The sequence below is a fragment of the Zingiber officinale genome, chromosome 6A (genome assembly GCF_018446385.1).
Source record: "Zingiber officinale cultivar Zhangliang chromosome 6A, Zo_v1.1, whole genome shotgun sequence".
Classification (NCBI taxonomy): domain Eukaryota; kingdom Viridiplantae; phylum Streptophyta; class Magnoliopsida; order Zingiberales; family Zingiberaceae; genus Zingiber; species Zingiber officinale.
Genome location: NC_055997.1, coordinates 134,240,839 through 134,312,927, shown reverse-complemented (window position 1 = coordinate 134,312,927; position 72,089 = coordinate 134,240,839). Strand labels below are relative to the sequence as shown.

At 38.3% G+C, this 72,089-nt stretch overlaps 2 protein-coding genes and 1 pseudogene across 5 annotated transcripts; all 3 read right to left on the bottom strand.

Moving 5' to 3' along the window:
* Positions 1-6,329: 6,329 nt before the first annotated feature.
* On the bottom strand, positions 6,330-7,790 carry LOC121998230 (acetylglutamate kinase-like). Its single transcript, XM_042553036.1, has one exon. It carries the CDS (start codon positions 7,688-7,690, stop codon positions 6,650-6,652), a length of 1,041 nt encoding a protein of 346 aa, XP_042408970.1. The 5' UTR covers positions 7,691-7,790; the 3' UTR covers positions 6,330-6,649.
* A 12,466-nt stretch (positions 7,791-20,256) lies between these two features.
* On the bottom strand, positions 20,257-68,906 carry LOC121998229 (transcription factor GTE1-like). 4 transcript variants are annotated; one of them, XM_042553035.1, is made up of 8 exons: positions 68,701-68,906; positions 67,689-67,768; positions 35,158-35,222; positions 34,998-35,079; positions 34,734-34,832; positions 34,471-34,529; positions 21,085-21,235; positions 20,257-20,687 (listed from the first exon to the last, which is right to left on the bottom strand). In XM_042553035.1, the coding sequence occupies exons 3-8, from the start codon at positions 35,214-35,216 to the stop codon at positions 20,514-20,516; spliced, it is 624 nt and encodes a 207-aa protein (XP_042408969.1). In that variant the 5' UTR covers positions 35,217-35,222; positions 67,689-67,768; positions 68,701-68,906; the 3' UTR covers positions 20,257-20,513. The 4 variants fall into 4 exon arrangements, with proteins under 4 accessions (XP_042408969.1, XP_042408967.1, XP_042408968.1 ...); XM_042553033.1 differs by having other exon boundaries at positions 34,998-35,222; XM_042553034.1 differs by having other exon boundaries at positions 34,998-35,222; positions 67,689-67,765.
* LOC121995371 lies at positions 62,419-65,192 on the bottom strand (annotated as a pseudogene).
* Positions 68,907-72,089: the final 3,183 nt, after the last annotated feature.

Genomic DNA, 72,089 nt, shown 5'->3' with positions numbered 1-72,089 from the left:
GGTTGTATGTAGTATCGGTCGATGACTGCATACAGAGGAATTTAATCAGTTGATTGTCCGAAATAATTTATTTGAGATAGAGGAGACAGATGGCGTTGTTTTGTTGTCAAATAGTGGGGGTTATGTAGTTACTATTCATAAATTTTTTGAGCTCAACAATTTCATGGAGAGTGAGGCCGCAAAGAATTAACAGGAGAATGCTTCCAACTTTACAACAGATTTAGGCAGGAAGGAGTATGGTAGCCTTGTTGAAGATGCAACTGAATTCCCGGATGAAATAATTGAAGATGATGATTTTACCAAATTAACTGACGAGCTTAAGCGGTAGAGTATATCAATTGTTGCTCATGAAATGAAGCAACCTCTTGTATTCATAACAAAGACAATCCAAATATCAAGGAAGAATATGTGGAGTTGAGTGATCTTGCGGATACCATAAATGCCTAAAATCATTCCTATCAGAAATATGATAATTATCTTTTGAAGACTTGCCATGCATAGGGACATGGATGCGATTCATGAGAACATCAATTTATGGAAAATGCTTGAAGTTGAGGAATACTTTTGACTTTATCAGTGAAGATGCTGAGCAACCAGATCAACAAATCTTTCGACCAGAGGATAATATCTATGTTCAAGCCAAAAATACTAACGAGTGAGAAAGATCTTTCTAGAACAAAAGATGCTAATGGTGACATATATACTGGGAGTGCAATATATGACTATCAACACTTTGAAGACAAACATCTTCGGATATCGATTTTATTTTCAAAAAGCATGCAAGATCAAGTCCTTTTGATCAATAATGAGAAGCATACTGTGGAATCAGTCAAAAGTGAAACTGAACCCATTCTAGCCACTTTAAGGAATGCAGGCCATATATATGTATCTTTAAAAAACAATGAAATTGAAGAGAGACTGACCATAGAGTTTTGGCCGAAAACTGAGATCCTTTCCTAGCTCCATCATCCCAACATGGTGGTTTTTTATGGAGTTGTTAAAGGACCAGCAGAAGTGCAACAGTTGTTAGGAGATTTTGCTGAGTTGATAACAAAAGATCTTCTCCTTGGCTACCTCCTGATGACTATTGTAAACTCGAGGATGAATTTTTTTCAACCCAAAGCAACTGATGCACGAGGCTCCGAATATTTTTTGTTATTATTTAGGGTTATTTTTGTTCTTTTGCATGAGAGTTTTGAGTCTATTATAGGGTTGTTTTCATCTTTTGCATCTTAGGATTTGAAATCTATTTAAACACTTGTTTAGATTGATATTAGGGATGCTCTTTTGATTTGAAAAATAAAACTCTTTATTGGGAATTAAATCAAAGTCTCATATTGAAAATACATAAAAAAATATCATGAATTTAAAAAATAAAAGATATATCCATTAGTATGAGACCATTTAGGAAGAATTCAAAAATAAATTCATGAAGACTTAGGACAAAAGTAGACATATTATAACATTATGGAGATATGTTAATTCTTTTGAACATAACAAGTAGCATCAGAATCATGGTTCATACCAGATGTCATGTAAGGTGGCCTTGAACGAAAATAAGAGGAAGATTGAGTAGGTCAAAAGTGACAAGATGCTTGTGGAGAGGCTCGAAGTAGGTCAAGAGTGACCAAATACTTGTAGGGAAGCTCGAAGCAGGTCAAGAATGACAGATGCTTATGGGGAGGCTCAGAGCAGATCAAAAGTGACCAAATGCTTACGAGGAGGATACTTGAGTGGAGGCTCGCCCATGAGAGTAATGGTGTTCCTTTGTTTGAGGAGAGGATTGTTGGGAATACAATCAAAGTCTCACATTGAAAATATATGGAAAAGATCATAAATTTAAAAGGCGAAAAATATCTCCATTGGTATGAGACCTTCTAGGAAGAACCTAAAAATAAATCCATGAAAGCGTAGGCCCAAAATAGATAATATCATACCATTGTGAAGATATGTGAATTTTTTTAGCCCTAACACTAATTTAATTTAAATCTAGAGACGACTCCTCTTCGTTTACTAAATTTTCTACGTCTTTCTCAGTTTCTCTACAATTCCTATGAGGAAACGAGCTCACAGAATAATCTCTCTATTCTGTCCGACATCAGTTTGTAAAACTAACACTAATGGCATTTCCTCCCTCTATGTCATCCCTCCTCTCCTCTACCCCTTCTAACTCATGGCTCTCTATATCTTCCACCAGTCTTTTATTTTCCATTGGATAAGATCTCTTATCTTTCTCTTTCTCACTTTAGTATTCTATAAATATTTTTTTTCCTTTTTTTATATCCAATTTTAGATATAAGCATTCAAAAGTTTCATTTTTAGTTTCATTAATTGATTTGTTTAGTCTTTTTCTTAGCTATCGTGTATTTTTTATTAAAAAAATATCATTTTTATAAGTATATAATATCTTATAAGTTATTCATTTTTCCTTTACTTTTTCCTGTTCTTTCTCATTCCATCACTAAAATTCTTTACTTAGTAGTGCACATCCCTTTAACTCTACCGAATACACTCTTGGCTACTATTTCAACTTTGATATCATCTTATCTTATGTCGTATCTGAATCGCCTTATATTTCTCCTAATACTTATACTCCTACCTTCTCCTTAAATATGTTTTGTTTCTATGATTTAACATCCACAACTTAATTTTAGAAGTTGTGCATATTTTCATTCTATTGATACTATGTTTAAGGCGTATATCCTATACTACTAACCTATGTTGGGTAGTTATATTTTCTCCAGAGATAACTTTGCAATCTTTATAAATCTTTCTATCATTCTTGCTAGCCATAAGAAAGTCAATTTGTGATTTATTATTTTTATTTTTGAACGTGACCAACTGTTATACTCTTTTCTTAAAAAAAACATATTAACTAGCATAAGATCATATACTATTGTAAAATCTAATATAATTTTCCTTTTTTCATTTCTTATTCCAAACTCATAACCTCTATACATCCTATCACATTCCTCATTTTCCAATATCACATGCTTATTTAGATCTCATCATTAAAATCATTTCATTTAGTGGAATATTTTATAATACCTCATCTAAATCATCCCAAAATCTAAATTTGATTTCTTCATCTAATTCTATGTGAGGTGTATATATGTTAATTACGTTAATAGTTTCAATCGTCACTGCTATCTTAAGAGTTATAATTCTATCTTCTTTTCTAATTACTCCTAGAACTTTATCCTTTAACGTACTATCTAAAAGAATACCTACTCCATTTCTTGTTTTATTAATTCTTGTATACCATAACTTAAAATCCAAGTTCTCTATTATCTTTGTCTTCTCTCCTACCCATTTTGTCTCTCTTATTTTTCTCCTAATCATCGTATCTATTACCTTCATTGTTTTATCAATAAGTGTTCTTATATTCCATGAATCTTAGACCATTAATTTCATATATCCAACTTATGATAAGAGAACTCTTATATATTTAAGACTACACCTAAGTTCTTGTGGAAAAGCGACAATCTTTCCTGATATGTTACAGTCGAATCTGCAACGCGAACTCTTACATATTTAGCATTATACTCAAGTTCTTATGAAGATACAGCGGGTCTTACCGAGACACTACAGTCGAACCTTTCAATGCGCTCCTTCCAGAGATGGACCTAATATTAGCATAATTGCTAATAATTTAATGGATCCATTCATTAAACATTTCTCTGAATTCAACACTAGCAAGCAACCTAGCATAACCCTCACTCTTTCTTATTCGAGCTTGGGACTACCATGGTTCGGCTTAAATTTTTTAAAATTTTATTAATTTTTAAATATTTGAAATGGCTTGATTTCGAAAATCAATCTTAGCTTTAAAATTAACAAGGAGATTATGGACCCATTTTTTATTTTGAAAATCTTAATCCCATATAACTCCGTTGGACTCCTTTTTGATGTTGTGAAAGTGGGAGGAGGCTAAGTTAGATTGGTATTCAACCATGACCAAATTGAATGTAGGGGAAGAATAGATGTAGGGGGCCCAGGATTAAAATCTTTTAATCATTTATTTTATTTATTCTGCATTATTCTATATTCTTGTTGATTTACCCAAACCTAAATATTTTTTGTCAAACATAAACAAAAAAAAAAGATTGTTGGTACCCTAAACACTTGAGTGAGCGATCGTTGGTGCCTCGAGTGGTTTGACAATGATTTTAACATTTGGGCAAATGAGTTTAAGTTATTCCATGCCTTATCTTTGATAAGATCAAAGAAAGGTGGTTTGGAACACCTAAGAGACTGAAAAGACGAGGAGTGTCAAAGATTATTGTACTTAGAGCAGAAGGCGCAAGCATAAGAGAAGGATGACACGAAGAGTAAATCAATTAGCTTAGTGCATTCAAAAGATGAAAGACATGGTAGAAGAGTATACTGGTGGAGCAAGAAAGAAACACAGGAAGTAAGATGGAAGGGCTCGTTGCATTTAAGGGACAAAAAGCCGGGTAGAAGACTACATAGGTAAACCTTATGAGATGAATCAAGTGAAAATGTACTTCGGGTGAAGGGTAAAACTCAACGAAGACAAACTCGATCTTAGTAGACTTGAGTCAGAGTTCTGAATGACCAAAATAGGGTTCAAAGTGATCAAAATTGAGTTTCGTGCAAGAAAAATTTCATCAATCAAACAAGAAAATCTATCAACCAATTCACTAGTTTATGCCCTTTATTTTATAGGTTCGGTGTCGTTTGATTTAGGAGGTTCGAGTGACTAGAAAATAGTGCCAGTCACTAGAAATACATGTGGAACATTATCTAGGTCAGATTCAGGCGAGGCAGGTAGATATCTAATTGATCGGTGGATCCGTCGATCATAACAGATCCAATCAATCGAAAGACTACTACATCGATAAAGGCGATAATTGATGAAGTATTCGTGGATGAAGCCGATAACTAATTGAGCATTATGCAATCGATCAAATGAGATTTTTTGATCGATCGGATGTGCTAAATCAACAATCTCGACTATTGGAGGCAGAGACAATAAAATGGGAATAGAGGTTCGAGGGAAATAATACCACACTCGAATACATCTAATTAAATTGGTGTATCTTTATTAAGCCTCCCATTTTATTATTCTATTGCTACCTATTGCTGTGCTAAATGGTTTCTCCACATTTAATTTTTTTACCAAAGAGTTGAAAGATAGTGAACATCATATGCATAGGCCTTGGACATAGCAACCAAGGGGTTGTGAACTAAGTAAATCCTCGTGTTTATCTTGGTATGCTTGTGATTATGCGTTGACTATTTATATGCTAACGTGTGTGTCCTTGACCATATCATGAGAAATTAGTTGTTTAATTTGCAGGTATATTATTCACTCCTTCACTTCTAGCAATCTTAAATGCATCATTGCACTAGTAGTCGACTTAGCCTGCGTCCAATCTACTCAACTATGTCTAGTCAATTGACTTGGATAAGATTACAAACTTATCTGCCAACAATTTTCAACTTCAGTCAACTCTACAATGATTTGACAGCACAAACCTTATTTTGCTAACTGAGATCCATTCTAGTATACTCAATTATCCTTAAATCTCATGAGTTGACTCAATTGACATTCCATTGGCTCAAATGAAATAGAGAGCAAGGCTTAGCTCGACCACGAGATTCTAATAAAGGGTTGAATACCAATAGATTCCCAATTATTGGGTCTCCATTTTCATCCCTGGTGTAAATGGTATTTAATTATGAAAAAATGACGCCAATGTAGTCTATGGAATTGTACCTCACTACTGTCTTTGGTGTTCCTTTTTTTTTTTTTTGCCTTTTTCCAAGCAATTGGCAATTGTCCTGTAGACTTGTTATGCCTACATTTTGTTAGTAACAACTTGGGAAAAAAATATTATGGAGTATTTTCATGTCAAGAAAATCATAGTGTGCCATTTAGAGGTTGTGAAGTCTAATTCTCATGCACATTAATGCCAAGTTTCAATGTGCATGTCCCACTCACTCAATGTATACGTCAATATGATTTCTCTATAGATACTCAAATACAAAAACTTTATCCAGACAATAGAAGAGAACTAGTATTATCTTCTATAATATAGTAAAGAAGAACCGACTTTGGAAGATTCTTTTAAAAAAAAATAAATTAAACTTCAATTTGCTCAAACCACAGAGGTATTTAAAACAATAAACCATACAAGAAAAGCTAAAATATTGAAATGACTTTAAAATGGCAACAATAGCTCACATATAATTCATAGCATTCATGAATGCAAGAACCTCATGATTCCAGAGAACTACTTCACTTACAATCTACGAAAGATTCAATCTTAAAGATCCAAATAACAATACTCTGACATGAAGGCTAATAACTTTCTAACAATTATTCTAAAGGGAAAATTGATACATCAAATAGCCACATGGTATTCATGCATACTAAATGTATGTCTTGCAAGAACACAAGATACAACCTAAATTGCAGGTGACTTGAGATAACTAACAGAAAAAATTGACAAAGAAATTAAAAAAAAAAAGCCAGTTAAATAACTTCTTGAACCCAATTGTCTATAGATCAAAAAGAAAATGGCATAACTTATTTTGAACACTAAGAAGGTGCAGAGACTGTTACCTTTGCTAGCAGCAGACCAGTACAATGCCAATACTCATATCACATTGCCCGCCAGACTCATCCAGTGATCATTGTCCCAGCCCCCTCGTCGGTCATAATCTCAAGAAGAAGGGAGTGTGGCACCCGGCCATCGATGATGCTAGCAGTGTGCACTCCCTGAGCCAGCGATCTCACACAGCAATTCACCTTGGGGATCATTCCACCAGCTACCTTCCCCTCCGCCACCATTTTTCTGATACCACTAATGTTTATCTCCTTCACAAGGCTGCCTGGATCATTTCGGTCCTCCAAAATTCCAGCCACATCCGTCAGCAATATCAACTTCTCAGCCCCCACGGCTGCGGCAATCTCCCCTGCAGCAGTATCAGCGTTCACATTGTAGCTCTGCCCACGATCGTCGGCAGCCACTGACGCGATGACGGGAATATGACCGTCTGCGAGAATGGGAAGGAGGATTGAAGGATCTACGCGCGAAACATCCCCTACAAACCCTAGGGCGGCAGCGTCCGCAGAAGGTCGCGCGGTGAGGAGGCGTGCGTCCTTACCGCAAAGGCCTACGGCCGTGGCGCCTGCGCTGTTAATGAGGGAAACTAGGGACTTGTTTACCTTTCCGACCAGAACCATCTCGACAACCTCCATGGTGAGCGCGTCGGTGACGCGGAGACCATTGTGGAACTGCGGCTGGTGGCCGAGGCGGAGGAGCCAGGAGTTAATCTCCGGGCCGCCTCCATGGACCAGGACTGGACGGAGACCGACGCAAGAGAGAAGGACGAGATCGTTGATAACGGACGATTGAAGATCAGCGGATTTCATAGCGGCGCCACCGTACTTGACCACGATCGTCTTGCCACGGAACTTCTGAATGAAGGGAAGAGACTCCGAAAGGATGTCGACACGGGTCTGAGACGGTGTCTTGACGGGCGGCGAAGGTACAACAGGCACGACGGCGGCGGCGGCGGCGGCGGCGGCAGTGGCGGCGATGGAGCTCATGTGGGTTGGCCTCGCTGGGAGCAAGCCGGGTTTAGGGCTATGTCCCTGAAGGGATTTAAACGGAAGCGAGAACCGGAGAGGAGTAGTATAACTTTTCGCAGAGAGCATCGTGACCGTGACTGATGCCGGCGGGGACGAAGTGTTCGCCGAATTAATCGCTCGAGAAAGAGGCAGCACAAAGATTTGGGGACGAAACAATATCGGCCAGTTCGGGAAGGAATTTTAGTGTAAATTATTAAAAATATCACACAATTTTATAAATTTTAATAAAAACAACAGCCATTTTTTTTAAAAAAAAAAGTTTAATATATAAAAAAACTAGCATAATTTTTTAAAAAAAATATTAGATTTTATATTAAAATTTTAACATTCATTGTAATCCATCCAATTTCCGTTCAAATATTATATTAATATTGAATAATATGTCCATTAACTTTTGTTAATTTGTAAGATTTATTAAATTTAATCTTAAAATTTATTACAATATTTTTAAATATAAACTCATATAATTACAAAACTAATTAAGAGAGCACAACACACGTAATAAATTTAACACAATTAAAATAATTATTGATGTGATAAGCTCCAAGCACAACCAACGTTACTAAGAATATGTTATCTCTTTAGCTATTTTTAAATATTTTTAATTTTATTTTGGCCTTCTTGAGTTTTTAACAATTTCATATGTTCTCATCAATCTAGTCGAAGAATCCACGTCCCTTAACTTACTTAACTTACAATTGACAAAAGAAAAAAAAACAAGAATAGACAAAAAAAAAAAAAAAAAAAGATGAATAAAATATAAAAAATCACTTTCCATAAGTTATATTGAGTCCTCATAGAATTCCAATTGATTAAAGGGCAGGGACATCTCAAGATTTCTCGAGCCCTAGGTAATAATAATAATAATAATAATACCTTTTAATATAATTTTAAATTTTTTTCTCAAGTTTTTTTCATTTAAATTTGGAATTAAAAATGATCGATTTAAAAAAAATATTTTATTTTTTAAAAAATAAAATATTATTTTTATATAAAATTTAGTTTTCTCGCTAATATTTAGGTATTTTTTTAACATTGTTAAATTATTTAATCTTTTCGAGACATTATTGAACGTAAATAAAATTTTATTAATTTTAATTTTGAATTTTTTTTTTTTGATGAAGTATTTTACTTTACGTTGTCTGGATAAAAAAATCTCTGATTCATGTTATTATGGAGGAAGAAAAAGAAAGAGTGAGAAAGAAAATTTATCGACGAGGGAGGAGAAGCGTTCTCTGAGAGTATCATCAGCGAGAGAACATAAACTTACAGAATTACTGATGAGAAAAAAAAATACTGACAAGAGCATAAATGTACAAAATTAATGATCAGAAAAGAAATAGGCACGAAACACTGGTAAAAGAATAATTAGGATTTTTTTAGAAATATTGAGAAGGAAAGAGTTTATTAATTTTATAAGATATATAATTAAATAGAATAAAATATTGGCTAAGTGTAATTATGAGGAAATAAGATTAAATAAAATAAAATCTTAGCTAATTGTAATGATGAGGAAATAAGGATATGTGTAAGGTATAAATAGGAATAATGAATTAATTGATAAGATGCAATTAATGAGTTAGTATGATATTTATTAACGTATATGCTATCATTAATTAATATTAATGGCCCAATTTACTTTTTTAAATATTTACTTAATTATTTAATCAATGGCCCCAGTAATATTAGGGCCCTAGGCATAGGCCTTAATGGTCTATGTCTTGAGTCGAGCTTGTTAGAGGATGACTGATTTATTATAATACAGAAAGGAATCAATTTTCAACGGACGAAACATACAATCTAGGTTTTTTACAATCTAGGTTTTTTTACTTCTCGCTGCCCTTTGGACTGTAGCATACTGGAGCTTGTCTTCCTTCTCGCTACATTTTCTCTCTCATCATTATCTTTCATCATATGTTTCTCTCACATTCAACTTTCTCTTCCATCTAATTTTTTCTCTTATTTTCCTCTAAAGGTAAAAAAGAAAATTTAGATTCACTCCGATTGAAAATATTCAACTAACCAAACATTATTTTTAATAATGATACCTAAGCTCATACTCATTCTCATTCTACAATACTATGATATTCATTCCCATTCTGATTCCTAGGAGAGAACCAAACGCCACTTAAAAATACCAAGAGTATCCTTCTCCAAGACTTCCATGAAATAAAAATGGCAAGAGTATCCTATGCTAGACTTCTTATGTCAAAAAGTCTTAGTTATAGTCATTCCTCTTTTGTCAAGCGTTGTATCATCTTTAATTCATTAAAACTTTTACTAAGATTTTAATCATCCTTGACCTACTCAGATTTCCTCTTGCACCTGCACACTTAGCCACCTCATTAATAAACACAATATATTTTAACTTAAATTTTTATTCAAACACCGAAAACTACCTAAGAACATGATTACACCAACAAAATAGCCGTAGAGTTTCCATTAACATTGTGGAAAACCTTAGAGTATATTGGTGCAATAAGTCCTAAGCACATAGTTTTGATGTTCTGAAAAAGTTTAAGTTATATAATACTTGTTATCTATTGTAGCAAAAGATGGAATCTGTCACCCCAGCGGTCTCACACAGTCGGCCCCACGACCATCAGTGAAGAGGTAAATCGGAAAGTTGTAGTTGACTAGTGCGGAGAGAGCTTTTTTCCTTGGTTTTACCAAGATTCAAATCCTTGCCCTATTGTAGTAACTTTACCCCGCACTAGCCAACTCAACCTTGCCTCAGTTATCTAACATATATGTGAAGTGTACATGTGTAAAAAATTTGACATAAGTTTTAAGAGCAATATTGGAAGTCTAGGTAGGCATCATCCATAAAGTTGATGTCCTTTCCTTTATGCATCATCCGTAAGACACTCCTACAATAATTGTTATTCTTAAATTTTTATTTTATGATTATGTCTACATGAGTTATATCATGCATGTGTATAGTGTGTGTGATGTAATAAAATAGTTTTATTATCATATATTTGCTTCCGCTATATGTTTTGCAAAACCTTTTAAGCACACACTACATCGGGCATATCCCAACAGTAGGAAGATGAAATCGAAGAGGAGGCGACGACAAACGCACTCGAAGAGCCTAAGATGACTTGCGTCGGAGAGCGGATGATGTTGTCGCACTGGAAGAAGTCGGACTTAGGGCAAAAATAAAGAAAGGCAAAAAAAAAGTCTTTTATTAGAGATAAAAAGAAGTCAATATTTTTCTCCGCTTAAAGCATCTTAATGAATTCTAAACCCACTTGTTTAATTGGATTTTGCTATTCCAAATTATTTTGGATGGACTCCAAAATTTTTATTCCCAACCCTATTAACTAAATATCTTATATTTCTATTATTTCATTCCCTCATTCCCAAACACCTAAACTAAACACCACCGACTTTTTCAAATTTATAATTTGTTAAAACTGTTTTATATGATTCTTATAATTTAAATCAAGATTTTCCTTATTTTTAAAGTTTGATTTTTTTAAAAATTTTGATTTCTGATTTTTATATGATTTTTAAAATTTAAATCAAGATTTTCCTTGTTTTTAAAATTTGAAAACATATTTTTTTTTATTTTTAAATTTTGATTTCTGGTTTTTAAATTTTCACTATAAAAATTATTTTTCTGATTTTGTAAAATTTTGATTAATGAAATTCAAATTATTATTAATTAATTTTGAATTTAAATTATTAAATGGATTTATATTAATTAATTTAAATTATCTTAATTAACTAAATTATTAATTATATTTAAATTAATTGAATTATTCTTTTGATTAATATCTTGATTGATTAGATTTTGATTTTGATTAAATTGATCAATGTCTGTATTAAAGTTTTGATTAACTCAATCAAAATCTTAATTAAACAGATTATTACTTTGATTATTTTGGTTAATTAAAATTTTCTTATTAAACCTTTTATTATCCTTAATTAAATTAGAATTAATTAAATTTACATTAAAAGTATTATCATGGTTATTTAAACTAGGAAAAATTAAATTATTACTAGCATGACTTAAAAATTGGAATTTCGTAATTATTGAATTTATTGACCTTTAATGCTCTCCTGATCCTTGGATCTCCACTATGCACATTAGTTCTTATAATGTCCGGACAACTTGCACTTCAAGTACAGAATGTATTCCTTATTTTTTTATATTCTAGGCATTGATTCCTCTTTTACTGATAGTTGTGTAGATCAACTCTTTAAAGTAGGGTACTTATTTTTTTTTAGTGTTCTCTTTCGTTGCACTTAAAAACAAATTATATGGAATTTGAAAATTGTATTAAAATTATTACCTTTTGAATCTTTGTAAGGACTCTGCTTCAGCTTGATCTTCTAACGGATCCTCCTGAGCATGCCTTCTAGCTTTGAGGGTTTCTCATGGAACTCCATCAGTCGAGTCCATAAATCATGTGCACATTTGAATTTTCCCAATTTGCACACAAAACTTTTAAGCAAAACTTCTAAAATTAAATCTGGTATCTTTTTGTTTGCCTCTTGTGTGGCCAAAAATAAAAAAGTGATTCATTTGCTTCAGTGTCCTTGTCAATTTGTCACTAGATCAACACAGAGGAAGTAAATCATGGGTGACTACTAGTCATTAGTGCAAGTGGTCAAGGCATGAGGAAAGGTATACTCGTACATGCCGAGTTTCAACCCCAATATATCATATGGTAATACCTCATGTCTTAACCATCGTACCATTCCGAGAAGACTGTTTTGTTTTCCTCTGATTTTACAGCTGATGGTTTCATCAATGTCATTTAGCAGTCGAAGCCATCCATCAACACAAACGTTTCCATTGTTAATCTCCAGAAGTTGAATTCGTCCTGCTCGTACACTTTTAGATCCTAGATATTTCTCCTTAATTTTTCTTTGAACTCCATTGCAAAATAAGGAAAACTAAATTTAAAAAATGAGTACAAATTTAAATTCAAATCGATTCCTCTGACTTTGTTACTCCCTTGGCAAGAGTCCACCTAGCTCTCAATACCAATTGATTGAAGGATTAACCAGTGTTAGAAATTATAAATGAGAAATTAAAAAATTTAAGTATCTTTTAGATAGTTAAAGGGTGACATCTTATAAAGATATAGTGTGCCTCTTAGGAAAGGATGTGATCCACATCATCCAATTTAAAATCGATGGATGAGATCTAATTGAACCAAAAGATTCCTATTCCCCTTCATTTAGTATAAATAAAGTCTCTCACATCCTCATTTCACTCACTCAATTCCTTCCAAGCAAAGCAAACATTCCATTCCATACTTGCATTGAAGAGCTCGATAAGCCTTCTTCGGTTCGGAGGTCTTGCGATTTGCAGTGCTGCTATCACAAGATAAAGTCGTTGTATTTTGGGAGACGATTACCGTGTTCCGTGAGCACCGTGTGCGAGTAAATTGGTCTTAAAGATATAGAGTCTAACTTTAGCCTCGATTTCACCAAAACGATGGTATACTGTCATTTTACTCGTGCTCAGATTACACCAATATAAAGATCCCAACAAAAAGTATGCTAAAGGGAGGGATGAATAAGACTCATGTTTTTTCTTGCTTCACATTCTTGACTATTCAAATTAATAAATACAGCAGAAATAAAATAATAAAATAAAGGCATAATGAGTATTTACTTGGTTCACACCCTTAGGGTGCTACTCCAATGTACTTGGAGTGATTCCACTATTTTCTTTCTCTTTTTTGGATATTTTCGAAAACGAAGAAATCTCTTACATGTTATAATTAAGTACAATCACAAAGATGAAAAGTAGTAATAAGAACTTTTAAATGAAAAACAAACTAAAACCGTGTTGATCTAATCAGAAGCCCTGAGTGTCGCAACATTTTTGTTGGCGCTTTCCGAATCTCATGATCTGAACTTAGAGCACTTTTGAGCACTTGGACAAGAGAGCTTTGAATGCAAATTGATAGAATTGATGTTCTAAGCCTTAGATTAGAACTTCTTTTGTAAGATTTTTCTGATCGACCGAAAATCTTTGTTCAGCCAACTGAACCAAATCTAATCCTGCTCAATCCGTTGTTTGAATCATTTTAAGGTCGACTGATCAATAAGTTCAGTCAATAGATAAAGATCTGTGTCATATTTTCATTTGCATAAGAAAGGTCAACTAGATATGAAGTAAAGATGAAATTTTAGTAAGTTGAGATTGACTTGATTAGGCAGATGAAAAAGTCCTAGAGACATAATCTCTTGGAATAATTAAGATTCATCCTTAGTAAGTCTGGAACTAACATTGTAGTCGATTGGTGAAGAGTTTGTAGGACCGGGATGGACACTAGAGCGGAGAGTGAATAATGCTTATAAAAAAATTAAAGTATTATTTTAAAAACTTATGTTTCTAAATCACATACGCAGAATAAATTTTTGATTTTTCAAGATTAAATTTAATTTTAAAATCAAATAAAATGTTATGAACAATGAGCTAAGACTAAGAGCAATAACAATTAACAAAAGAAATAACATAGTGATTTAACATAGTTAAAAAAATTTTAGGTTTCTACTCCATCGCATATATGATTCATTAGGCCAATCACTCCATGATAATATTTCAGTATACTTTCTCCTTAAAATCCTTCTTTTAAGAAACCTTTTTATAAATGTTGGCTTTTAAGATAAATTTTAAAGTTGAATGCAAGAAAGCTAAAACACAATGCAATAGGGAAATAATATAACAACTGCTAAATAAATAACTAAAATAAATATACAGGTTGTTGGATCTGAACTCTAGTAGAGAACTTCTAGATGGAAGAATTGTAAGATTTTTTGAGAGTATGTTGAATATTTCTAAATTTCTATTATTCCGTCATTATTGATCTAGATGTGCAACATAGGCCTTTATTTATAGTTGCAGTTAAACATGCTCTAGTTGATCAACTTGTTCATCATGGTCGACTAAGAATTGAGAGATTCAATCATTATTTATAGGAGTGATTATTTTAATTTTGGTCGATTAACTTTGTCATTCTAGTTGATCGACCAACTCATCTGGTTGACCACATTTTGCATTATGGATTTATGGTAGACTAGATCAACTACCAGGTATGACGCTTCATATGTTCAATTGTCGATTGTGTCATCTGGCCAACCGCTTGTAAACTTTGATCAATCAACATGGGTACACATTGTTGATCATGATGATAAAAAATGAATATGTTCGTTCTCAGCGCCCCCGTCAACACATTGTTGATCATACTTTAGCACATGATTGACTATTACAATTCATATGGTTGAACAACTCAATTTTGAGTTGTGATCTTTATCACTGAACTTTGTCTCTGACCATACTAGTTGTCGACTGAGCGTGTGATTGATTAGTATTGTTCATGTGGTCGACCACTTTGTGTGAATTCTATCCTTTCTCCGGTTTTGTTGGATTTGATATATATATGGTCCACCACCTATCACCATTTTGTCAACCAACTTTGATCAATTCAGATTTTTTTTATTTCTTTCGAAGAATTGAACAAGTTGTCAATTTGATTAACGTAACTAAGTCTTGCAATATGGTCAATTAATATTCTATTTTTGAAATATTAATAAACAACATTGAATAAAATAATAAAATAGAAGTAAATAAAGATTAAATACTGATAATTATGATAGTAAAAGATGATTAATTCATCCAGGTGCCTCTTACAGTATGTCCCAAGGTTATGTGACATAAGATAATTCACAGGGCAACTTATAGTCGATCGGCAAATGATTAGAAGGTGAGAGAAATTTTGTTTCCTAAGAATATATGTCCATCGCGATTTGATTCCTGTTCCATAAATCTGTCATTTTTTAATTCACTGAACATCCTGTGAGAATAAATAATGATAATTATGATTATGGCTTAAGAAGACAAATTTGATGGATCAATTATTTACAGATCAGTTTACCATAGTCAATTGCTTGTTTGACTTTGACATTGAAACTCTTATTAGTTTTATGATCAAGTTAATCTCCTAGGTTTCAAGGGACTACCCTTGTCCCAAGATTAAGAAACGCTCTCTCTCTCAACCTTGCTTCCTAATAGGTCATTTCTTGGACTTTTTACATGTGTATATCTATCCATCTTTATCAGGACTTCTTACCTACCTAATACCTTGTCTTCCTCAACCTATTGAGTCCTCCAAGGTAAAAGAGAAGCTAGAGGAGGCCAAAATTATGACAAGGAAGGCCAAGAAGTAATTGTGTGTTTCATTTACAACCAAAGAAGACATTACCAAAACCAATGTCTTGGGGAAGCAATCCAAGAAATGCATAAAAGGAAATATAAATTAAGGGGAGGCTTCTAAGGTAAACCCTAAGGTATCTTCTTGTCATATTGCATTTCATAAAAATATTTCTTTATTTCATGATTAAAAAGTATGCTAGAAATAACTATTATAATTTTAATACTTATTATCATGGAAAGGAACATTTGATACTCCTACGGCAAATTCACTAAACTCTGTTAAGAAAGAAAAAATCTAAAATTTGAGAGTTAGAGAGGAAGAATCAAGACAATCAACTAAAAAAGAGTAAACATATACCTAAGAAAAAGAATATCCAAGGTAGATATGAAAAATTTAGGATTAATGGTCTAGAGTAGGAAAATTAAGTCTTTTGGTCAAGGCTTGATCATTGGAAATGACCTTTGAGAAGATGATAAATTTCAACAAAAGAAACTTAAGTTAAAGAAGGCAAGACCCATCCATGGATAAGAAAGGGTTGAACTACAAACCTAAGTCGAAGGAAAGCATGTCAATCTATCATAGAGTTCTTTGTGATTATGGAATCAAAATTACATCTAGAAGTGGAGTCAAGACAATAAGGGAGGACATCTCTACAGTCAACCTTGTTGACACTTCTATGATCAACGCTTCTAAGAAACTTAAGAGGACTATTATATTACAGTGGTATTTATGAAAGTTATCCCTATCGAATACTTAGTTAACCTAAAGAGCTCCCATACATGTTGGATTCCTAAGGGTGCAATTCGATTACACTAAGGTTGTATTTGGTTCAAGTTATCATGTATAATCTTGGTTATGTGATTACCAGATAATCACATAACCAATGTTATGGAGAATAAAACATAACCAAATGTTGTTTGGTTCAATCTAGGTAATGCAACAAAAACTTATTTGTTTGAAGGTTTTAATGAATAACCTAGCTAGTTTAATATTTTACTATATTACCCTCAGTTACAAAACCAACTATACATAATAATTGATCCTGTCCGAAAGCTGAATCAACGGACGCTGGGCACGTGACGCTCTCCGAGTCGCTGACGTAGATCTTCGACTGGTCGTACGAACCTCCGGCGAACCTGCACAGAAGTCGGGCCGGGAAGGGGTTCCCGGCGGCAACCATCCGACGCTCAAGTCAGGTAAGCGAACGACGAAGAAGTGGCTCCAAAATTTTATATCACGCGTACCTTCGGCGAAGTATAAGGCTCCTTATATAGAGCGGTGAAAGAGCTCACGCACGCCTACCGAGGTAAATACGTGTCCTTAGCCCATACCTCGGTATGCGTTTGTCAGAAAGCTTACCTGACACCATACTGCTACAGTCCATGCACGTCTTCGATGGGACAGCAGAACACCTTGTCGCCAGATTTGGAGTATGGCCTAGTCATAGAGCATGACAACTGTCAGAAGATGTTCCCTGTCCTTCTTTCCCCGCTCCATGCCTGGGCATCCGGCCGGCCGACACTCACCTCACGTCTGGCCCTCCATATGCACTGGTGTGCTTGAGAGATCCTCGGTAATGTTCTATGTGGGGACTGTTCGCAGTATGCCACCTTATGTCTTCGACCGAGCGTGCCATCCGCTCGGCCCTATAATCCTGTTCAGCGAGCGTCGGAACCCCGACTCCCGCCGGGGCAACTTTTGCCATCAGTCAGACACCGGTCGGTCGGCCGGTCGGTCGGCCGGTCGGTCGGCCCCCCTTTCCGGTCGGCCTACCGCTCCCACCTTTTCTCAATCGTCCGGTCGGTCCCTCCTTATCCGATCGGCCACCTGGCCTTCTGACTTCCACGTGGCGTTGACTCCTCGAAAAGGGGGTCCCCCGTTCTCACCGCCGGATCAATAATAATAATAATAATAATATTATTATTATTATTATTATTATTCAAACTCTACTATATTTTCACGTTTTTCTATATTTTTATATTTTTTTTACTTTTTTTTATTTTGTTTGTTTGTTTTATTTTTTTCATTTTTTTATTTTTTAAAGTTTTTTTTAACTTTTTATTATTATTATTTTTTTATTTTTTTAGGTTTTTTTAAATTTTTAATGTTTTTTAACATTTTTTCTCATTTTTTTAATTTTTTTTCTTTTTTTTTAATGTATTTTTTATTTTTAAAGTTTTTTTACATTTTTTTATTTTTTATGGGTTTTTTATTTTTCCCTTTTTTAATTTTTAAATTTTTTTTTTTATATTTTTCATTTTTTTCTTTACGTTTTTCTTTTTTGTCACATTTTTCTCTTATCCGAGGGTATTTTTGGTAAAAAAAAAATTCATTAACCCCGGAATCAAGAAAACCCTCAATTTTTCAAGATTTTCTGATTTCTGGTTGCATGCCCCTTTTGCTAACGTATCGGGCATGACATTACTTAAGAATCATCGATTACCTAAATCAAATAGGGTTTTTGTTGATAACCCTGGATGAATAACCAAGGTTATCAAGAATAACCCCCAACCAAACACATCCTAAAAGGTTTAAGATGTGTCAACCATAATTAAGGGTAGTTAACCCTATGGTAACACTTTAAGTGTGCCAAAATGAACTCAAATTGGCACACTTAGGACTTAAATCTTATGGAATGCCTAATAAAATGATGCTTTGGGAGCACTCCATCTTGGATTTGGCAAGGGCATTGAAAAGAAATCAAAATTAGGACTCTATGATCAAGATTCATTGAACCGTTAAGATATTTTTAGGAAATTGGTCAAATTTGAAAATTACCCACATTTTCTATTTTTCTAGACATGTATGAGCCAAACAAACCATTTCAAAAAATTTGAAAATAGCACAGCTAAAGATTTCAGGAAATTCATGATTTCTCAGCCGACTGTTTCATGCTAATAGAGTGTGATTACTATACATCGATAGAGAATGGATTGGCCTATTCTGGGTCGATTGCAACACTCGACCTAAGGCCAGCAATCAACTACTAAATCTTGAGCAGTCGATTATATTTCTTCCGTGTTGGTCCTGAGACGGATTAGTAGGAATGTTAGAACGAGCGTATTCATCTTTTACCATCATTGAACAGTCGATTATGTCGCAACTCTATAAATAGCTCGTGTGGAGAGCAAGTGATTATAACCCCTAGAGTTCGTCGTCGTCCTTGATTTTCACCACTAAAATCCTACCTCTGACCACTCTGAAACCTTCTACAATCTCACACAACCTCCCTAGACTCTCCACTATCATTCTTCCACATCAAATCCAACCCTCAACCTTGATTTGAAGCTCATCCCTTTAAGATAGCAAGAGGTTAGTGTGCACTACGACTTTTGTCTGTAAAGCTCCATTTTCTGATCATGGAGGGCACGTCCTTGATTGTCCTCATTAACCCCAGCTAATCTGAGATTGTTGTTGGTAATCTTGATCTGTTCATTTGCCCGCGATCTCATTCGTGGTATGGGTCTTACATTGACATGACCCCTTCAGAGAAGCTACAGCCCCAAACCTATGTCTTGACACTAAGTTCCCCAACGAAGGGCTAAAAAAACAATGCCACAACAGTATTCCATATGATGAGTTGTCACTGTCTAAATGCCAAGTTTTCACATGAGGTATATCCTCAGACCATATAGATGATTGAGTAGGAAAAGATTCATATGCCCTTCTATCATGTCCTCACAATATTTTTTGTATCCCTAGGTGGTAGGTGTCTTAAAGATGTATTTCTCTTGCTGTGCTTTTAGCAAAGACACGTAAAATAGATTAACTGCAGAAGCATAAGAAAATGACACATACATACCAAAGAATGACAGCCATGTAACATACTTCGGCAATTCACAGGCTCCTAGTCGACTTATGATCTTAAGTAGAATCACTACTTTTCTCTCCTTTGATAATGCGGCGGAGGTAGAGAAATTCTTATAGAATGAGTTTAGGAACATTACCAAAGATTAATATATAAAGAATAGCAACAATATTTCTCTTTTTAGGAGAATTAAATATTGGAGACAATCTTTTTATTCGAGGTTTCAACTCTTTTAAATAACCTCCATGAAATGCTTGCTAACATCGAAGCTATTGATGTGACACCGTTATCCTAGTAGAACCACCTCTAATGCTTCTCATCCTACGTGTATATCGAAATCTCTACAGACACACAAATCAAAATATAATACAAGATATAATTTAAACCTTTTGTTCTAATATCAAAACTCATGATCAAATCACTTAGGGGCAACAATGTCCACATCACACTGCTTCCTTGGCCAAGGAAGTTTTTTTTTTCTCAATCTATAAACATCAAGATATTGGATGGACTGAGTTTTAATTGGACGGCAAGGTAAGAGAGAAAGGAAAGAAAAAAGATTATCAACTTATCTATAGAAAATAAATCACATATTTTTAGTATTCTCTTTCCCTTCTCTCAGGTACTAGTCCGGCATAACGTAAAGCAAATATACCACATCGATAGGCACTGCCATTAATTAGAGCAAACATTAGAAATTATACATCCATGACCATATTGCTTAACTTTTGCAGTTTGCCATAGGTATTACCTCTGGCAAAAAGCTGTTTAAAGATTAAAAAAAAACTTCTTTCAAACACCTTGGACAACAACATAGGCAACCTACTTCAAAAGTTCCAGCTAAATTATTTTAGCAACAAAAACATGGTTACATTTACATGTATAACATCAAGCATCGTCACGACACCAGAAGCTTTTTGTTTCTCTTCTTTGCTGCGCTCTTCACCAAAGCTTCACAAATAATCTCTCTCTTTCGCTTCAAGTTGTCATCCGCCTTTCTTGCCGAGTTCTTTCCTTGATTCTCTAATGCCCTCTTCACAAAGAATTTGAGCTTCCACAATGTGCTCTCACTCTGCACCAATACAAAGAGAAGCAACTTGAATTCTCTGATCAGTGAGAAGAATGCCCCGAAGAAGGCTACTATCAGAATGACAAAATAAGAGCATGTTATCAATACAAACTTCAGATTGGTATCTGAAACTTGGAGAGTAAAGTGAACCACTTTTAGCACATCTGTGAAAAAAGCATATGCACTATGCCATTGGAAAACTATGAAAATATGCACTCACTGGAAAAGTAGTGACAAATGGAAAGACTTTTAAGAACGTAGTGACCCACTAGCAAAAGTTACAAATTCAATCCAAAAGGTCTATAAGACAACATTAAGCTTAGGTGAGGTTATTTCCCTTAACTGCATTGGCCAGTTTTTCTAGTACAATAATAAAATATGTAAAGGAAAAAAGAAATACCTGTGCATCCAAATCGAGGTCCACTACTTCATCAGTAGCTTGGAAGCTAGGATTGTCTTCAGCTATAATCTCTAGAGCCTTGTTAAGATCTTCAGAGGATAAAGTGCTAAGGCCAACTCCAAGTTTCCTTTTCTCCTCTGTAGTCATTTTTCTGAAACAAAGAAATTTAAACATTAGTCACACCATAATCGTGGTTCACTTTCACACTGCCGGAAATCATGATGGCAAGCCTAAATGAAAGGAGATTATACCATCTGCACACAAATTGAGGGTGCCCTGTATTTAAGTTGGAAGTATTTATTGTATTGATAGCCAGTTTCCTAGAAGTAATGTTATGTTGCTGACAATAATAGATTAAATTTTCTAAAGTGAAACTAGTATTTCAATGTTCTTTAAATACGTGGAAAGAATTTCTTATACAAAATTAAATATGTTGGTAAGTGAAGAGCAACAAGAAAAACTCGAATGTTTGTAATAATGTGATATTCAATTATCTATTAACTTACCAACTTTCAAGTTTGAAATAATCTCCCATCAAGTGGGCCTGGAAATTGATGCAAGATGTGATCCTTATTAAAAATTCATTACGTTGAAATATTTTCATATTCAGGTAGGAGTTTATTTGATATGCACATCGTAGAATAGTGCACCAAAACCAATTGGCGGATATAACAAAATTGGGAATTCCTCGTGTGGGAAAATTCTAACGTGCATGCATCCAAAAGATCAAATGCAAAAGGTTACACTTTTCTGGTTTTGTAAAGATGATAAATCTAATCCACATGGGATCAAACTCCACGCTAGAGGGGAGTGAATAACGTTACAAACTTTACAAGATAATATTTTCCGAAATCACTAATAACAGAGTAGCACAGCAGAAATAATTAAAATAATAATTAGCACAGATATAATCAAAAGCAACAAAGCAATGTAAACATGCAAAACTTGTTCAGCAGTTTATCAATCAAAGCATAGATAGACATGCACCATAATAATAAAATATTATTCTTATTTCTTAATTTTTCCTCTGGAAAGGTAGAGAAACCTTACTGAAAAAAAAATCTAAAAATTAAGCACAAATAAAACAAGTATGGCAACACAAGAAAAATGAAAGATTATGCTTAGGTGTTGCCGATCACAATTGAAGCTCTAGGTTGCAGCGTGTCATTGTCGCATGACAGAACAAGAGCACGAGCACAGATGAATTGAATTCAGAAAGGGATCAATTAAATGAGTGATCTAAAAACACTACCTCGAGGCCCTATATATAGTCTTTGTTGCTATTGCTAACGTGGCATCCTCCAATCGACTGGAAGTTGCCTGGAGCAAGGTGAAACCTGATCTTGACTGTCTCACTTAGATCACTCGAACTCATCATCACTAGTCACTTGGAAGTAGCTCTGGTCGCCCCGAACTAGCTAAGGTCGCCTAGACCCTATCACCCGGACTCTTTCCAATCGCCTAGAACCGTCAAACTTTGCCTCCCTACAATGGTTACGGGTAATGAGTATGATATTTTAAGTTACTTGCACTTACTTTGGGTGTAAATGTTCAGCTCGACCCATATAGACTGAGCTGTCAAGCTATAGCTCACTCCGGTTGAACTTTTTTGTCAAGCCTTCAGCTCCCAGACTCCACTTGACTTGTCTGCCAAGCCACCTAATTCCCAACTAAGACCTTCTTGCTTGGTTCCCAAATAAAACTTAGCTCCTGCCTGATTCCCAATCAGGACTTCAACTGTCTAGCTCCACTAGGACTTAGCCACTGTCTGGTTCCCAACCAGAACTTTAGTTGCCTAGCTCCACTAAGACTTGGTCATTGTCTGGTCCCAACCAGGACTTGCACCGCCTAGCCTCGCTAAGCCTTTTCCTCTTGTTAAGTAACTTGCACCTGCACACTTGACAATATTTCATCAGTACACAAAGCATACTAACTTTAAACTTAAACATACATCACAACATAGGTTCAATGTTGCCCAGCACCAACAGTTATATCCTTCCCAACAACAAAGCAAACTCCATGTTTATCAATAGTTTTCACATAGCTGTTGGAGTGTATACAGAAAGCCTAAGCTTTGTAAACATTCATTATGAATAAAGAATCACATTTGGTCTAATTATCTACATTTGTTTGTAGTTGTTCATTTAATTTATATTGTAGATAACATAGTATGTGGTGTCACATACAGAAGATGATGTTATCAGTACCTTATAAATTATAAACAGTAGCTCACGACCAGAATGGAAAGGAACAAACCATTAGAAGGTCGTAGTGTAATTAGGTATTAGTTTATCTTGACTATATAATTACACTAGTACACTCAGAGTGTATTGAGTAGGACCATTTGAGGTCGTTCCTTTTATACTGACTTTATAAAGGAACAAAGACCTCAGTTATTATGGAAGTGTGTGCTCTTAATCCTAATATAATAACAAGCACACATTTGATATTTATTTCTTTAATTTATCAATGGGTGAGATTTAGTTCGTTGAATCAATAAACCCGATAAGTTGGGAAATGGTATTACTTATAGTGTGTGTTGTTGATTATAGAAGGCAACTGTGTCCTAGAGATATTAGGTTGATAATGTCCTCAAGAGGAGCTCATAAAGATTGTCATGTTAAACCCTGCAGGTGGACTTAGTCCGACATGATAATAAGGTTGAGTGGTACTACTCTTGGACTTAGATATTAATTAAATGAGTTATCGATAACTCACTTAATTAGTGGACATTCGATATCTTAAACAGGGAGACTAACACACTCGTAATAAGAAGGGCCCAAAATGTAATTTGGGATTGGTGCGATAGTTGATGATAGTTCTCTAGTAGAATGAATTATCATTGATAAAATTAAGTTATGTGTTCGGCGAACATGGGATGCTTAATTTTATCGGAGACCAAAACCAATTCCTCCTCTCGGTCCCTATCGTAACCTCTTATTTATAAGATCTTATACCTTCCTACCCATCCCATAGGGGCGGGCCAAGCTAGCTTGGGAACCAGCTAGGGCCGGCTAAGCTGAGTTTAAGGTGGTGGCCTAACAGACCCAGCTAATAGGGCGACCATAATTAATTAAAAGAAAATTTAATTTTAATGTTTATTATTATGTGGAAGATTTAATTTAAAGAGAATTAAAATTAAAATATCTCTCTTGTAAAAGATTAAAAGATTAAAGAAAGAGATTAGATCTCTTTCCTTATTTATAGATTGGAGAGATGTTTTATTTTTCTTTAAAATTATTCACATGTTAATAAAATTAAAATTATAGATATTTCCTTTTATTAACCATGAAGAGATTTTAAAGAGAAATTTTATTTTTAAAATTTCCGGAAACAAATAAGGAAAGTTTTAATTGTTGATTGAAACTTGTCGAATTTGTTCTTCATGATTTGGCCGGCCATCATTGTTTAATTGGGAAATATTATTTTATTTTCTCAATTAAATTGTCAAGGAAATTAAGGAAAATTTATTGTAATTAAATTTCCTAATTTACCTAGGCCAGGAATATAAAAGAAGGGTGAGGTACCTTCAACACATGACATCTATTATTCCTCTCCTCTTTTTTCCTTGGTGTGGCCAGCCATCATCTCCTTCTCTTCCTCTTGTGGTGGCGAACCTCTCCCTCTCCTTGGAGTTCTTATGGTGGCGGATACTACTCGGAGAAGAAGAAGAAGAAGGAGAAAGCTAGCATCTCTTGGAGCTTGGTTAGTATTTTGGTTTTCTCCTTGGTAAAGCTTTTCTTTTGTGGCGAACCTTGCTTGGAGGAGAAGAAGGTGGTTGGTGGTTTCTCGTCTTGGAAGATCGTTGTCCACAGACGTCCGAGGTTAGAGAGGAATACGGTAGAAGATCGAGAGGTTTATAGGTATAACTAGTAATTTCTATTTCCGCATCGTGCTAGTTATTTATGGAAATAATACAAGAGGAGCTTACGTTCTAGTATTTGAATATGTTTTTGAGTTGTGTTCTTTTGTTTCTTTCTTTTCCTTGTGATTTGATTGTTCTCTTTGGTTAACCTAAAGTTATTTTAGGAAATTAAATATTAGCTTTCTATTAAAGGTTTTGTCTAGTCGGTGGTGGTTGCTCCCATATCGAAGGCCATGTGCCTCGCCACGTCAATCTTGGGAACCTTTATGGAAATTAATATTTAATGGAATTAATAACTTAAGGAGACTTGGGTCGAGCGTGTTAAGTTCCGCAGGACAAGTCAAAACCTAAAAAACGAATAGATTAAGTTTTGGATCAAGCGTGTTAAGTTCCGCGATCAAAATTTAATTTAAAAGAACACGTAGTAGCTAGGAAAAGGTTCGGACCTTTGTCAAAATTTTTGTCTGATTGGAACCTATAGGTTTCTTTGAGCCAACAATTGGTATCGAGCTAGGGTTTTGCCTCTTGTATTTGGTATTTAGTTTTAATTATGCATACATACATAATTTAGGCGGGATAATAGTAGGATGTGCTAACTTTGTGGATCAGGATCCAACTATTATGGCTTTTAGTTAATTATGTGTGATTGGACCCTTGGACGTATCGAGGGCAATTTATATGTGTGTGCGTGATTGTATTAAAATAGAGGTGTATTTAGTTTTATTAGGATTTTATTTTGATCTAGATACATATACGTTCCTTTTATGGAATATAGGATCAAAATGTAAAATCTATTTATGTCATGGATCGAATCTTGCAAGCGTGGAACCTTCAGGACCGGGCGCGGTGGAACTAGGAAGCAGATGGATCGCGACTAGACCCGATGGCGGTGGCGAAAAAAGCTTGGGATGACAACACACGGAGGACGATTAGAGATAAAAGCCATAATAGTTGAAAATTAAATTTTCTATTTATTGCTTTTATATTGTGTTATGTGTGCATGTTAGTTACAAGTTTAGTAGGCTAGCGTAGTTAAAATTCCTCGTTTATAAATAACTAAGTGGGAGAGGATTTTAAATAAATCCCATGGTCTCCATTCTTGGTTTGTAAGTGATGCAAACAAGCTTGGCGTTGGCTCGAGTGCCTTCCTCCATGCGGATGAGCTTGTTTGCGGATCACTGGAAAGACTTCCGTTTTGGATGACTATAGGAAGTTAATTAAGGGCGTGTGATCTCCAACGGAAGGGGCATAATCTTATTAATGGACTTAGTGTCAGTAATGGTATACACCACATCTAATAGTATCCTCCTAGCGGAGTCACTGCTATTGTGTGACGAATGATACCAATATTAATTTTATTTGTCGAAAAGTTAGGTTGACAAGATAATAAAATTAATGGGTTAAAACTCCTCCTTTACTGAATGTTGAATTTGTATCGTCCACATTAACGTGGCATCTGAAATTCACGGTGTTATGAGTGTTGGTTAATTTAAAATAGTATTGTTTGAGGAATCGATATTATTCTAAATTTAGAGTTCGACCAAAGTTATTTGTGATTCTTAGGATGTCTTTCAACCCATCCATCATACTTGAACAGAATAGACTTACTGGACCGAACTACATAGATTGGAAAAGAAATCCGGACATTGTTCTTCTTCTGAAAGTTATAAATATGTACTGACTGAGCAGTGTTGGTGAATCTACCCGAGAGAGATTGAATCATAAAGGCAATGCTTTTGGCATCTGTGTAAATGTACATCAAAATGTAATACTCATCTTACTTGTTCTCTAACTTAAGCGTGAAGTGCAATCTCGAGGAACTCTTTAGTCGTCAATCTAAGATACGCTTGGTGATGACCGCCTACGAGGGTACTCCTGTGAGGGATCGTATCCTAAAGATGATGGCTTATCCGAGCGAGATAGAGATCCTTGGAGGAGAAATTGATGGGAAACTCGGATCGATATGATCCTCCAACGCTACCTAGAAGTTTTGAGCGGTTCGCTGAACTATAATATGAATAAGAGGTTTATTCATTAAGCGGAACTCTTGTGAGAACTTGCGTGAAGGATTATTTAGTCGTAATGCTCGAATTCACTATCTTGAAAATGGTTACCTTACAAGCGAAAGGAAGAAGAAGAAAGCAATTTGGTTCGTGAAAGTGAATAAATCTCGAGTCTGAGTTTAAAATTTGGAATGAAGAAGGCGAGTGCTTCGTCTATGTAGGACATTGGAAGGCGGATTTGTCCTCGTAGGAACCAAAACAAAGGTATATCTCGTACTCTAGTTGTTGAAACATGTTTAGCGGTGTTATCTACCCTGGTGTGTGAATCGGAGCCATGATCATGTCTGCGATTCCTTGCGGGGTTCAGAAACCCAGTATCGAAGGAGAAATTACGTCTACGGGCGATGCTACTAAGGTGGCATTTGTTGCGATGGGAGGCGTCTACTTATCTTTTAGTAGAAATAGAATTTGGTTTTAAGAAATTGTCTTTATGTACCCGGTTTTAGAAAGAATTTAATTTCGGTTTCTAAACTGTTTATAGATGGATATTCGGTTTCTTTCGATATGATGTAGTTATTAAAAGAAATAAAGTGATTATCCGTTCCGGTGATTAGTTGGCGATTTGTATATTTTAAATCGAATTTCTTCCATGAAGCAAAACATGGAAATTTATAACTCGTCTTACAATTCTAATAAGAGAAAAGAACCTTGAAATGAACAGCGTATCTTTGGCATCTAAGGCAGTCGTATTAACAAGTAGGATTCGAGGCTTATAGCGGAGTGGACTTTTAGGTTCATTAGAGTTGAAAATTTTCGACTTGTGAATCCTTGGAAGGTAAAATGACCGAGAGGTCGTTCGAGGCGAGGTATAGAGCGAAAGTGTCGAGTTGGTTCACTCGATTTGTGTGGTCTATGTCATCCGGGCAAGAGGAGGTTTGAATATTTTGTCTCTTTCATGGACGATTATTCAAGATATGGATCATTTACCTAATGCGCCCAAATCCGAGTGCTTTGATAAGTTCGAAGAATACAAGGTGATGGAGAAACGGCTAGGTAAAAGTATCGAGACACTATGATCGGATCGTGGTGGCGAATACCTCTTAGGAGGTTTAGGAATTACTTATCGGTGGGATTGATCGATTATACGCACTGGAACACCCAGCAGAATGGTGTGGCGAGCGAAGGAATAGGACTCTTATGGAAATGGTTAGATCGATGATGAGTTATTGAATTACAAAGTCGTTTTGGGGATATGCTCTGAAAACGATATCGTTCCGAACTTAGTACCTTCTAAATCGGTTTCTTCTACCCGTAGAATTATGGAATGGGCGAAAACCGATCTAAGACATATTCGGTTGGGGTAGTCCGGTACGTGTCTTTGAAACGGATCTTGATAAGTTAGAATCTGAAGTTCGCGTGTTTGTAGGATATCCCGAAGGAGCGAAAGGTGGTTTATTTTATAGTCTAAAGACCGAAGGTTATTGGCACCAATGCCGGTTTTAGAAGAAGACTATATAATGGATCATAAGCCCGATAGTAAAGTTGTTTTAGAAGAACTTAGAGGGGACACGTTAGTACGAGATGAAGTACCACAAGAGACTGCAACACGTGTCACATGCACAGTTACAGACATTGCCTCGTCGTAGTGGGAGGGTTGTGAAGCGCCTGAAAGATTCGTATTTTTGGGAGAGTCTTGGACTTGATCCGGGTAAATGAACACGATCCCCGATCGTATAATGAAGCACTCAAGATATAGATCGCGTCTTGGCAAAAGCGATAGATTCGAAATAGAGTCCGTGTACTCTAATAAGGTTTGGGAGCTTATAGAACCACGATGGTGTAAAAGCCGTTGGATGCAGTGGATCTACAAAAGGAAAAGAGGACGGGAAGGTAGAAACCTTGAAGCTAGGCTTGTTGCGAAAGTGCACTCGAAAGGGAATCGATTATGAGGAGACCTTTTCACCGGTAGCCGTGCTTAAGTCTATCCGGATACTCTTATCCATTCTTGCTCGTATGGATTATGAGATTTGGCGAATGGATGTCAAGACGACTTTCCTTAATGGAAGTCTTGAGAGAACATCCGTATGAAGCGACGGAAGGGTTCGTTGAAAAGCGAAAAGCGTCAGTGTCTGAACTCGATCGGTCCGTTTATGGTGAAAGCAACTTCAGTCTTGGAACATCCGGTTTAATGAAGTAATCCGATCGTATGGATTTATTCAAAGTCCGGATAGTCTTGTGTATATAAGAAATTGAAGCGTGGTGGTATTTCTTGTACTATCGTAGATGATATTTTGTTAATTGGCAATGATGGAGGTATTATCGGACGTAAGGGTATGGTTGTCAAACAATTTGATATGAAGGACTTAGGAGAATGTCCACATTCTTGGGATCAAATTATAAGGGATCGTAAGAAAAGAATGTTGTGTATATCCCAAGCTTTATAAGATACAATCCTTACTCGTTTTAGCATGCGAGTTCGAAAGGTTTCTTACCTTTTAGGCATGGAGTAGCTCTCAAAGAGATGTCTCCAAAGCATCAAAAGAGATAGAGGACGTGAAAGCGTTCATATGCTTGGTGTAGGAAGCCTAATGTATCGATCACGAGACGATATCTGTTTTGGTGGCGTGGTGAGATATCGAGTAACCTAGACGAGACGTTGGGATGGCGTATATTGAAGTACACGAGAAGGACTAGAGATTATATGCTAGTTTACAAGCAGATGATCTCCCTGTGGGGCATTTCCTGTCGAGATAGGGATATGATGAAGTCTACATCGGCTATGTGTTTACTTTGGGAGGTGGAGCCATTTCGTGGAGGTGTTAGCGAAATGCGTTTGGACTCAACCATGGAAGGCGAGTATGCGACCTCCGAGGCTAAAGAAGCGATATGGCTCGGGAACTTTCTAATGGACTTAGATGTGATTCTGGTTTGCCAAGATCATCACAATTTATTGTGATAATAGCGATGCAGTTAAACTGGAAGGAACCACGAGCTCATAAGGCAAGTAAACATATAGAGTACCAGATACGAGATATCGTGAGCGAGGAGAAGTTGTCGTCGCCAAGATTGCATCAGCGGATAACTGGTAGATCCTTTCACTAAGGCCCTTAGTGAAAGCTTTCGATCGGCGTGTGGAGGAATGGGAATCGGATGTATGGTAGAAGATATGGCGGTTAGTCGTTAGTATAAGTGGGAGATTGTTGGGTGTATCTTGAAAGCTAAGCTTTGTAAACATTCATTATGAATAAAGAATCACATTTGGTACAATTATCTACATTTGTTTGTAGTTGTTCGTTTAATTTATATTGTAGATAACATGGTATGTGGTGTCCATCTGAGAAGATGATGTTATCGATGCCTTATAAATTATAAACAGTGCTCCGACCAAAATGGAAAGAACGAACCATTAGAAGGTCGTAGTGTAATTAGGTATTAGTTTATCTTGACTATATAATTACACTAATGCACTTCGAGTGTATTGAGTAGGACCGTTTGAGGTCGTTCCTTTTATCTTGACTTTATAAAGGAACAAGACCTCGATTATTATGGAAGTGTGTGCTCTTAATCTAATATAATAACAAGCATTTGATATTTATTTCTTTAATTTATCGATGGGTGAGATTTAGTTCGTTGAATCGATAAACCCGATAAGTTGGGAAATGGTATTACTTATAGTGTGTGTTGTTGATTATAGAAGGAAACTTTGTCCTAGAGATACTAGGTTGATAATGTCCTCAAGAGGAGCTCATAAAGATTGTCGTGTTAAACCCTGCAGGTGGACTTAGTCCGACGTGATAATAAGGTTGAGTGGTACTACTCTTGGACTTAGATATTAATTAAATGAGTTGTCGTTAACTCACTTAATTAGTGGATTCGATATCTTAAACAGGGAGACTAACACACTCATAATAAGAAGGAGCCCAAAATGTAATTTGGGATTGGTGCGGTAGTTGATGATAGTTCTCTAGTAGAATGAATTATCGTTGATAAAATTAAGTTGTGTGTTCGGGCGACATGGGATGCTTAATTTTATCGGAGACCAAACCGATTCCTCCTCTCGGTCCTATCGTAGCCTCTTATTTATAAGTCTTATATCCACCCATACATACCCACCCAAAGGGGCCGGCCAGCTAGCTTGGGAACCAAGCTAGGGCGGCTAGCTGGAGTTTAAGGTGGCGGCCTAGCAGACCCAGCTAGTAGGGACCGTAATTAAAAAAGAAAATTTAATTTTAATGTTTATTATTATGTGGAAGATTTAATTTAAAGAGAATTAAAATTAAAATATCTCTCTTGTAAAGATTTAAAAGATTAAAGAAAGAGATTAGATCTCTTTCCTTATTTATAGATTGGAGATGTTTTATTTTTCTTTAAAATTATTCAGATGTTAATAAAATTAAAATTATAGATATTCCTTTTATTAACCATGAAGAGATTTTAAAGAAATTTTATTTTTAAAATTTCCGGAACAAATAAGGAAAGTTTTAATTGTTGATTGAAACTTGTCGATTTGACTTCATGATTTGGCAGCATCATTGTTTAATTGGGAAATATTATTTTATTTTCTCAATTAAATTATGTCGAGGAAATTAAGGAAAATTTATTGTAATTAAATTTCCTAATTTACCTAGGCGAGGAATATAAAAGAAGGGTGAGGGTGCCTTCAAGACCCAACATCTATTATTCCTCTCCTCTTTTGTTCCTTGGTGTGGCCATCGTCTCCTTCTCTTCCTCTTGTGGTGGCGAACCTCTCCCTCTCCCTTGGAGTTCTTATGGTGGCGGATACTACTGGGAGAAGAAGAAGAAGAAGGAGAAAGCTAGCATCTCTTGGAGCTTGGTTAGTATTTTGGTTTTCTCCTTGGTAAAGCTTTTCTTTTGTGGCCGAACCTTGCTTGGAGGAGAAGAAGGTGGTTGGTGGTTTCTCATCTTGGAAGATCGTTGTCCACACACCGAGGTTAGAAGAGGAATACGGTAGAAGATCAAGAGGTTTTTTCTACAAGGTATAACTAGTAATTTCTATTTCCGCATCATGCTAGTTATTTATGAAAATAATACCAAATACAAGAGGCTTACGTTCTAGTATTTCGAATATGTTTTTTTCGAAGTTGTGTTCTTTTGTTTCTTTCTTTTCCTTGTGATTTGATTGTTCTCTTTGGTTAACCTAAAGTTATTTTAGGAAATTAAATATTAGCTTTCTATTAAAGGTTTTGTCTAGTCGGTGGTGGTTGCTCCCATATCCAAGAAGGCCATGTGCCTCGCCACGTCAGTACTGGAACCTTTTATGGAAATTAATATTTAATGGAATTAATAACTTAAGGAGACTTGGGTCGAACGTGTTAAGTTCCGCAGGAGATCCAAGTCAAAACCTAAAAGAACAAATAGATTAAGTTTTGGATCAAACGTATTAAGTTCCGCAGGCGATCCAAAATTTAATTTAAAAGAACACATGGTAGCTAGGAAAAGGTTCAGACCTTTGTACAAAATTTTTGTACAGTGGAACCTATAGGTTTTCCGAGTAGCAACCAACAATAGCAAGTGGCGATCAACCTATGCATTGAAGCAAAGGGATAAAAAAAAATCATTAACTGAAGTTGTCTTTCAATTTGTTTCTGTTGTAGTTTTCAGTTAGCTCTGTTTTAAATTATAACTACTGTAGGTCTGACGTAGCAACTGTGATGCAGTGGTCAAGTGTTGTGAAGTTCTGCATAATTGTAAGATTTATATATAGAGTTGACAGAAACCAAATAAAGTGTTCAACATCCTATAACCAAAGATGAGAAATTGGTGGGTTCTCGCCGAATGAGACTACATTTATTTTGCAGAAAATGTGAAGAATAAGGGAAGTACTTCAATGGCTTCTCAGAGACAGTCAGAAAAGAAATGCCCTGTAATCTTTCTTTCAAAGGAAGATGCCTATGAACCCAATTACCAAGAGAACTGGCAATGGATCCCTGCTCATGGCGCAACTGTTGAGTGGTTGGGAAGCATGGCTGATAGGAAATTACGAGCGGTGGGTGATGGAAATCAGAACTGGCAAATGATTCCTGCTCACAGCAAGCTTGTTGATGGGTTGAGACATGCAACTGAGAGGAAATTGACACAGCAGGTGACACACTGCTAAGATAAAAATCACAAGCAAGAGATGAAATTGCAAGATGCTAGCTTAGGCAATCAGATTGATGATGAGAAGTATCAACATGGAGCTAGCTATCATGGGGCCGTGATAACATGTTACAATCAGCTTAATCGCTAGGTACTTCCCTTTACCTCTATTTATAGTCATTATTCTATCTTTACAATTTACACTCTATAGATCTTTTTGTTTACACAGAAGTGCCTAACATATTTATAAATAGATCCTAAAAACCCTCATGTGTGCTGGAATTGTTTTAGTATTTCTAAAACCGAAGAAAATATTTTACATGGAGGTACGACTAAAGGGCAGCCCGATGCACAAAACTTCCACCAATGTAGAGTACCGGGGAAGGGTTGATTGTACGTAACCTTACCTTACTTTTGCAAGAGATTGTTTCCAAAATTCAAACTCGTGACTTCTAGGTCACATGCCAACAACTTTATTCTTGTGCCAAAGCTCCCCTTGACATGGAGGTACGACTACAATCATATTTCTCTAGCCACAAGAGAAAAATCTCAATCTTGTATATTTATTTAATAAGCATTACTCATTTGTGAAATTACATAATAACTGTCTTAACTAGGTATAAATGTCTACTATGGAAGTTCAAATAACCATTAAAATTAGTTGTACAGAAGTTAAGAACTAAGGAGAAAAAACAATTATCAAAAATAGGATGAATGGCCGATATTGATGTGATGAAGTGAATATATATAATGTTATTAAAATCCTTTCAGTTAGCACAATTGAAGCAATATCATTCTTCCAGCTAATTGGTATGCAGAACACGTGCAAGACATGTAAGCCAACTATTTGATGCTTCCATTGCAATATGCTCCAGATGACATGAGGAGGTGAATATGGTTGGGGAGAGAAACCATCAAGGCAAAAGGAATCAGTTAGGATTCTTCTTTTTGATGCCTTCATCCTCCTAATCCGAGCCACCAAAACCAACTGCTAGCATACCAACAAGGCATCAATACAGTATTTCTGGGTTGGGGATCAATATCCTAGCTAGGAATGATTCTTTAACCCTTGACTGACTATATAAAAAGCTTTGCCAGGAGTTCTATCTGCCTTATCATTCTACATGGTCTTCAAATTATATTACAAATATTTTTTCCAGATCTACTATCTTGCTGATTATCTTTCTTAATCAGATATTTTGCTACTTAATGACAAGTGAATTTGTAGCTAAGAATGATATAAGGTCAGGCTGGTTTTCTAATGCTTGCCCTGCATCTGTTGAATGATAAACCATCAAAAGGTCAATAGCTGCTCAGCAGTTTAGCTAAATTAAATCTTTCAAATAAAACAGAAAAAAAGTGTATGTTTGTGCGTATATAATATTCTATAAGGATGATGGATGGGGCAAAATTGTTTACCTGCATTTCTTGATTACCATTGCCCTTAGCTCTTCCAATTGCGAGTTGAGTTCATCAAGCTGAAAATTTGATTAAAAAATTAGGAAAAAATAGAGTTGTGCTCTAGCGTGATTAGTTCCTATTAACCAGTACAGACCAAGATAATATTAACAAAGTCACATAACTCCAGCCTTGCCACTAGAGTGAAAAAAAAAAATACAATCAGTGCCTAGAAATGGAAAGTAACAAGAACACATTATGAGTATATACATATTTCAGGCTACCTCATTGTATGTTTCTCTAGCTATTTTTGAATATGCAGCCTTTCGAGAATTCCGCATATTTGCAAGGGTTTGAGCTTCCTCATTTTTTTGCCTTGCTTCCTGGCAAGTAACCCCAGGGAAAATGAGATGAGACAACAAAAAGATATTATGACGAATTTGATGCTGTTAAAAGAAACTATATCCATGAAGAAAATGGAAGACAAAATGTTAAGACTGGAAGACATAAAGAAGATGGGAGAAGAAATAAGAGTTGCTCAACTCAACCTCTTCAGCAACTTCAGCTAGCAATTGCAGCCACTTCTCTTCAAAATTTTCCAGCAATGACTTTGCCATAACATGAACATCACTTTGATCATCATTGTATTTCATTGCGTTAGTGAAAACCAATCTTACATTGGCATATATTTCACGAACATTCTTATACCAATTGCCATCCTTCGCTTCCATCTGGTTCTTGATTGTACCAAAAACCATGGGCTTCATAATGATCTAGATGCACAAAAGGATAAAGTAAAACTATTTGGAAGAATAAAATTTATTATAACTGAACTTTTAAGGGATATCTTCTTAAACTGTTTGACTAGTGAAGCAGCCAACAAATACATTTCACGAGCAATGACTTTGCCCAAGCTTGTATTTAAATAAATTTGTCACAATTTATAATTAGAATAACAGGAAAATTGCAATTACTTGACTTCTTCATGGTCTGCAAGAAAGCCTATCCATGCAAGAAAAGTAGATTAAAGACCGGTATGATGAAACATGGCTTCATAATCTAATTTGTATTTTTATGTTATTACTGTTTAGAATAAAAAAAAGGTTTCTACTTTCACTATTTTTGGTTAGCATAGTCAATTTTGAGATGTTATGAGCCATGTTATTACAAGACCTAAAATGAATTCACTCATTGTTTTCATCGTACAATAAATAATACAATGATTGTTTTTTACTTTGTAAACCTGCCAATGTCAGTCCCAAGCCCGGATGAAAAAGGGTCAGAGTTGCGCGTTAGGTTGTCAGCCAACATGGACTTCCAGACAAATGTTTAATGAATGAATCCATCAAACTATTGTGCTAATGCTAGGATGTTCCCCGAAAGGAACACGTTGCAGGATCTGACTATAACGTCTCGGTAAAGACTGTTACATCCCTATAAGAACTTAGTATAATGTTAAATATACAAGATGTCTTACACCATAGGTTGGGTTAAAAAACTAATTTTCTAAGATTTGGAACATGGAATATAGAAACACTCATGATAAAACAATGGAGGTACCAGATACAATGATTAGGAAAAAATTAAATATTTTTCAGGTACAAAAAATAAAATGGGTAGGAGAGAAACAAAGAAAATAGAGAATTTGGATTTTAAGTTATGATACACGAGGAGCAAAACCAGAAATGTAAGTATTGTTGTCGATAGTTCGGTAAAAGATGAACTAGTCGTATTTAGAAAGGAGATGTAATTATAGCTCTAAAGCTAGTAGCGCCAAAAAAAACTATTAATATAACTAAAATATATGCACCTTAAGTGGATTAGATGAGCACACCAAATCTAGATTTTGGGACGACCTAGATGAGATATTACAAAATATTCTACCAACCAAAATGATTTTAATAGGAGATCTAAATGAGCATGCAAAAGTAAAAAATAAGGAATATGATAGGCGACATAAGAGTTATGGGTTTGGAACAAGAAATGAAGAGAAAATTATATTGAATTTTGCAATAGCATATTACTAAAAATCAATTATGATTTATGTCTAGAATGTCGACAATAGAAGTTATACATCTTCTCAGTTAACTAATTGAAAAGTATGGGAACTGAAGACTTACATATGGTATTTGTTGACATAGAAAAAACTTATGATAGTCTCAACGAAAATTATACGGAGAGTTCTAGAAAAGAGCGGTGCTAGCATAGCGTATATTGAACTAATTAAAGATATATACGAAGATGTAATGGCAAAAGGAAAGACTTTTTAACCGAAATGTTTCCGTTAAGGATAAGGTTATATCAAGGATCAACTCTAAGTCTCTATCTTTTTATACTGATCATGATGAACTCACTAGACACATCCAAGATACGGTACCAAGGTAGGTGCATGTTATTTAAAGATGATATTATTTTAGTATATGAACACATGAAGGAGTAAATGCTAAATTCGAATCTTGGAAAAAAAAGGTTTTAGGCTTAGTAGAATAAAGAGATAAATATGGAATTTAAGTTTAGTAATATTATACATAATGAGACAATTGTTAAGATAGGAGATGACAAGTTCTATGTAATTTAGTTTCAAGTATTTAGAATCATTTTTGTAAAAAAAAACAAAGAGATTGATAGAGATATCTTACATAGAATACAAGTGGAATGATTGAAATGAAGGAGAGCGTCAAATATCTTGTGATCATAAAAAAACTTAAAGGAAAATTTTACAAAATAGCAGTTCGACCTGCTATGTTATATGGAGATGAATGTTAGCTATGGCTCGAGCACATGATTAAAAGATGAGAGTTGAAGAGATGAGGTTAACACCAATTGAGGGAAAATTTCGAGAGAGATGTTTAAGATGATATATTCTTAGATGATCAATAAATGTTGCAATTAGGTGATATGAAACTATAACAAACGTGTACATCAAATGAGAAAGAGAAAGAATAGAAATGACTTAGTTAGTAACAATAAAATAAGATAAAATTTATTTGAATATACATGATGATATAATAACAGATATAGCCCAATGACGTAGAAAAATCCATATAGCTGACCCCACATAGTAGAATAAGATTTGGTGGTGGTTGTTGTCTTTACTTTGCAAAGTCTATCTCTTACGAGATAAGGGTTTGAATTACTTTAAAATTTTGAGCCACACTAGGAGATATTACCACTACATTCAATATACCAAGCACATCAAAGAAATATTTTCTTCTGGTAGGGAATCACCAAGAGAGAAATGGGGGTAAAACCACCTTCAAAAGAGTGAATAGGAATCTACCTTGAAGAGATGGAAAAATTCATTTTCCAAAAGAGGACAATAAACTTGATCCTGTCCGAAAGCTGAATCAACGGACGCTGGCACGTGGCGCTCTCCGGTTGCTGACGTGGGTCTTCGAATACTGGTGCGAACTTCCGGCGATCCTGCAAAGAAGTCGGGCCGGGAAGGGGTTCCCGGCGGCGACCCTCCAACGCTCAAGTCAGGCAAGCTAACAGTGAAGAAGTGGCTGCAAAAATTGTAGAACGCGTACCTCCGGCGAAGTATAAGGCTCCTTATATAGAGCGGTGAAAGAGCTTACGCACACCTACCGAGGCAAATACGTGTCCTTAGCCCATCCCTCGGTATGTGTTTGTCAGAAAGCTTACCTGACACCATACTGCTACAGTCCAGGCATGTCTTCGATGGGACAGTAGAACACCTTGCCGCCAGATTTGGAGTATGGCCTAGTCATAGGACTTGACAGCTGTCATAAGATGTTCCTTGTCCTTCTCTCCCTACTCCATGCCGGGGCGCCCGGTCGGCCGGCACTCATCTCCCGTCCGACCGGCCGGCACTCGTCTCCCGTCCGGCCCTCCATATGCATCGGTGTGCTGGGGAGATCCTCGATAAGGTGCTATGTGGGGACTGCTAGCAGTATGTTGCCTTATGTGGTCGGCCGAGCATGACTTCCACTCGGCCCTTCGTTACTGTTCAATCGAGTGCCGGAACCCCGACCCCTGTTGGGGCGCCTTTTACCATCGGTTATTTATCGGTCGGCCGGCCAGGAGGTCGGCCCATCCTTCTCCGGTCGGCCGACCGGTCCGCCCTTCTCCGGTCGGCCACCTGGCCCTTTGACTTCCACGTGGCGTTGACCCATCAAAATGCGCCTCCCCCTCAAGTCTAGTCGAAGGAGGCGAAGTCCGACTGACTGGACTGCCGATCTGACTGAGTAACGACCGCTGCATTAGTCCGCTCGGCCAGGCTTAGGGATGCTCATCCGTTTGGCGGTGTCTTGCCCGTGCCTTGTATTCCCTTGGAATCCCTGCTGAATCCCCTCCCCTACTGCCAACCACGTGCGCTGCGCGCGGTAAGGGGCGCTCATTAAATGTGACCGGTATCCTGCTGACACGTGGCGATCTCGCTTTTGTCAGCGTATGGCGGTGGCGTTACCTCCGATGGGACAGTCGCCGTTTGAAATGAACGGCTGGATGATGGCCTCGTTCTTCACGACCTGAATCGGATGGTGGAAGCTGCTTGCGGCCGACGTTATAAAGCTCGCGACTTCTCTTCTTCGCCGCATTTCGGCTTCATCGATCCCCGACGCCCCGCTGCTCCTTTCTTCTCCGGCGACCTCGAGGCCCCTTGCGACCATCCTTTTGCTCGTAAGCCTTTCTTTTCCTCGCTTCCTCCCTCCTTTTTTTCCTGTTAGTTGTCTCTATCATTCTGCCCCCTTCTTTCCTTGCTTTATTTCCTTTTCCTTTCATTCCGCGTTCGTTCCTTGCCTTATACCATGACTAGTACCTCGTGAGCCATGGCGCTCCGGTCTTTAGTGCGACCGTGGAGAGCCGGTTTGAGGAGGGCGTCTGCGCCTCGCTCGGACCTATGAAATCCTGACCACCACGTAGTATTAGCCACTCCCGGCAGACCTCAGAACCGCCGCACGTTCTTTTCTTAGAGATCGATTTTGGCGGACTCGCTTTCTACCCATAAGTTTTTCTTGCAGTCTGCACTACTTTCGCGTCCAGCTCGGCCGTAGTTAAATTGATCAATTTCTTGGCGGGGTGGATTCTTTAAAATGAACAACGTCCGTTGGACCCCAAGTGTTCCACTACTTCTACTACTAAGCAAGCCGAGTGGGGTACTTTCGTTTTCGATCTAGGATAGGTTTTGTCCTTTTTGATAATATGCCGAGCTCAATAAACCTTGGAAGGAGCATTTTTCTCGTCGTTTCCCAGACCGCCTTAGTATCGAATGGCGACGATGCCGGTATGGGAACTCAATGAGTTTAAGGCGATCGGCTACCTTCGTCTGATAGGCCAAGTCAGTATTATCACATCAATAATTGCTCCTTAGGAGTCTTGTATATATTAAACATCTTATCGGTGATCGCCTTGCGGCGTGAGTAAGTTCTCTTATCTTCCCGTTTCTTTTGTTCTAACTGATTTATTCTTTGTTTCTGCGGTAGAAGTTATGTGGCGCGCAAAGGCTACCGAGCGGCTGAAACTGCGAGCCGCTGAGAATAGGGAGGTCGCCGAGCTGAGCTTGGCCTCAGCTGGTCCGGCCAGCGGAGAGGGTGAGGGGACTCAGAGTGTCCCCGAAGCCTTAGACGCTTCTGCCTCTCTAGACGAGGCTGCGGGCGATATAGAGCCCTCTACTCAAGTCGAGGTAGAGGGCCGTTCGGTCGACGAAGTTCCCCTGGCAGCTCGGAAACGCAGACGGCCAGAGCCAGCCTCTCAACCAACTCCATCTGATGAACCGCAGTCCGAGCGGGGCGATGAAGCTCCAGTGCTGTCCGGGACGGTCTCTATAGAGAGTACCCCCACACCGCGCGGCTCTCCTAGGGCTACCTCTGAGGTGCCGCCCGCCAATCCTCCTCGAACCATGCGTCGCCTTAGGCGATTGGGCGACCTTCCTTCCTCAAGCGGTGAGCCGTCTGATAAAGCGGCTTTGTCCCAAGGCGATCCGAGCGGCCCGAGATTGATAAAAACTGTCCTGCGCCTTCCGTCGGAGGAATATATGGCGGCTGCTGATCGGCCAATGGTCCCCGAACAGCAGATCACCCTTACGGGCCCTCTTGCCAAAGCCTGGGAGGATGCTCGGCTCTGAATTGCAATGATGACTCCCGGTCAACTAGGCGACAGCAATTTACAACAGGCGACCGGGGTATTTCTTTGCCTTGTTAGTTGTTTGGATTTAGTTTCTAACTTGCTCCTGTCCGTTTGCAGAATTGGGTGGAGCAGATTGCTATCAGCAATCGCCTAGCCGAACTGGAGGACGAGCTGAAAAAGCTCAAAGCAGCGGGAGAAAGCAGACAGTCAACGGCCGCTCTGGAGAAGGCCAAAAAGTTGCTAGAAGCCGAACGGGGTAAGTCCTCCGGCTTGTCGAGCAAAGTGGCTCGACTCGAGGCTTTGGTCAAGCAGCGAGATAAGGAGATAAAGACCGCGACCACCCGGAAGCGTCAAGCCATCGACGACATGGATATGATGAAGGTAGACAACCGGGGGCTAGAGCAGTGAACGGGAGGGCCGCTCGGCCGACCAGGTTAAAGCGGAAGGGGCTTTGAAAGATCTTCAGGCGGCCCTTGACGCTTCCGGAGCCACTCTTAAAGAATATCAAGATGGGGAGCCCGATCGGTCGGCGGAAGCGCGCAAAGCATTCGTCCGCTCGGATGAATTTGGCGAAAAGTTCAGCGACAAGCTGTCCTTAACTTTTGAAGAGACGATCAAAGTGGCAGTGGAATATCTGAAGACCAAAGGCCACATACCTACCGAGCTGTCCGTGCCCCCAGAAGATTTGGCGGCCATGATGGGCTCCATCCCCGACTCTCTCTTTAACTTTGATGATAAGGAATGAGGGGTTTATGTAATTTCTCTAAGTGTGTAATCTTTTGTATGCCTGCCATTCGGGGCGAATATTATAAATTTTGTCTGTCCGTCGCTCGGCGTAAGTGGATTGTCTCCTTTTGTTATTTGTTTGTTCGACTAGCGTCCCATCTTTACTTTCGTCTCGGTCACAGTTTTCTCGCGTCCCAAGTACATTTTATAAAGGAGTCGCTCGGCCCCACGCTTTCTTTATTCTTGCCTCATCGGCATACCCGATCTGAGGTCGGCCTTTACAATCGAGTAGGACCACGCAGAGAGCTACCCGTCCTGCGGTTTTATAGGCTCCGGTTGCACGCCTTTTAACATCGATTTTTACCGTCGGAGCTCGACGGTCTTCCGCTCGGCAGATTTATAGACGCCGGCTCGTCTCTCGATTTTTAACATCGGAGCTCGACGGTCTTCCGCTCGGAGGGTTTATAGACGCCGGCTCGTCTCTCGATTTTTAACGTCGGAGCTTGACGGCCTATTAAGGCTAACTTTGAAGCGGCCGTTCGGCGAAGCTATTTGCCCTTTAATCATTTTTGCTTCCTGCATTACAAGTACATAGGCGGCCCAAAATATATACAAAAATGAGTTACATCAGTGCACCTTTCACCCAGCTCGATAAGGCTAAAGATGATTCGCGCTCCGGCTTTATCGATTCTTGCCGTCTTCGTCCTCGAATAATAGCGCCGGCGAGCTTTCGATGATTTTGAAGGGCCGCCCATGAGCTTCTAGCTTGCCGGCGTCGCGAACCGACCGCTTTCTTCGAGACAGATCGCCGACACAGAATGATCCAGGGATTCGCGCGGTTGTAATTACGCCCGTTCTTTAACGATGCGCCCGTGACAGACGGACGCCTTGGCTCTTTCTTCTTCGACCAAATCCATATTCCTCCACTCGGCGTTGTCGTCATAATTACGGATCCGGCGGACTCGGCCTTGACCGGCCAGGAATAACCGCCGCCCGTACACTAGATGGAAGGCGTGACACGATTCCTTCCTTGGTCGTTCGGATGGCCCGTAAGACGCCCGGCACTTCATCTACCCAGCTTCCTCCCGTAAGCGCAGAATGCGAAGAATTTCCCGATTGGCTACCTCGGCGACCGTTGCTTTGGGGATATGTCGACGGACGTGAAGTGTTGTTCGATCTCGTAGCTTTTGCACGATCTTGACGATTTTCTTGTGAGCTGTCGCCCGTTGTCGGAAATAAGTCGGCGGGGATGCGAACCGACAGATGATGTTACGCGGATAAACTTCTTGACCGTACGCTCGGTGATCTTGGTGGCGGCTCGGCCTCACCCGTTTGGAAAAATAATCGCGCCACTAGTAAAATTTCCATTGCCCGGTCGCCGTAGGAATGGACCTGATATCCGTTCCCGTTGGTGAAGGGCGGAACCGATGTTGCTTCATTTCTTCGGTCGGTGTGAGAAATTATGATATACGGCAAGAAAGGCGCGTCGCGACGGTCCGGCGTCTGTTTGCGGGTTGGCGAAGTATCCGACCAGCAGTATCTTTTTAGCCAGTGATCGCCCGCCCGGATGTCCTCCGCATGATCCTTGGTGCACTTCTTGGAGGATGTACGCCGCGTCTTCCGAGCTCACGCATTTCAACAGCGGGCGGGAGAAAGTCTTCTTGTAGAGTTGATCTCCAATAAGTGTGAACCGACCGGCCCTTCTCCTGAGAAGTTGGGCTTCATGGTGATCGGATGGCGTAGCTCCCGAGCGGAGAAACTCCATGATGGGTGTCCTCCAATCACTTGGGAATGTGAAGGCTTCCATCCGGTCGACGTGCGCCACCAAAGATACTTGTTCGATTGGCGACTGGGTGACGAACGGCGTTATTGCACTTGCAAGTTTGGCAAACTCATCGGCCGCTTGATTTTCCGCTCGGGGTACCTTTTGGATGATGACCTCTCTGAAATTGGCTCTGAGCTTCTCAAAGGCTTCAGCATAGAGTTTGAGCCGAGCGTTGTTAATCTCAAAAGTACCAGAGAGCTGCTGAGCGGCCAACTGAGAATCTGAATGTATAGTCACCCGTCCGGCTCCCACATGCCGAGCTGCCTGCAAGCCGGTATGAGGCCAATACTCGACCGTTGTTTGTAGCTCGTAATCGGTAGGACGGATAAGTCGTCTTTTCTTTTTGGGAGAAGCGGCGATTACTCGATCCCACTTGAGTGGATGATCAGTCCTGAAATATTTTCCACATAGCTTGGGCTCGGATTTGCACCTCGGTCATGAAATCTGCTAAGGACTGCGCTATTGCCGAGCGGAGTTGATATTGAATGTCGAATTCACTCGACTCCGTTGTCCATAATAAGTCGTCAGGACGCGGATTGATAATACTAGTCAGAGCGGGCTATTAGTTTTGTGATGATGGTATCGCGAAGTAGGGGGCAGCGGCGAACAGGCGGCTAACTTCGAGCCAGTGTGGCGAGATTGACATCTTTTAAAATATGGCTCGGAAAATATCTGGGCTCTTCTCCGCTCGCCCTCACTGTCTGAGCCATTGCTTTTCGTTTGAAGATAAATAGATCTGAGGCTCACTGGTGGCTTAGCTAAGCGGAGAATTCAGATATGCCTTGATTCTTGAGCCGATCGCATTCTTCGTCGGTGAAATTTAGTGGCCTTGCTGATATTTTGAAAAAGGCGGGCTCGGTCGCGGTCTTGGAGATGAATACGGGCAGAGCGATTATCAGGCCGGTCGAGCTGCACTTCCCTCAGTTTCTTGGGCGGCGTATCTTGTAGAGCTTTCACCTTTAAGGGATTTGCTTGATACCCGCTCGATCACTATGTAACCCAGCGCCCTCCTTTGCTCGAGCAGACATACGGGGTTTAGCTTGACTCCGTATTTCCGTAGCGTTGGAAAGTTTCCTCCGTGTCTTGAAGAGATCGCTCGGGCGGACTTGATAAGAATGTCGTCCCCAGATTTCGCCGATCTGCTCCTTGAACACTTTGTTCGTGGCGTGATATGTGGCTCTCGCGTTCTTGATCGAGCGGCATCGCATTATAGCGATAGGTGCGTCGGTATGGTGACTTTTCTTGATCTTCAGGGCGGCACGATGATAGCCTTAGTAGCGTCGGCGTCATATCATTTCATGACTGCGGTGGAGTCCACCGGTGATCGATCCGGCGGAGGATAAAGTCTTCGAGCGAGCTTTGTTGAGATCCGGAAAATCTATGCACTCTCCACTTGTTGCGGCTTGGAGACTAATACTACGTTTGCCGGCCTCGAGGCCCGAACCTCGCGTATATGGCGGCCTCCAGCGACTTCTCGACTTCCGCCGGATGATGACATTCTATTTTGAAATCCCTTTTCCTTTGCTTGCGTCCGATCGGACGTGTAGCTCATCTTGTTATGCTTGGCGAAATTCCGGGCGGCTCGTGCGTTGACGAGACGAACATCGCGGTTTCTCGAGGCGTTTGATCACTTCTGTTTCGGCTGCCTCCGGTCGGACCTTGACGAACGTTGTGGCCTCACTTCGGGTCGGGTGGTTGCACTTCCTCTTTTCTTCGTAAACTAGAGAAGGCTTTTCGGTTATAAGCGTTCACCTCGATCCGTGGCGACTTCGGCGGAATTGGCTTGCTCGGACCGTCTCAACGTAGCATTGCTAGTTGATCTCCCGTGCTTCTCCACTTTGTCCTCGGCGAGAACTTGATCTTCGGTGGAAGGTGGAGCGGCCGCTCGGAACTTCGTGGCCGTCGTCCCAAATAGCGTTGTATGATGAGGAGAGTCGACCACCGTGAAGTTTCTTGTCCGCGTCCTCTGACGCTCTTCTCGATGAGATAGCTAGCGAGGATCATCGGCCGGCGGGACTTCATTGCCGTAAATCCGTAGAGGGGTTGTCGTGGGCGGCGACTCGGCGATCGATTCTGATTGATCGAGCGCCTTTTTGAATATGATGTTGACCGAGCTATCAATAAAGCGCGGTGAATAGTGTAGTTGGCTATTACCGCTTTGATGAAGAGCGTCGTCGTAGGCACTTGACTCCTTAGAGTCCGGGCGGCGATTTGGGTCCACTCGCCGCTCTTGGCTGCGGTATTGCGTGGATCTGGGCTGGGACGCTCGCCTTCCTTGCTCGGTTGGAGTCTCCTCGGTCGGCCCACGGTATGATGTTGATCTCGCCCGGGAAGTGTTGTTCTATTCTCTTCCTCCGGGTGGGCGGTCGGGGCGTTCCCTAACATCCGGAGATTCTCCGCCTCGGAGGCGATGCCGCTAGAGTCTGTTGTTGTCGTCTGTCATTTATCGTCCGATCGGCTTCACCTCTGTCGCTGTCGGTGATGGCGACCGAACCTGCACTCCTGGGGAAGGGGTGGGCGATTAGAGGAAGACTACAGCGATCCACAGTGTTATGTGTGTCGTCAGATGGAAGGAGGCGGAACATTGGGGTCCATCTCTTTTTGGCTTGGGTGGCGGCTACCTCTTGCGTGGGACCTAGCGTGGGGGCCAGTTGCCGGACCTTGGTCCTCTGGGTGGGTGATGAGCGTGCGGCTTAGTTCGGCGGAGGAGCCGCTCGGTGGAGTTTCTTTCAAGACCCTTGCGCTTCCTCGCGTTGATGTATTCGTTGGCGGTGTATGTGGTCGTAGTCTCGGGGCGGCTTCGAATGAGTGATCGGAAGAAATCCCGTCCACGAGACCTTGTGTGAAAGCGTTAATCATGGTCTCGAGGTGGCGTTGGAATGTCCGTGGTCGCTCTGTTAAGCCGTGGATGTATGCGGAGGCGATTCGCGGGCTTCTGTTTGATGGCAAACAGACTAACGCTATTTTTTGCTGCTTGCGAAGTGGTGGAAGAAGGCGTCGGAAGTCTTTGAAGCTTGTGATAGATCCGTCCGTGACCTACGAAACCGTCGTTGGCCGATCCGGAGAGGGTGGTGAGAAAACTCGACACTTCACCCCGTACGTGTATTGATGCGGGGTTGCGGTGTTATCAATTACCGGATGATCGTCCGGGTCATTGGTTCCGTTGTACTCGCCGATCGTCGGAGGCACGTAGTGTAGGCGGAGGGTCTCGTAGAATAGCCTCACGAAAATTGATTGATCCGCTCGGGCGTCGTCCGCTCGAGGGCTTTCCTTTTCTGTATCTCGTCTTGGCATTTCGTTCGAAGATGATCCCGATCTCGATTAGTTCTGCGGCTTGAGTGCGGAATAGAGCTCGTGGAAATGGGCAAGTGGCTGTGGTGCTTGCGGCCACACGATCTTGATGTGGCTTCTTGCTCGGTAGCTCGGTGGTGCCTTGTTTTTGTTCCTGGCTTAGCGGCCCTCGACTCGATCGAGGCGTCGAGTTCCTCCGTGGAAAGCGTCACGTGTCTTGTCGTCCAGCCTCGTCCGTTGTTTCCGTTCGGATGCGGGAGGCGTTCTCGACGGCGCAATTAATCTGTCAGAAAATTTGAATCGGCGGACTGGCGCGTGGCAGCTCTCCGGTTCTTGGCGTGGGTCTTTGAATCTTTGGTGCGAACTTCGGCGATCCTGCGAAAGTCGGGCGGGAAGGGTTCCGTGGCGACCCTCAGCCTTCAAGTCGAGGCTAACATGAAGAAGTGGTGCAAAATTATAGAGCAGCGTACCTCCGTGATATAAGGCTCCTTATATAGGCGGTGAAAGAGCACTTACCGAGGCGAATATGTGTCCTTAGCCCGTACCTCGATATGTGTTTGTCGAGCTTACGACACCATCTTCTCTGATCAGGGCATGTCTTGATGGGACAGAACACCTTGCCTTGATTTGGAGTATGGCTTGGTCATAGGGCTTGACAATTGTCGTAAGATGTTCCTTGTCCTTCTCTCCCTACTCCATGCCGGGGCGCCCGGCCGTCTCGTCTCCGTCCAGCCGGCACTCGTCTCCCGTCCGGCCCTCCATATGCATCGGTATGCTGGGGAGATCCTCGGTAAGGTGCTATGTGGGGACTGCTAGCAGTATGTTACCTTATGTGGTCGGCCGAGCATGACTTCCGCTCGGCCCTTCGTTACTATTCAATCGAGTGCCGGAACCCCGACCCCTGTCGGGGCGCCTTTTACCATCGGTTATTTACCGGTCGGCCGGCCAGGAGATCGGCCCATCCTTCTCCGGTCGGCCGACCGGTCCGCCCTTCTCCGGTCGGCCACCTGGCCCTTTGACTTCCACGTGGCGTTGACCCCTCAAAATGGGGGGCCCTGTTCTAACCGCCGGATCAAAACTAATATTCATTCTCTCAAACTATCCTCCAAAAGATCTATAATGGCACTTTTATACTTACAAAGCCTATAGAGCAAGTAAACCCTATATAATTTCAATAATCTCAAGTTCCTATGTCAATTTAATAAAAGTACTCAGCTACCAAAATATGCATGCTAAGATTTCCAAGTTCCAAAATAGACATGCTTGCATGTTTGCATTCCGGATGGTAAATCTTTCTGATGTTTGACTATATTGATGTACCTTTGCGTTGCACTTTTCAAGGTGCTTTAAACTCTACAATCAAAGAGTGAGTGATCTTCACCCAAAAAAAAAAAGTGAGTGATCAAAATGGTCTAGTGTCAGAAGATCAAGAAGTTAAGAAGTCACATTGGTACTCTGCATAAATCTCCCTTGGTTTGAATGAACTCATGCTCAAGTTTGCATTTTCATCTTCTCTCTGGCAAGACATAGTATCCACAACAACAAAATTAGCTAAAACACCATATTGTCTAGGAAGTTTAATCTTGTAAGCATTTTATCAATCCTTTGAAGGATTTTGAATGATTCATGATCATAAGAAAATTGATATAAAGTCCAACATCTTTAGGTAGAAAGATAGAAATGTTCTTGCAACATCACTAAAGTTTTATCTCAATCAACAATTATCTTGGCATGTTTTCCATATCTCACCAAAATAAGGATCATACTGATAAAGTTCTTTAAGCACTTTAAATCTAACACCTTTTACTTGAATACTGATGAGTATAGAATGTCTTCCACTAAGAGCATCGACCACTTGATTTAGAACATTCGCTATATTTGGTAGTGTAGAACCCAAAATAAGATCATTGACTATAAACAATTTTATCCAAAATAATATCATGAAAAGCTCAAGACATAGTATCCACAACAACAAAATTAGCTTAAACACCATATTGTCTAGGAAGTTCAATCTTGTAAGCATTTTATCAATCCTTTCAAGGATTTTGAATGATTCATGATCATAAGAAAATTGATATAAAGTCCAACATCTTGAGGTAGGAAGATAGAAATGTTCTTGCAACATCACTAAAGTTTTATCTCAATCAACGATTATCTTGGCATGTTTCCAAATCTCACCAAAAAAAGGATCATATTGATAAAGTTCATTAAGCACTTTAAATCTAACACCTTTTACTTGTATACTGATGAGTATAGAATGTCTTCCAGTAAGAGCATCAACCACTTGATTTTGAACATTCGCTTTATTTGGTAGTGTAGAACCCGAAATAAGATCATTAACTATAAACAATTTTATCCAAAATAATATCATGAAAAGCTCAAGAAAAGGCTGAATTGAAGATGGTAGTCATGAGTAGTAATGTTTTCTTCAAATAATATACAAGTAAAAGCCTCTATAGAGCTACCAATTCCTTTAAATCGATGTTAGGACTAGTGTAGTGTGATTGCCGATATGCTTGATGGGAATGAATAGTCATTGCTCTTGGAATTACAAATATATCTACTCTTGCCTACTATCTTTCTATTTTACGGATTCCCTCCAAAGATGAAGAAACATCTTACAACACTAGCATACAAGAAGCTTAGAGAGAAAGGCTTGAAGGATTATAAGGGAAGGCTCAATATGATTTAACTAATCACTATTTTGCAAGCTTTCAGACGTCCACCTTGCTCTCCTTTATATAACCTTCAACTCCTTCAATCTTCACTTGCTATTCAATTGATATATCACCGATGAGTCAATTAAATCCACCATAAGTTGATTAGTTCCTTTAATCACTTCAACACGAGTCTATCAATGGTTATTTAAGTCAATTGAATTCCACCATCAACCAATTGATGCACCATAGCCCTTAGGTCATATGACCGTTGTAGCACAGTTTTATCTAATCAACAGCTCCTTGCGACTTTTCAATTGTAACATCAATCTATTAGAATTCTTTAGACCACAAATCACTATCTAGTTGATTCAACCACAAACAAAAGCAATTTATTCACGGGCTGAATTGACTTTTTAGTCAAGTCAGTTCACTAGTTGAACCCAAACTCTGATAATCCTAATGATTGAGTCTTGCCTAAGTTGAGATCTACTCTCTCCCAAAGATACATTCTCTCAACTCTCATAGCTCTCATACCAAAGCTTAGCTTCCGCAGCTTGACATCACCACCGTAATCGTCCCTTATCAAGTTACTAGTCCCTCAAATGCACCAAACCCACAGCTTGGCTTGTTTCACATGTTATCGTTCATGCTTCAGCTTTGTAGTTTGCTCTCTGTCCAAATGTTGTCAATGTTGCACCTCGATGCTCCTTGTCCTGAGATCCCTTGGATGTTCCACATCATCCTTCTCCGAACCCTATTGAACCTCGAGTCGTCGAGCTGCCAACTTATCTTTGTGCCAAGTCATGCTCCATGAGCGACGGCTTCAACACGACCTCAATGTTTTCTCATCCTGCAATCCCTCAATTGTCTCATGTAACCTTATCTCCAAAGAATCTATAGACCCCAAGCCATGAGCATGTTGCCTTAGTCACGCTAAGTCATCATCAACACTTTGATCTCGTCAAGTAACAAACTCTTTAAGCTTCTTGTATGTCTTGTCAAGTCCTTACTCGACTAAAGGAAGACCAAAGACTTGGTTAGCAACAATAAAACAAGATAAAATTTATTTAAATTAGATGATGATAAAGTAGGAGACAAAGCTCCATGGCGTAGAAGGATCCATATACCCGACCGTACTAATGAAATAAGGTTTGATTGTTATTATAGTATCCAAGACACTCCCTCAAATTTGTTTAAAATATTATAAAATCCTAACTTATTACAAACTTTTAGATCATGCCTGCAGATCCCCAATATTTGTTCATATTTTGAGATGATATTTTGAAGGTTATACCAATCTTTGTTTACATTCATGTTATTTAGAAGAGAAAAATGAAGAACATCCATTTTTGTTTCTGATCTTAAGAATTTGGTCTACACTTGGAGTTAAAGCTAAATGAGATTTTGGAGTACTACACAACTAGAAAATAGCTGAACATTTATAAAGGAAACTCTGGTGGTACAGATGAGAAGAGACTGAGCATTGGTAATAGTGGTAATAAGGTTCTACAAGGAAACTATATATTTACACAATGCAAGATCTCATGAAGCCATTTGGCACCATCTTGAACCATGCAATGTTAATTTTTCTGACTTCATTTTCCGAACTTTTTTTTTCTTACATGCATGCACATCATCTGAAACTTTTTTATCTCACTTTTTATGCCTGTTGCACCCATATCTAGAAGTGTTTTCTACCTCCCTTCATGTTGGTTAATTAATTTCAACTATATTATTGCAAACATAATGGAGAGAAGAAACTAATATAAAAATTAAAACAAAATAACATGGATATTCGGTATTCCAATTGAATGGCTTATGTAAAAGGGATGTATGAGAATAGGGCTATTTTTTCTGGTGTGCAGTTACTTGTGTAAAATGGAGACCAAATCATCAATGAAAGAGAACATATTCTTATTATCAGATTGTTAAATTTTAATGTTTTCCCCTAGACGGTTTGCTAGTAGATATAACAAAGAGAGCTAGGTCATAATCAGAAAACTTAGTTGATCAGGATCAGACAAGTCCCCTCTGAGATCTCTCAGACAAAACATCATAGTCCCATGAAATTTTTGTCTTTAAAAAGAGTAAGAAATTTTAAGGTTCAAAATAAATATTTAAAAACCCGCTTTATTTGTAAGAAATCAGGATACATCTATGTGAATTGACCAAGATCTTTCCGTATTGAAAAATCGCATCTTGATATGAGAACAATGATTAGCAAGGCAAGATGGGAGATATATGAGGGAGAGAATTTTTTTTAGTCTTAGAACCTTACGCCAAGGTTAAAAATTTTGAGTCGTGCTAGAATTTCGATTTATGACCAGAATGATACAATTTTGGTATCGTATCGTGTCGATATAGTTTGGGTACTTTTTAAAATATAAAATATATTAATTAAAAATATTTTTACTAATATTTGATCACTATAGATGCTTATTATTAAGTTATATTTGAAATGTAATATTAAGTTTTAGTTATGATATTATCTCATAATATCACATAATATGTTTAATGTTAATTAAGTAAAAGTCAATTTAGGTTAAATTAAATCAAATTTATATATAAAATAATTTAATTTATTAGTAGCAATATATTTTATAAAGTTAGAAATTATATTATATTTAATTTTTTGTCTTTCTTAATAATCTGCTTACTATCACGTGTAAAAGGATCAACATTTTAATGTTAAAGGGTTATTTTTTTTCTTTTATTTATCTTACAAAGAGATAAGTAGAAAAAAAAATAACATCCTCAAGAGTTTTTTTTTCTTTATTTTTTGAGTTTTTTTTCTTTTTTACAAAGGAAAAGAAAGAAAAAAAAAAAGAAGTCGAAAAAAATTAAAAGGGCAAGGAATTAGCTGTTAAAAAATAAAAATTTTAACGTAAATATTAATAATAATTAATAGCTTTTTAAAAAAAGGTCATGAGATCATAGCAACCTCCTCGACTCCGCGGAGGTCGCCGCAACGCTGGTAGATCGCAACAACCTGTTGGTTCAGCGGAGACCGGCAAGAGGGGGTGAATTGCCTGCAATAAAAACTAAACCCTTCTCAAGGCTTTCAACTTAAATAAAGCAACAGTTATGAAATTTAACAGAACTAAAATAAACAGAAATATAAGACTCAGCTATTTACTTGGTTACAACCAAGAAAGTTGTTAATCCAAGACAGTAAGAGAGTGCACTAAAAGAAGTCTCCTTCTCTGAAGGCGGAGTAGCCTTTTACACTTGAAAACAGAACTGTTGCTTAGGAAATGAGAGTCCAGGTGTATTTGAAATCGTTCGTATTAGTTCACTGTTTTCGATATAACTAAAGCTACGAGACCCTCTTTATATAGGGGTTCTCGAGCTTATCGATTGATCCTTCGGGATCAAGTTTGACTCGAGAGGATCGGTCGGCCGAGTACGAGGATCGGACTGCATTTATAGCCTTGGTCGGGGTACCTGGAAGGGTTTCAGGCACCTGGATCGGTTCCAGGCACCTAGAGGGGAATAAAATTTTATCCTCGTCATAAAGAAACGTGCCACATCGCGTTCTGATAGACTTCTGGTCCTAGCGCCCGGAAGGGTTCTGAGCGCTCGGACCTAAAAGTCAACACCCTATTGACAGTTGGGTCTAGATCTTCCACTCGGGTTCCACTCTCTTGGGTCTGGATCTTCCGCTTGACTCTGCTCCTTGGGTGATTGCGACCTCTCGGAATAGGGCTCACCCGAACCCATTCCGGCCTTCTCGCGGGCTTCTACTCCGACTTCGCATCCCTCGGAAGCGTCACGCGCCTTCTTCTCGTCCACCAGCGTACTCTTCCATACTGCCTTGTCCCTCGGACGCACCGAGTCCGTCGGCTCCCTCCCGTGTCGTCCTTCTCGCCATTTGCGTCTTGCGCTCGACTTCTTGAGCTCTTAAGTTTCTGCACACTTGGACACGAGGGACCAAAATACACAGGACTAACTTGACTTGGTTGATCACATCAAAACTACCACGGGGTTCAACAATCTCCCCCTTTTTGATGTGCATCAACCAAGTTCAAGTTAGGGGTAAACCAAACAAATAGTAATTTGAAGAAAATTACTAAACTAACAATTCAGGCATAAATTTGCAATTTTGAACTAAATTGCAACATTAAAATATATACAAAAAAAATTTTAAATTCCCCCCAACTGAACTTATCTTTTATTCTTCCCCTTTGATCACAGCAAAAACGGGGACAAAAAGATTTTCAATGAACATTTCCTAAGTTTTCAACATCCAAGAAAAAAATTTTCAACGTTAAACATTGTCTAAGTGTCAAAATGTTTTTCAAAATGCAACTAAAAATTTTCTAAGTTAAAAAAAATTCTAAACAAATTTCTAAGTAAAATAAAAAAAAAAAACTGGGTTATGTTAAAAAAAAAAAAAAAAATTTAAAAAAAAATTCTAAGTTCCAAACACTTTTTCTAAGCACTATTCAATTTTATTTTCAATGCTTTTATCAAAACGTTATTTAAACAGTTCATTTCTAAATTTGGCTTTCAGGTAGTGGCGAGTCACTAGGCCTTCTTGGTTATTGGAACAACAACCACTTTCTAGTCAAAGCTGCATTAGGAAAATCAATGTTTAATTTTCTCTTTTGAAGCCTTTAATTTTAAAGGATTAATTAAGTACGGATTTTGGAACCCAATAGAGGTTCCTTCCTACTGGATTAGTCAGATACTTAGGGGGTATATAGTTTCTTGGTACTTTTCTAAGTTGACCATGATGGTTTCTAATGTACCAATTTAATTTTCCATAAATCCTAATTTTTGAACTTGGAAATTTCTTCAAGCATGCATCACTTTTCAATTTTTCAATTTCATTTTTTAATTTTATATTTTCTAATTGCAAAATCTCATTTTCCAAATTTAAATTTTCCAAACTTATTTTTAAATTGGCAATTTCTTTTTCTGATTTGAATAGATCTTTAGACAAAGCTTTAATAAACTCAAAAGACTGTTTAGGGTTTAGGGCACGTACCTTACTTACCTATTTATCGGTAGCTCCCCCTTCATCGCAACTTTCCTCTTCTCTCTCTCCCCCTTGATCAATGTTCATCTCTGAGTCTGAGTTATCTTCAAAGAGGTGGTTGGCCACCAATGCTAGTCCCGAGAATTCTTCGACTTCTGACTCGGAGGATGAAGAGTCGTCCCATGTCGCCTTCAGATTTTTGTGCTTGGAGGAATTTGGTTTCTTGTAATTGGTCTTTGTCTTCTCTTTTTGCTTGCACTTCAATTTTGGGCAGTCCTCCTTGATGTGCCCTTCTTCGTTGCAATTGTAGCAACGGACTGTCCTTCTCTTTTGACGATGTTTACTTGACTACGATCTAAATTGGTTAGATTTAAAAAACTTGTTAAATCGTTTTACCATTAACGCAGCTTCGTTTTCGTCAATCGTCGCTTCGGAGTCGGGATCGTCCTCTTCAGCTCGTAGGGCAATGTTGAGATTCGACTTTTCTACTTGATTTTCTGTAATTCGAGATTCGTGAAGTTCGAAAGTTGAAAACAAATTTTCTAAACTACTTACCTCAAGATCCTTAGAGATGTAGTGCGCATCTACTAAGGATGTCCATTCTGGAGTCCTCAGGAAGGCGTTGAGCGCGTATCGGATGGAATCCCGGTTCGTTACTTCTTCTCCAAGGTTGGTTAGTTGCGTGATCAGTTCTTTGATCCTTGCTTGGAGCTGCGCTACCTTCTCGCCTTGGTTCATCTGGAGGTTCGTCACCTAGCTAGCTTCGCTTCGGATGTACCCTTGTGAAGCTCCAGGAATTTCTCCCAGAGATCTTTCGCGGAGTCGTAACTTCCGATCCGGCTTACCTCCTGAGGTGGCAGAACACTGAGGAGGTGGAATTCCGTTTTTTCGTTGGCGACGAAGTCGGCTTGCTCCTTGCTCCACGTGTTTTCTTCTTTGTCTTTAGGAGCTGCAAAACCATATTTCATAGTAATTAAAATATCAAAATCTGTTTTAAAGAATACCTCCATTTTTCGCTTCCATGTAGCGAAATCTCCGTCGAACTTCGGGGGATGGATGTTCGCGCCGGCCATTGTTCTGATCTTTGTGCTTCAGATGGCGGTTAGTCCCTCTGAGGCTGTTGGGCTCTGATACCACTTGTTGGTTCAGCGGAGACCAGCAAGAGGGGAGTGAATTGCCTGCAATAAAAACTAAACCCTTCTCAAGGCTTTCAACTTAGAATTTAAATCAGCAACTAAAATAACGAAATATAAGACTCAGCTATTTACTTGGTTACAAGCAAGAAGGTTGTTAATCCAAGACAGTAAGAGAGTGCACTAAAAGAAGTCTCCTTCTCTGAAGGCGGAGTAGCCTTTTATACTTGAAGAGCACAGAACTGTTGCTTAGGAAATGAGAGTACAGGAGTTGTATTTCGAAATCGTTCGTATTCGTTCACTGTTTTCGATATAACTAAGAGCTACCCGAGACCCTCTTTATATAGGGGTTCTCGAGCTTATCAGTTCACCTGATCCTTCGGGATCAAGTTTGACCCGAGAGGGATCGGTCGACCGATCCCAGTTGATCGGACCGAACCTGTACTACCGACCGCGTGAGTGCGATCTCGTGGATCGAGCTTGGGTTGATCGACCGATCCTTTTGTTCGGTCGGCCGATCCGCCAACGGTCTCCTGCTGAGTTGGCCGATCAGTTTGCTCGACTTGCTCTGAGATGACTTGATTCGGTCGACCGATCGGAAGGTTGATCGACGATCGGCTCCCACGGTTGGGCGTGGCCGGCGTGTCACCAGCGGTGGCCGGATCTGAAAGGGTTGATCGGCCGATCGAGGTTGATCGGCCGACAATCGACTTCGATTGACTTGTTCGGTCGACTCCTTGGGTGATTGCGCTCGGAATAGGGCTCACCCGAACCCGATTCCGGCCTTCTCCTCGGCGGGCTTCCTCCCGCTCGATCGCCAGCGAAGACGCTTGCCACGTACTCTTCGTGCTCTCCCGTCCTTCGGATGCACCGAGCCCGTCGGCTCCCTTCCCGTGTCGTCCTTCTCGCCAGCTGCGTCTTCCGCTCGACTTCCTGTGCTCCTAAGTTCCTGCACACTCAGACACAGGGATCAGACAAAACGCAGAACCTAACCAACTTGGTTGATCACATCAAAACTACCACGGGGTTCAACACAACCTCCGCAAGTTCACAAGCACGACAGCCTGCAATGTTAAGCTCCAGTGTGAGATGACAGGTGGAATGATAAATTCCGCCCGTATAGTTCACCCAGTACGAAATTTCATTCCATGAGTTACACACATAAAAGAAACTTCTCTATTTTGCGAGGTCAATTGTAGAGAGTGGGCACTAAATAAGGACAACACTTAGGGAGAATATGCAGCGAAATAGGATTCCACTATATAGACATCTGTATTAAAAAAAGAAATTAAGTTCCCTATGCATAGTTAGAGTTGTTAAAGGGTTGTGCTTGTGCCCATCTGAGCCCTACAAGCACTTTAAAAGGTAGGTTGGTTCAAGCAAAACCCACCTCATTTCAAATTATGTTAGGCAAAACCCAAAATGCCCTAATTAGCAAATATGCTCAAGCTTATGGCGTGGGGGTGTCGACGAGCCTAAACAGCCCAAAGTCGCCAAGGCTAAATTTTATATAAGAATCACTAAATTATTTTTTAAAATTAAATAAAATAGTAAAAAATTAAAACATATTTTTATTAATTTTTTATTAATATTATAAGATTTTTTATATTAAAAGAGACTTTTTATTAAATTTTATTAATACTATTTATATCAATAAGTAATTTTAAAAGATTATATATAAAATTAGTAGGCCAAACTCGACCTATGGATTTTATCAAGCTAGCCCCCCCCCCCCCCCCCCCTTTTCAAGCCACAGAGCCAAACCCACACCTGCACTTACAAGAACCCCTACTTTGGGTCGAACCAAGAACAAGATCAATATGTTTGAGTTGTGTTGAGCACGAACCATAGCATGTTGGGCTTGGACATGTCACAAACGACCCAACCCATTTAACACCTCTACTTATAATATACAACTAAATTAATATATAATTCTTTTGGTCTTGACCACAAGGTATCCTTACAGTTACACCACATTAGATGTGAAACTAATCCTTATCAAGATGGCAATGACAAAGTTAAAATGTTCCAATAGTGTTATTACACATTCAAACCTCATTCTGAAACTCGCTCACTTATCATTATACCAAACAATTATAACTTCTTGAATGGAAAAACTTCAAAGCATATTTAATATAATGTACTCGAGATCATTTATCACAAACTTATATCTCATTCTCATTATTCAATTTTTTGTATTCCTAATTATGTTTCATCATATAAATAAACATAATCAGCCAATTAATGAATATCACATGATAATCTTCAACTCATAGTCTTCCATCATCTTGATTCTCGTAATTTCTACTTAGTTTGCTTTTCTAGAAATGTCCTGAATTATATGTATGATCTTTTAGTAACACTTTGAGATGCAAACATTAAAAAAAAACACAAACATACTTGAGTTCCCATCATTGGTAGCATTTAGCATGTGGTATGAATCACAACATATAATATCTTTGCTTTTCAAACATGAGTATATGTACTAGCTTTTTGTATTAGTATGCACATTCATACATACCAAATGTCTAACTTGAGTTCACACTCATACTTTTCTTTATCATGAGTTCACACATACTTGTTCTTTATTGGAAGTCCAATATGGCTTCAAGATAGATTGAGTGATATATTCTTATGGTTACATCTAATGATCATTGATAGTGGCAATTTTAGTATTTTAAGCTTGAACTCTCAATTGTCATCTTAGATAATTAAGCTTAAAATTGTCTCATCTTCATTAATAAAGTAATGAAGGTTGTCTACGTGAGAAGACCAACCTCAATTCAATTCGACATACCACTACTTGACATAAATTTTGTGTAAATGCTTTACAAGATAAAGTACTAAACTTTATTTAAGCATTAATTTGAAATAACCAACCATACATAAAAGACTGGAAGATTATCTTAATTGTTTTCCAACAAACATGCCCCAATTACATTAAAGTTTACGTAATCCTAGAGATCTCACATAACCAATACTTATTAGGAATTTCGTCCCTTCTGTAATTAATCAGTTAGTGTTTTAATGAGTTGTGCGGAGGGTTTAGGTTAGGTTTGTGATTATGTTTAACTTGTGTGTTTAGTTGCACAGATCTACCATGTATACAGGATGATTCGGTATGGTTAAGATGAGTAATGGTTTGATGGCTCAAGGTCCGTGAAATTGAGAAGGATAGTGTGAGCATCTAAGGGGACGAGGAGCATTGGAATATAGCAAGCCAAGGAGGTGAACTACGTAAGCAAAGACGTGAAGGATGACATGAGAAAGAGCCTAGGACTTGGAGCATCCAATGGACGTAGAGAAGACCTCAAGACTTGGAGAAAACTCCATGAGAGAAGCGAGTGGAGTGATATGTATACAAGAGACAAAGGTAGATGACAACTTAGGTAAACTCGACTGCATATTTGGTTGAAGTCAGAGGAACTTGGTGGTTGAGAAAACCACATCTCAAGTGTTTTAGGGTTTATGGTTTGTTCAATCAACTGATAATTGAGGAATAGTCAAGTCAATTCCAATACCAGCAAACCAAGGAGGTGACCTATGTAAGCAAAGACTTGAAGGATGACATGAGAAAGAGCCTAGGACTCGGAGCATCCAATGGACACAGCTTGGTAGGAGAAAACCTCAAGGCTTGGAGAAAACTCCACGAGAGAAGTCAGTGGAGTGATCTATATTCAAGAGACAATGGTAGATGACAACTTAGGTAGACTCGACCGCAGATTTGGTTGAAGTCGAGGGAACTTGGTGGTTGAGAAAACCACATCTCAAGTGTTTTAGGGTTTATGATTTGTTCAATCGACTGATAATTGAGGACCAGTCAAGTCAACTAGTAGTCCAATACCAAGTTGGTCTAGTTGGATTATATAGTCAATTAGAGTGTAACAATAAGTCAATTGTTGATTCCAACTTTGGCAAACAAATAGAATGTTTTCCAGTCAACTGGAATTTATTTTTGCTGAGAATAAAATGTTTTCTAGTTGACTCAGCACTCATCAATCTGTTCATTGTGGCAAAAAGGCGAATACGCTCGCCCCCAGCGCCCCCGCCAACCCGTCCCAGGGCCAACACGGAGGAGGTAAATCACGGGCGGCTACTAGCCTTTGGAATAGTGACTAATACATAAGGGAGGTATTTACTCGGCTTTGCCGAGATTTGAACCCCAGACCTCATTGTGGCAACACCTCATGCGCTAGCCACTAGACCCATTAATCATAATCCATCAAGTGCAAACAATGCTAATTCAACCTAATTGAAGATGGAAGACTTAACAAATAACATTTGTGAATTAGCCATTAATCGAAAATAGTCAACTAATATAATGATCAATCAACTAATGGTCCCACATCAGCGTAATAGCAGGATTCGAGGATCACTACAAAAGGAGCTCAAGGGACCGTGAGAATCATAATCCATCAAGTGCAAACAATGCTAAATATTTGCCTCCCTAAAAGCTTTGTTGTGGAACATTTTTCCTTTATTGTATTTCCTGTATTTGCTGATCTATAAGAGGTTTCTCCCCCTCTAGTGTTATAGAGAAGAAGAAAATATAGTAGTGTTTTCGGAAGTGATCTATCTAACGGATCATAGGCCATCATGAATGTAGTAATTTTAGGGAATCATGAACCACATTAAATCAACTCAACAATCTAGTTTGAGTTTTTGTTTTGTGTTCTATACTTTTCCGTTGCATATATTTTATTGTAGAACATTAACATTGCAAGAAGTGATATCCATTGCCCTCTACCACAACGACACTCAATCCAACAAGTGGTATTGGAGCATTGTCACATGCAAAGGACTAACAGCCAATGAAGCAAATGGTTGGACATAGATTTCAAATTCCAAAGCTAGAGGGAAACTTCCGTTTGTGGAAGTGAAAAATGGTGTTCTTCATATTTGACATCCATACGGCAATAGTCATAGAAGAAGGGTACAATTTTCTATTAGATAATAATAATAATATGTTGTCTTTGTCCAAGTCGATGATAAAAAACAAAAGGAAGAGGTGGTAGCTGACACAAAAACAAAAGGAAGGTATAGCAAACAAGGCATTTATGGCGCTAGACGATTGAATCAAATTCTTCACTTGAAAAAGAAGACAAGAAGCCATCTGATAAGGAGAGACAACGGTTATAATTCAGCCGACATGGTGAGGTAAACTCTTTCCTCCTCATGTGAAGCTGAATTAATTGAGTTAATTAATTCCTTAAATAGACCACTTAATAAAACTAAAAAGAAAAATAAATTATCGAAAAAAGAAAATTCAATGTTAGGAGAAAAATATAATTTTATAGTACCTTGTGATAAATTGTATGATACTAGGATTGAGGAAATAAAATTAGAAAATGAATCACTGAAAAAAGATATCGATTCTTTGAAATTAGCATTACAAAAATTTACTACAGGCTCACAATCCTCAATATGTTAATCGGTAGTTAAAGAATGAATTTTAGTAAAAAGGGTTTAGGTTACAAGGGTGGAGAAAGAAAAATCTTGTTTTAGCTAATAGCTAGAGAACAAGGAAAATTCAAAACAATCCAACACATTGATACCAAAAGAGTACTTAATCTAGTCAACATGGTTCAACTCAACTTGTTTTGGGTATCAAAATCACTTCTTAGAAATTAGAAGACCTTCGAGTCAATCGTATTATACCTAATTCATATTTATTTATATGGTTAACTTAGTATAACCATTGCCATGGTTTGAAATCTTGTCCTGTATCAAGTGAAACGATCTAAATGTATTGTTCTAGTAAATCACTAAATTTCGATATCACTCAACGCTAAGGTTCAAAATCTCGAGCTATGTCGTAATTTTTGTATTTGACTAGAAAGATATGCATGGTGTCGAAGACAGATTGGAAGTTGGAGAAAGGAGATGAAGCAAAAGGAGAATCGAATTTCAATAATTTACCGGAATGGTATTTTAACAATTTCTCCCAACATAGTACAAGATTTAAAACTATGCTCAGCACAAACAATGCCTCCTTCCTATGCTTCATCTTTTCCTTCTTCAACTCCAATCCATACCAGCACTACATCGAAACAACGGTACGATACCGAAACAATATTGTTTCAATCAAAGACTGAAATTTCAACACGACTTGAGATTTTGATCCATGACCATTGCCCTTATTTTGAAAACAAATTTCTATCTTAGAAATTGTAATTTACTATTTTAAATAGTTGATTTTTAAGCATGGTTTTAAAAGTTAATACAAAATTAGTTTTTTGAGAAAATTTCTATATTGATACCAAATAGTATTTTGAAAGGTGTTTTCATGAAAAAAAAATTTACTATATGTAATCATAAAAAGAAGTTTTCCACAAAATTTAAAAATTTTTACACATTTTCAAAGCCTGGTATATAAGCTAACTTAGAATTGTAGTCGACTGAAACAAAATTACTAGTCGATTGATGGCACCCTAGTTAACTAATACTTTTTGCAATTATGAAACAATTCATGGTTTATGGTTAAATGAGGTTTTAAACCAAGTCTAATGGGTATTTTAGACAATTTTTGGTACACTCTTTTGATAGGGAATTAAGAGATTAAGTTAGCCTTTATTCATAAATAGCAATTTTTCAAAAAAAATCTGAATTCAAAGGGAACTTAGGCAACGGAGAAGCTTAGGTGAAGGGAGCTTGTCATGATTTTGAAACTTTCCTTACATGCTACTTTTATTTTGACGCTGAGCAAGATAGTGATTATCCTGCGGGCTAACGAGTAGAGGGGAATTAAGGAGAAAACAAGAAGAGAAAATCACCGTCCTTTATGTCTTTCCAAAAAAGAAAAGGAAATATTATTTAATAATAGAGGATTATTTCTCATACAGCTAAACAAATGTTTATATAAACTTTAGATCCAAGACTAAAAAAAAAGGAAACAAATCCTAAAATATGGACTCGAATTCCTATCTTGTGAAGAAAGGAAAGACATTCTAAAATAACAAAAAAAACATTAATATTCACAATCCTAAAAAAATCTAAACAGACTCAAAACCAAAAAAATACAAAAAAAAAAAAAAAAAAAAAATTAGCAAAAATACATAAAACACTAAAAATTCGTTAAATACCAAAAGAATAAAATTTATCAAAAAGGGCAGCCCGGTGCACAAAACTCCCGCTATGCGGGGTCCCGGGGAAGGATCCATTATACGCAGTCTTACCCTGTTTTTTGCAAGAGACTGTTTCCAGGATTCGAACCCGTGACCGTTTGGTCACATGACAACAACTTTACCGTTGCGCCAAGGCTCCCCTTCTAATAAAATTTATCAAAAATAATAATAAAAATCTACATATCCTCCTGCATCAGTCGCCCCGAGTTGAAAGAACTTGTCCTCAAGTTCAGAGTAGTGTCAGGTAGTAGTCCAGGAGGAAGATCATCTTACACCAAATCGGCAAAATTTACTAGCAACTAGACCTTCACCTCCTTATCAAAATTGGTTGAATCTATATAATCTCCCATGATTAGACAACAAGGCGAGTCAACCACACAATCAGAAACACCCACATTCTCCACCTTGTCACCCAACACTTCCTTGATGACCTTGCAAAGGCCTTTAAATTTCTCCTTCAGCACTTCCTTAGAAAAGACAGTGTAGTCTACACACTTTTTTTAAGACCAACATATGTGAACGTCGAGACTTGCTTGGGACTTGTATCATGGGAACTTCCTGGTTTCATTTCCTTTGATCCATGAATAACTGTGCAGGTGTCATTGTGTCAATACTATTCTTCAGTGCCAAATTTCGACGTTCAAGTCTTTGGTCTTCTCGTGGTTTATCTGGACCAGCAGGATTTCCTCCAGAACCTGAATATATCAAGACATTTGTACTATCCATGTCATTATTATAACCTCCAGGAGCCACAATACTTGTTGCACCTGATATGCCAGCTTTCTTTATTGCATCTACACCTCCTTGAAATGGCCGGTGAAGATCAACAATGGTTAGCTCCACCCTGTACCCAAATTCATCTCCAACATCAACTCCAGGAACACTTCCTATGATTGGCCCACCACTGTTAACCCATCCAATGTTCTTTTTAATAATTTGAGCAGTAGTCAGGTCAACCCTCTTTATTTTGCTTGATTCTTTTGATTTATATTCCTCAGTTTATAACAGCTTCCTGCAAAGTGACTGAAAAGGTCGTAGAACATTTTTCACCTTATTGCAAGCTACCACATCTGGCATACCATTGCCGCTACTATTCCTTCTAAAGGGATCAACTGGATATAATGTGATCATAAACTCTTTTGAGCCTTCCACCGAACTCAGTTCACTGGATTCTTTGTATGCTACAAGTGCTCCTTCATTTTCATCATGCTGAGTAGCAAAGTCGCCATCTTCCCATCCTTAAAGGCCTCTTGTAATTCTAGTGTCAGCTGTTCTTTTTCCAGTTATGGAACAGAAAATTGAAAATTTGAAGCCAATCTATGCCTCCTTGGTTTGGGTAAAGCAAGTTGCATCTCTGATGCAGGTTGTTGTCTCCTGTCATCTGATTGTTTAGCACCTTCTGCATCTGTCGACGAAAGAGAATCCAAGCATAATGGCTGATTTTGTTGTGATTCATGGTCTCAAGAAAAATTTTATTGTTGTCTTCCTTTTCTTCCAAGACATCCTCATCAAATTCTTCTTTCAGCACCTTTTCTTCATCAGTCTCAAATCTTTCCACACCATGGTGTTCCAGATCCTTGTCAATTTTCCTCCAATCTATACCTTTCTCATGCAAGAGAATCTCTTGCGGCTTTGCATCCCCAAAAGGATTAGTCTTTGGTCAAGACATCACTGTCACTTCTGCTGCAGCAGATACTAATTGTGATCATTGACTTCCAGCCCTGTTTGATTGTGCACTAGGTCTGCTTCAATGTGAACCAGTAGGCCTGCTGGTCTTCTTTATGTCCATATCAGAGTCCAACCTCTTGCAGTCCAGGCCTTTCTCTGCTAAAATCTCCTCTCTGACATGCAGCCCCAAACAGACTTGGTCATGCTATTGGAGGCTCACTCGATGCAGTAACATCCCTCTTTGGTGGATCTAAAATAAGCTTCTGCCTTCCTTGATCGTTCGGTATTGATCCTTCTCTATCCCTACCCCATTGATCAGAATCAGAAAAGGCATGATAATCCCCATACCTAGATCAAGAGCTAGGGTAATTAGATGCCACTGTCTTCTTTGCGGCAGCCCAGTTACCTACTTCATCATCCCTAGATGAACTGCCACCACCCACAAAGCTATACAAATCCCACCTTCCACCCTCAGACAGTTGAGGAACAAATGCTTTCTTCCTAAACCCCAGGTGTTGACCTTGTTAGCCCTAGATGGCTGGTCAAAATCTGAAGCCCTATTAGGCCCCCTCCGCTGACCATTGTAACCCCTCCATCCACCTCCATCATTGCCCCACGAATCATCCGCCTCGTCAGACCTACGGTTGGGAAAACCTCCACGGACGCCACCTCCACCACCATACCCTCTGAATCTACCGCCGAAGTGGCCACGTTCTAGCTCCTCCTAGAATCGCTCCCTCGGCCTAGTAAGAAGTTGGCTCATCTCAGAAGGGGTGAGTCCCTTCAGCTCAAAAGCATCTTGACGCCCACCCGTGCCGGCACCTAAGCTGCCAGCGTTGTACTGAGCAAGGGTGCTGGTGACGCCTTTTTTTTCTTCTGCTTGGAGGAGGTAGCCGCCTCCTTAAGGCTGGGAAGCTCTGTGCGGACTCGCCGACAAGGAGGGAGTTGGGTGGAGGCATATTCGCGGCCATCCACTCAAGCTTCCGGTCTTTTGCTTGCTCGGCGTATCGTTCTGCAAAACCTTACTCGTCTTTGGGATGAAGTTTGAGTGTAGCTAAAGGAAAGAAATTGACCTTTCATCTTCTCCAAATCATTGATCTTGGCCTTGGTTTGTTGGTCTCGTGAGCGTCGCAAGTGCTCCCACTATGCCAATGCTAAACCTTTAAGCTTGATGGCAATCTGGAACTTGGTTATGGTCTCGTGAGCGTCGCAAGTGCTCCCACCATCCCAATCATTGATCTTGGCCATGGTTTGTCGGTCTCTTTCCTTTAGCTACACTCAAACTTCATCCCAAAGACGACTATGTTTTGCAGACGATATGCTAATGTCGCCAAGCAAGCAAAAGCCCGGAAGCGTGAGTGGATGGTCGTGAATATGCCTCCACCCAACTCCCTCCTCGTCGGCGAGTCCACACAGAGCTTCCCCAGCCTTAAGGAGGCGGCTACCTCCTCCAAGTGCTCCTACCATACCAATGCTCCACTTTGTTGATCCAATCAACAATATTCTCTATTTGTGACTTGCCTCTGCAAGTCCTCAATCCTCAACCGTCTTTCATGGTGCTCGGCTTCCTCCATCGGAACCTGCCTACCATGACCACGAGCACGACGACCTTCCATTGGGTCTGCACCTTGCTCTAATACCAACTAACATCGGGCAGGTGCGGGCTAACGAGAAGAGGGAAATTGAGGAGAAGACAAGAAGAGAAAATCACCGTCCTCTATGTTTTTCAAAAAAGGAAATATTATTTAATAACAGAGGATTATTTCTCATACAGCTAAACAAATGTTTATATAGACTCTAAACCCAAAAATAAAAGAAATGAAACAAATCCTAATATATGGAATTGAATTCCTATCTTGCGAAGAAAGGAAAGAAATTCTAAAATAAAGAAAAAAAATAGTAATACTCACAATTCTAAAAATTCTAAACGGACTCAAATCTAACAAAATACAAAAGATAGAAATTACCAAAAATACTTAAAACACCTAAAATACCTTAAATACCAAAAGAATAAAAATTATCAAAAATAATAATAATAATCTGTAGATCCTCTGCATCATATTTTAAATAACTTAATCGAATTGTTATTCATCAAAACGAGGAGATTGTTAGGACTTTCGTCTCCCAGGCAGTTAAGTGTTTTGATGAGTTAGGCGAAGGGTTTAAGTAAGTTTATGGTTATATTTAAATTGTGTTTTTAGTTGTGTCAAAATCTTAAAAGAGGCATTCAATAACATGATGTCAAACCAAGCCTTCCTCCTTTTATAGTCACTTGTTGATTTCTAGAATTTTCTTGATCCAAATCAGCTCATGACCAATTCATCTAGATCACGAGCAGTGCACTTGGATTTTGTTGGCTAAGTCATCAATCAACTGTTCTCTATCATCAGTCAACTAATCCAAATCAATTAAATTAGTTCCCTAAGATTTAGTAGGTCCTTCTGTTGGTTGTCATCAATCGTGTTCTCTACCATCAACCGACTATTCTTTACTATTCCTTTGTCATGGTCAACTTATCTAGATCAATTTGACTATTCCTTTAGCTCGCAACCATTTCCTTTGTTAACTATTTCATTGGTAGACAATTTATCCACTATCTATCCTTGACCGAATCTTCTAGCGACTATTTTATTCTGCCATCATTGGTCGATTCTAGGTGATAAATGTCGACTTCTTCAAATCATATTTTGTTTAATGATTATAATAATGTTGATTGGCGATACCTCAATAGATCTGAATAAAAAAATTTTGTTTGCTAGCATTTCCACCTAAGTTGACTACCTGACCTACGCAACTGATTGAAACCTTACATCAGTCCAGTTATACCTTGGCTCCATCCAACTCTAAAGCTGAGAGATTCAATATCTCTAGGACTCACTCATTTGCCTAGTACAATTCAACCTCGACTTACAAAGACTTCCAATGTCTATAAATCAAATCTCGAGGACTTCCCCCTTTACCTAATCTCAGGTCAAACTTTATCAGGTGAACTTTCACTACCAAACATCCATTCTACATAGACCCACTATCAACACCGGTTGACTTCAACTAATGCTAACACCTATTGGACTTCTCAAATATCTAGTCAACCTTAACCCTTTTGCACTTTGTCCAATGTCAAGTGTTCAATCAGTCTTGACCTACTTACACATCAATCCTAACTTATACTTACCTCAATTATGTTGCCCATGACATGATTACAGCATCATATTGTTTAAACATCAAAAGGCAATCCTTCATCTATCAGGACCAAGTTGGACCTAATTGCACCAACACAATATACAAAATTCTTTAAACAACAAAATATTTCAACAAACCTACAAGTGGAAATATGCACCACGAAAGGTAACATGAAAAAATTGCCATTCTACCAAAGAAATATGCACCATACAAAAATTTTAATTTAAAAAAAAAATGAGATCATGAACAATTTTAGGTTAAAGTTATATATTGATCATTTTCTAGCCCAATATCCATGGGAAACTTTTTTTTGCCATCCAAAAAAAAAAATAGTCATTCCTTTGAACTAGTTATTTACTATTTGGTACTCGATTATTTCACAGATGCAGCCAAAAGGAACCTTTGGCCCAAAGAAGACTAATTTTACATGACTAAGAAAACAATACTAAAGATCACCAAAACACAAAAGTAAGTGCATCCTCTATTACAAAGACAGATATGCAACTGACATTTGGAAGGAAAGAAACACAACTAAGAAAAAAAAGGTAGGAGTTTGTAAGATACCTTTGTTCGATTTGCAAAAGCAACAACAAATTTACACGTCTAGAATTTCTCAATGCGATAGTTGAGTGGATTGCTATCTTCTGTGTTTGAAGAAAAGAAGAATTAGTTTAACCAAATATCAACTTTCCCTTAAATCATTTTTTCTACTTCGTGGCAAACAAAAGGTCTATGCAAAGAGGCTAAGACTCCAGCAACTTTTAATTTAAGACACACAACAAAAATATATAGATGGTTATTTGTAATTAAATTTGCAAATTTGTCCACTTAGGCAAGCATAGAGTAAAATATGGCAACAAAATAAATTACAATTAAGCATAATTATATAACATATAGTGGTGATATTTAACCTAAACATGACTAAATCACACTTAGAGAATCCAAATAGAACATCCACATGATTGAAACAAACAATTAAGTGGGATTAAAATTGTCTAGTAGTTCTTTTTAACATTAATTTGTGTTCTCTTTTAACTATGATTGGCACATAAGCTAATCTATGATTTAATCAGCATGTGAATTCCACCTTATTCATAGGGTACATTAGAGATTTGCTTCACCTTGCTCTAATCAGATGAATTTTAGTGAAAGAAATCAAACCATAGGTGTTCAATCGTTGAAATCATACAAGGATCAGCTTTAAGCGTGCTCTACTTGTGTCACTCTCAAAGTTGAAGTCTTGCTTATGAAATAAATTTGAAGGAAGTGTTTAAAACATCCTGATGTTTTTAGAATCGATCAAAAACGTAATGAGCATGGACGTCGACAAAGGAGGTGAGGTGGGGTGATGTCGATGGAGGAGGAAGGCAAAGATATGGCGGTGGCAGGAGGAGGAGGACTAAATAGTAGAAGGTTCGGGCGGCGGATGGGAACGCGAAGCGCAATGTTCGAGGATTCGGCAGCTGGTATGGAGGAGGAAGGGGAGAAGATGTCGGAGGAAGGTACGACTGCTGGGTGTAAATATCAAGCAGCTGGTATGGAGGAGGAGGAGGGAGGAATGTTAGTCGGAACTCACCGCAATAGGGGGAAGTGTCGGACCGGTGGAGAGGAGTGTGGGAATAGGAAGGAATAGTTCTTTACTCCTCCCTGCGGCGGATCTAAACCGCTTCTTCGTCAACCGGCGGCGAGGCGCCAAGGCGGCTAGTGAAGACAAGGGATGAGAGTTCCGACTTCCGATTTCGCGTGACCCTACGAATGCCACAGTAGCGGAGGGCTGGATGAAACGCGTAGGGAAGCTAAGGAACTCGACCGTCCGATCCTTGTCCGTGCCCCTAGCCGAAATGATTCGACGTTCTCGTCCGTCGAATGCTAATGACAGGGACGGTTGGATCATGTTATGTACAATGGTTGGTTAGCACATGATGAGATGTTATCATAAAATTTAAGATTTAAATCTTAATAAAATCGAGGTAAATATTTTTCTTATATATTAGTCACTATTCAAAAGGTTAATAACCGTCCATGATTTACCTCCTCTGTATTGGTCATGTGACGGATTGGCGGGGACGTTAGGACAAATATATTCATCTTTTGTCACCATGTTATATTATGGTTATACATAAATTCTCGTGAACAAATTTCATTAGTAAATAATTATTTATCTTTATTTAATATCAATTAAATAAGTAATTTGAATAATTTTATTCGGTCTTTTGAATAGCCAAAGCCTTCCATGGAAGAACAAAGTGTCAAGACTTAGTCTTAAATTAATAGTGTGAAAATAAAGAAATAAAAATAAAAATCAACTCGAATAGTATTATGATAATTTTGAACAAGTTTAAAAACTAAAAATAATTACTCAAACAGTAGTTACACTAATTCAAAATGTCCACACTTTGATATCAATTGTAGGGGTTAAAGATGAACATACGTCGTTTTTTCACTTTCTTGAAGAAACTCGAGATTATGTAGCGGAAAATAAAATATAGCAAGTACAAGACTGACACATTTATTTTTACTTGGTTTACAATCCAGCGACTGCTAGTCTAAGATCCACGATCATTGATTGATTTCATTTGGTAATTCACTAAAACCACAAAGAGTACAAATATGTAATACAATTAAAGATGATAATAAAACTTATACGAACAATCGAATAATGTAAAATCTTGAGCGTTAGTTATTGGAGTAGTATTTCAGTGTCGTAGAGCAGTTTTGGAGCAATGCACAAATACGAAAGTCGTAGAGAAATTGATGAGTGAGGTGCTGGTCGAACCCTTCTTTATAACTCTTTTGAAACGCTTGGATCCCTTCTAGCCGCTTCAATCAAGGTTGATACGGTGTGATCTTAGTGAAGTTCTATCCGTCAAAACTTATCCTAATCCAGACGTTTGTATCCCTTCTAGATGCCTGGAAGCTAATGTGCTTCGGCCAATCAAAAGTTGCCACCTCATCGTACTGTCGGACTGGATTTAGGGTGTCTGAATCTCTTCCAAATGCTTGGATCAGCTGATTCCAAAATTTAACTCTTGCATCACAGAGTTAGCACTAAATAATAATAATAATAATAATAATAATAATAAAGTGCAAAGTAGTCAATCTAATTTGAATTGTCTGGTCTTGTCTTTTAGATTTTCAATGAAATTCTATGTTAGATTGATGTACTATTTCCTCTTAGCGAATATGTCCTCACTCACTCCTTTCAAGAGAAATTATCTGTTTACTAAACATATAGTCCTTCAGACCTATTCGGACTTTTGCTCTGCATTTGATCTTAATCTTCAGGACTTCCTGCTAGATGTCCGATACTCGACCCTCTCTAGACTTCTGCCTGGTGTCCTTAACCCCTAAAAATTCTCATCTAGTATCCTCAACTCTTGTAACTTCTGTCCAACCCCCTCAATCTACCAAGTTTTCTACATAGTCAGTTTGATTAAGACTTCTTTGCCCAGTTCATTTGACTAGAAAGTTTTTAACTAATCATAACTAGGACTTTCTCGTACATTTAGTCAAACTCCTTAGAATAACAATATATTTTAACTTTGAATATTTGCCAACATTAAAATCAGGTTCTGTTATCTAATACCCCTAGCACCAACAACTTAAGATTATCTATTCAAAACTCAGCAGATAAGTCTGAGATTGATTTCATATAATTTTAATTCAACAATTTTTCCTTGTAATTTCCTATAGCAATCTTCAACGGGATAGATTGTCCAACACTAACATCATCTCATAGACCAATTGTGGCTTAATTAGAGTTGATAGATAATGAATAAGCTCCTTCTGGATCCTGCAATTTTCTTAACCTAAACTCAATATTTTGAAATAAAAATGAGTACAAAGTAACATTTCAAAATGAAAACAATATAAGGGAATATACGATTGAGTAATAATTAAAAATTAAACAACTGTTGCTTTTCTAAGATTATGACTCAAAAGTTAAATTTGGTGAAATATTTTGTTACAAGCGTGGACGCTAGTTTAATACCTATTTGACTTTGACTTTGACTTTAAAATATATGTTGGTCGCTTGGTGAAATCAATCGCCTAAATTGCAAGAGGCTATCCTCCCAAATTAAGAGTTGTCCTCTCAGAGATTAAGGTCCTCTTTTGGACTCCTTATCTTTGTCTAATATCCTGTCATGATTGACTTATTATGACATCTGATCTTTGTCAACTATCTGATTTAATTGATCTATTTAGACTTCTTGTCTTGTCAAATTTCTAGTCCACTCGATCCATTTAGAAACAATACAAAATCTACTATGTACTTTTTAAATTATTTTTTTCGACAACATTGTTTCTCTGTTTTTTTTCTCACCGTCTCTTTCTTTCTTTTTTTTTTTTTTTTTTTTTTTTTTCAATGTTTTGTTTTTTTTTGCTAGAGCCCAATAATGGTTTTCTCTTTTTATAGGACTGAGGAGGCTCATGATACATGATGATGACAGAGTTGAGATGATTTTATGAATTTATTAGAATTCAAGGACAAATGAAAATAAAAACATAATGACGATTATTTTTTGAATTAGTTGACATAAGTTAAATATTAATACCAATTAAAAAAATATTGACTAAGAAAAATATAAATAAATTAAATATCATAATGTAACTAAGTCATAAAGTTGAAATTTGAGGATGATAGATAATGAAGTTAAATAGTATTGAAATTGAACTATTAGATTTCGACTTTGATAACAATTAAGGCCGCATCAAAATCTCTCAAGAAGAAGTAAAATAAAAAATTATATTAATTCAAATATAATTAAATATAAAACTCTAAATTGCAGTTGCTTTTATAGATTCCACTCCGTAAATATGAAAATAAATATTCAAAATAAAAAAATAAACCTTAAATAGGAATTATAGTTATTCTATATTTATTATCGAAATAAAAATATTAATTAGAAATGTTTTAATTTTTATTTTTTATTTTTTTATTAATCATGTCAAGTTTAAATATTT

What these genes read in the sequence shown, in the direction of transcription:
- LOC121998229 (XM_042553032.1), bottom strand. An exon ending in CTAGAGAAACATACAATGAG is followed by an intron (nt 34,530 to 34,733) that starts GTAGCCTGAAAT and finishes TCAAATTTTCAG; the next exon opens with CTTGATGAACTCAACTCGCA. An exon ending in ACCTCGATTTGGATGCACAG is followed by an intron (nt 20,688 to 21,084) that starts GTATTTCTTTTT and finishes GTATTGGTGCAG; the next exon opens with AGTGAGAGCACATTGTGGAA.
- LOC121998230 (XM_042553036.1), bottom strand. Translation starts at nt 7,690, where the DNA reads ATGCTCTCTGCGAAAAGTTATACTACTCCTCTCCGGTTCTCGCTTCCG.